The sequence below is a fragment of the Haliotis cracherodii genome, unplaced genomic scaffold (assembly GCF_022045235.1).
Source record: "Haliotis cracherodii isolate W230 unplaced genomic scaffold, xgHalCrac1.p SCAF_14, whole genome shotgun sequence".
NCBI classification, from domain to species: domain Eukaryota; kingdom Metazoa; phylum Mollusca; class Gastropoda; order Lepetellida; family Haliotidae; genus Haliotis; species Haliotis cracherodii.
Genome location: NW_027266269.1, coordinates 35,488,856 through 35,560,944, shown reverse-complemented (window position 1 = coordinate 35,560,944; position 72,089 = coordinate 35,488,856). Strand labels below are relative to the sequence as shown.

The 72,089-nt window shown below is 40.3% G+C and overlaps 3 protein-coding genes across 3 annotated transcripts in view; 1 reads left to right on the top strand and 2 right to left on the bottom strand.

Annotated features, from left to right (window-relative positions):
* Window positions 1-21,660: 21,660 nt before the first annotated feature.
* Window positions 21,661-33,186, bottom strand: LOC139460395 (GTPase IMAP family member 9-like). Its single transcript, XM_071241891.1, has 3 exons — window positions 32,997-33,186; window positions 29,453-29,488; window positions 21,661-22,631 (listed from the first exon to the last, which is right to left on the bottom strand). Exons 2-3 carry the CDS (start codon window positions 29,466-29,468, stop codon window positions 21,661-21,663), a joined length of 987 nt encoding a protein of 328 aa, XP_071097992.1. The 5' UTR covers window positions 29,469-29,488; window positions 32,997-33,186.
* Window positions 33,187-37,110: 3,924 nt separating this feature from the next.
* LOC139461217 (thioredoxin-like protein 1) lies at window positions 37,111-52,509 on the top strand. The gene is made up of 9 exons (XM_071242823.1): window positions 37,111-37,271; window positions 39,156-39,252; window positions 40,269-40,439; window positions 41,692-41,814; window positions 45,803-45,869; window positions 47,177-47,270; window positions 49,800-49,878; window positions 51,169-51,273; window positions 51,911-52,509. Exons 1-9 carry the CDS (start codon window positions 37,171-37,173, stop codon window positions 51,938-51,940), a joined length of 867 nt encoding a protein of 288 aa, XP_071098924.1. The 5' UTR covers window positions 37,111-37,170; the 3' UTR covers window positions 51,941-52,509.
* A 3,116-nt stretch (window positions 52,510-55,625) lies between these two features.
* Window positions 55,626-72,089, bottom strand: part of LOC139460778 (uncharacterized) — a 16,606-nt gene continuing 142 nt past the window's right edge. The window contains exons 1-2 of the mRNA XM_071242250.1: window positions 72,022-72,089; window positions 55,626-56,704 (exon numbers count right to left, since the gene is read on the bottom strand). The exon at window positions 72,022-72,089 is cut by the window's right edge and continues 142 nt beyond it. Coding sequence (XP_071098351.1) covers window positions 56,291-56,704 — 414 coding nt within the window. The 5' untranslated portion in view covers window positions 72,022-72,089 and the 3' untranslated portion in view covers window positions 55,626-56,290. The remainder of the gene's footprint in view (window positions 56,705-72,021) is intronic.

The following is a 72,089-nucleotide window of genomic DNA, read 5'->3' as shown; positions in this document are numbered from 1 at the left end:
CGACTAGAAACTGTATTGACAACAATGCGCAACCCCAAAGGCAACGACTGGCTACTCTTTGTAAACCATGTTGGGATTCACAAGTCTCGAAAGATGTCAAACAAGGACCGGAAGTTGAGTGAAAACTGTCGCAGATCAAGGTCCGATATGCAGCCATACATATGGGAGCACACTATACGCAAAGGATTCATCTCGACATGCATGATACACAGTACGAGACTGAAGGTCGTATTTACTGATCTATGTGTAGTTTCCTTCACAGACAGCGAATAGGTGTATATTGTTTTATTTTGTGGCATGATTTGTGCAAGTGTTCTCAGTGACCATACAACAGTGGGTACCTTTTGGTTAACACATCGTCTCGTCACAGCGAGGACCCACCCAGGTGTCCCCTGCCATACTGATGGAATGTTGCTGTAGCGGCGTGTCACCTCATCACCCAACTCTCTCACAGAAAAACTTGAGTGAAAAGTTTGTATCATATGTATATTGTAATGACATTGTTTCAGTCCAGATTGCAACTGCTTTTATTTTGCTGTTTAGTCGTTATGAGGAACTGGCTTGAGTTGCATCTCTGTGTCCATGTGCTCGCGGTGAATGTTTTCAAGAAAAAAATGAGTATCTCAATTAGATTACATGACACAAATTGATATGCTAGACATAGTAGCATATCTATATCATGGTGTGTGAACAGTTCATAAAACCTTTGGAATAAATATTTGTATGAAAACCATGTGTGGTGTAATGATTTCATTTTCAGCAACCTTTGTATTTCTTAGGTGCACGAGAGAGATAGACTGCCATTTATTTTCTGAACTCTTTCGATTTTTCAAAGAAATATCACTTGGTAAATTGAAAAAAATTCAGCATTGAAAAATACAGCATTACAGGTCTGGGTATGGTGGAGGAACATAATATGATTCAGGGACTGTGTGACTAATAGACAACAAACAGATAACCTGTACAGCTACATGTAGTCTGTCTCACACCCCTTTTTGCATATTATTTTTCTAAAAATCCCAACAAAATTGTTATGCAATAGTCTCAAATGAAGCAGTTTAGATATATTTACAGAATTATTGCCCCAGAGTTTGACAGAGTGACAGAGAGGGAAGGCAAGGATTGGGATGTCAGGTTTAAAGGATTGTTACCTAGTCTGTCCAGGCAGATGTTCTATCAACTGGACCACAGGGGCGGTCAGGGCAAACAAAGAGACAAGTATGTTATTAAATCCATGAGGTGTGCAAGTGGTGGTGGCAGTGGTCAAATTGAGGCAAAACCTTAAGTTATCCTCCGGCCCTTGGTATAAAATCTAACGCATTAAACCAATGTATCCCGAGTGATCCTGCTACAACCTATATAAAAAACATGCAATGATTTTCAACACCTAATAATAAAATAAGACGAGTTCTACGGATGAACAACTTCTTTATTACAATTAGTGCGACGTTTCGGTGTAGATCCTAACACCTTTATCAAGCAAGTGATGAATAGTGCTAAACAACATAGGTATATATACTTATTAACATCAAAGTTTATACAGTAAATTGATTGGTGGACACAGAGAGCTGATTGAGATAATTGGAAGCCAGTGGATGACTAATGAACACAGGGTCTGTTAAACAACAAACAAGCAAACATATTTCTGTTCTCATAGCCTCACCATTGGAACAACAACACATTGGAAAGCCGTGCAGTGCAGCATTCTGTATTTCGACACGAAATACATCCGGCATGATAATAACCGAACTTGTAAGCCATAAAATAATCCCCCAAAAGATCGGTAAATAGCGTTGACAAGCCATTAAAATATTCTCCGAATAGCTCGATTACAAGAGGCACATGAATGCAAAAGAGGGGGGGGGGGGGGGGGGGGATAGCCCAGTCGCCCAAGAGCTGCGATGCGCTATGCAGAGTTGCATCCCTTAGGCACGGGTTCAAATCCCTGTTCGCCCCGTTTATGTTTCTTTGTTTGTCCGCACCATACCCGTGCTCGTGGGTTTCACCAAAGTGGTAAACGTCTGAGACCTGCATCACTTCGGGCTTTCCTCCAGCATTAAGCTGACACGCCGTGATATAACTGGAATACTGTTGAAATCGGCGTAATCCCAACTCACTCACTCACTAACTCACTCACACTCCTTATGCCAGGAAAAGGTAATATCCATCCTTCCCTCAGATGACATACATAACATTTTCTTTGTTTACTGAACCAACCCTTGTGTTTGTTTATCATGTTTGTAAGAGCTTACAGCAATGATTTAAACTAAAAATAAATTAAGCATGTGACTTGTTAAAATTAAGGGTCAAGGTTAAGTGTTTGGAGTATATGTTTTCAAGCTGCACTACATGTGATGTGTAATTTTCCAACCGGAAGTAATATCAATCAACCATAAGAGCATGAAGCTTGCCTGTAAATAAGGGCATTTTATGTTTATATTTAATAGTTAGTTAGTTAGTTAGTTAGTTAGTTAGTTAGTTAGTTAGTTAGTTAGTTAGTTAGTTAGTTAGTTAGTTAGTTCAATTCTGTTTTTTTATTTTATTTCATTTCATTTTTTGATAGATATGTTCTTAACAGCACTCATGGGCAAAAGAATCCAAAGCAAGTTATGACAACCACTAAAATAAAAGACAAATGAGAAATGATAGTCTTGAGTGAACATAAGAAATATTCTATGGTTATTTGATAAAAGAAAGTGTATATGGGGTACAATCATGAGAATGGGGTTAGTTGTCCAGAAGTCGATCTTCAACAATGAATTTAAAAACCGTTTAAGGTCAGTCACTGTTGCATGATTTTCACTTTTGTCAATCTTGTGTGCAGCCACCAGGGGCATCAATAACGGCGTTCCCTCGTCGGCGAGCTGAGTACATCAGATGTGGATTGACTAGTGGCGGAATACAACGGCCTTCCTATGCATGCAATAAACTATGTCTAATCCTGACTGAAATCTGTGTTCTCTCATTCAAATGTCTCAAATGATCCGACACATGTTCAATTGGAGAAGGGGCTGGCCATGGTAAATTGTTCACATTGTTGGCACTGAGACAATTCATGTTGATGTGTGCTGTTTTTGGTTGTGCATTGTCTTGTTGGAATATGATCCGAGGGATTTGTTGTAGTATGTGACAACACATCGTTCTGGTTGCCTTTAGTTGATTAATTTACAGCAATATTGTAACAACAGTTTCATTTTAAAAACGACAAATAATAATTCAAAGTTTGAGATGGTTTCTTGAAACATCGGAAGCACCGTTACCATAGTTACTTTGGCAACATTGTTCAAGTTGATAGTTACATGGGCAGCGTTGCTCCAATCACGGCAATGGATATAGTGGCAGCGTTGTTCCCATCAAGACAATAGATACACCGGGAGCGCTGCCCAAGACGATAGACACATTGGCGCCATTGTTCAAGATGATAGATACACGTGAAGCGTTGTTCAGTCCAGATGATAGTTTCATTGGCAAAGTTGTTCCCATCAAGATGATTAGATACATTGGGAGCATTGATCCGTTGATGATGTTGAATACATAAAGGTTATCGTTATACAGCTGGAATGTTGGTGCTTTAGAAATATGGTTCAACAATGTTATTTTAAACGGAAAAATGCGGCTACTATAGCCACTATTGCTGAAGGGCCTGCGACATAACTCACAGCTAACCCGGCAGCAGCAGCAGCAGCAACTACCCCTGCCAGTACTTTCCAGTTGATGTCAGAACTGTCAAAGCTATCCCTGGCTAATCGTCTCGCTTCCTTTTCATGGTTCTGCCGATACTCATCATGGAGGGCCTGGTTCCTCTTGGCCGACAGAAACTTCTTTCGAGACTCGGAGTAGTCAGAGAGTGTCTGACTGTATTCCAAGATACCGTCAACAATAGCCTTCTCATCAGATGTTTTGTTTGCGGACAACAGTTTACCCAGTGTTCTTCCCTCAATTTCCCTTATTTGTCGCTCAGCTTCCTGATACATATTATTTGTGAAGTGACCTCGATTCCGTTTCATAAGCCTGTCTACCAGGCCTAGTAACTCCAGGGCAAACTCTTCATTGTCCTCGGTGGAGTTGTTGTTTACAGCAATGTAATTCCAACCGGTCTCCTGAATGAAAGACTTCAGTTCCTTGTGGAAAATTTCAGACTCTTCCCATTCCTCTCAAGCTCATCACAATGGTCTGCAAACCATTTTGATGCAATTTCACTGCAGCAATATGTACAATGTAGATATCACTAGATCTCACCCAAGTGATATCTCCTGTGGGAACTAGTTTTGGATGATAAATCCTGTTCACCTTTAGCCAGTTGTAAACTCAGTACTTCCTCGATCAGTTGCATATCCAGTGCTTCTTCTATTTGAAAGGCGCCACAAATTGTTGTGCCAAGATGTGATGATACACTTGCCAGAATCCTTTCATTCGTCCCTACTCCGAGCAGCAAGTCAGTACGAGAATTAGACCAGATGGTGAGACACACCCTTGATATAGGCATTGACTTGTTGATCCCTCACACGCACATGGTGCATGTGCATTCTAGGTTTCAGAGTCAGTTACTAAATTCCGTGTAGAGTTCAGGCTCGCTCATTGTTCACACCAGGCCCTATTCTTTGCTTCCTAAACTACGTTTGGAAAAGAAGTAATATCTGTGTCCAAGTCCAAATAACTTGTTAGAACTGTTCAGATGGCATATGATGAACTGGAGTCACATTTTTCGGAGAGAATGTCGATATAAGAACTGTCGTGTGACTGTCCCTTGACAGAAATCGCCTTTTAAATGATATCTGCTCTCATTATTGTTCTGATCATGATTCTGTTTTTAATTTTCTTTCTCCAGATCAAACTTCAGAGATGGAAATGGCTGTTTGGACTCCGAGCCAAAAAACATTAGAGATCTTTTCACAGACATTACCTCTTCTTCGGTAAACCTGCCCATACCAACCACAAACAGAATCGCGTGCACACCTGGAGAGGTTAGGACGATACTTTTCTTTAGCTCTTCATCGATACTTCTCTGACTAAATCCAGTATCAAAGAAACCGGGGCAATCAACCAGTAAAATGTCCCTGCCAAATCTCTCAAACATGAAATGTTCACATGATTTTGTGATCGAGGAGGCTGAAAAGTCGACTTTGAATACTGGTTGCCCGATGATGTTATTCCCGGTGGAACTTTTACCAGCTCCAGTCCTTCCGATGAGAATCAGTCGAGTTTCTCTAGACACAAAGTGTCCACTTGTGGAACCTGAAACATCAGGGTACATGTCATAGCGAGAAACAGTATGAACACACAATGCCATTTAGAAAGTGGTCAAATGTAACAAATGTTATATTTGGGATAACACTTTCTTAGTAAAGTACAGATTTTACCTATTTGGGGGGAATGAGTCCCATCCGGGATTCGAACCCACACTGCTAGAGTGAGGCACCTAATCGCCAGCACACAAAGTCACGTGATCAAACCCACTCAGCCACCAAGGCCATTGTGACGTCATCGGTTACCATGATGTCACAATCAAATGACATCACTAATGGCTCTGCTACTGAAGCTGATAAAAGTGGAAATACTCCTCGGCAAGCCTCAAAGTTGTTTCCCAATTTTATCAACTCGTTTTGATATATTTGTTATCAAAAGTCACTCAGGTGAGATTCTTCATACGTAACCAGTTGAAGCAGAACTGAGTTTGCATCTTATTAAAGAAGACTGAATATGCAACTTGTTGAAGCAGTTCTGGGTATGGAAGTGCTTTAAGCGATGTTAGAGTTTGAAATGAATTGAAGCAAGATTTGGTAAGCAAGTAATTGAGACAGTTCTGGGTAAGCAGCTGACTGGAGTTGTACTGGGGTTTTCAACTTTCTGAAAAAGTGCCTATGCTGGGTATGTAGTTGGATAAAGCATTCACTGGTATACAGCAAAATGAAGCACAATGCGTGTTGTTGAAGATGATTTAATGTGAATACACAATGGTCAAATGTAAAAATGGAAGTCCGACAACTGGTGGAAGCCTCAGTGGCTGAGTGGGTTAGATCGCTGACTTTGTGTGCTGGCGATTAGGTGCCTCACCCTGGCAGGTGTGGGTTCGAATCCCGGACGGGACTCAACCCAAAAAAGTACTAGAATCTGTACTTTACTAAGAAAGTGTTATCCCAAATATAACAATTAGTTACATGATTTAATGTGTTGAGGCAGCGCAGGGTATGCAGCTCGTTCATACTATGCTTGTATGCAGCTGTCTAAAGCATAACTGGATATGCCCCTTATTGAAGCAGTAGTGTGTATGTAACTCAGTGAAGCAGTACTGGTTGTGCAAGTGATGGGTTAACGTAAACTGGGTGCAGCGACTAAGGGGATGCAGTATTGGGTAAGTAGAAATGAGTTTGTATTACATACAAAAACAGAAGAAGGTCACCCTGCCTTAGAGATCTCGTATACCAAATTTTGTCAAATTGCATTCATACGTATGTGTATCTGTTGTCTTGTATCCATGCCTTTCTGAAGCCTTACACCTAATGAATGACCTTGACCTTCAATGTAATTAAATCACATGTGAGAACATTACTTGTTACAAATATGAGGGTTTTTAGTTAATTATTGTTAGTGTATCATAAGTGATTGAAAGTGCTTAGATGTCGCATGAATCAATCCGGCATTCTATGAAATTTGAAGCAATTTTCATAATTTTACCTAAAGGTACCTTGACCTTATATTGTGGTCACCCCCAAATTTGAAAACGATCGAGACCCTAAATGAGAGATCATGTATACTAAGTTTTTTTCATGAAATTCCATTAATATATACTCAAAATATCAATTACACATGGCTAGTTTTTTACGGCTAGTTCAGACAGTGTGACTGTGACCTTTGATGTCAACTTATTATATGTCAGAAACAATCCCTGTATGGGTAAAAAGAGGAACATGTCTATCAGGATTGAATGTTGGTTGGGGGTGGGAGTCGAAGTGTCATTTTCGAAAATCGAACACATCCCTACCCCGATCCGCGGCCGCGTCATATTCCAACATTATCACCTTTAAATAATCAACTCGATTCAAGAAAACCTTGCGCTGACAACAAGAACTACAACCCACGTCTTTAGGACAAGATGCCAGGCAACTAGCCAAATCATTGAGTCTGCACGCCAGGTGAAATGTAGTAACTTGGCATATCGGACATTAGGTACTGGGGACCTATTCTAGCCCACAGCTCACGGGGATGACATATCATGACAATATAATTACCTTTCTAGCTTGCTAAGTTGAGGAGCGATCTTGAATTGTCCAACTCTCTAATGACAGAGGCGTTCACGTGTTTACCTTTCCTAGAAATGCATACGATAAGAAGGATATCTAATCTCAGGTGACATACTTCTTCACAAACCAGGGTGCACCAGCTAGTGCAGTGGGTTCTCGGTCAACAAAGCTTTGGGTTTATCAGTAAACGATAATTATCGGCTTCACAGACAAATGTTATTGGACGACGCATATTTGGAACGTTTTTGGCCCCATACAGAAAAAAAACCCATTCAGTTGAAATTGATTTCATAACCCAAATATTATGAAGTATTCAGACCCATATATGTTTTGGTGTACTTATTGCTGTCATTTAGTTTTTACGATACAATTTAGTGAGTGAGTGAGTGATCTTGGTTTAATTAATGTCGTTATTTATTAATATCAGTGCGTGTTATATATCTGACTTAATAAAAGTGAGTGGTCAGGAGTCAACGTTGCTTTGAACTCAACTCAAAGTGGCTCACGTCTTAGAGGCTTCACAATTTGGTGAAACACAAAAGCACAGGTCTGGTACTTACAAGGACCATGATGGGGAGGAATCAACGCTGGACAGTAACATAAGATTCTGGCATTGCTTAGGGGTGTATTTCGAATTCCATGCAGAGAATAGTTGATGTGCCTAAAGCACCTCTGATTACAATATTCATTACATTACACGCGTCATACATTATCAAGCGGTATACGGCTCTCCATTCTGGAAGGAAGGACTCACGTCTCATGGAATCCTTGGTGACACGGGTGATGGCACCAGAATTCGCTGTACCAGTTGTTTCCAGTAACTGTAACGGGATCAGTATAAATCTCTAGGGTTTTATCAGTGAGAGAGGGTGTCTAAAGAGAGTGTCACAGTCAGTAATCAAGATGTATTACATTTTCAGTCGAAATATTTATTTGAGGGTTAATTGTTTGAGAAACACGTCAACAGCATTTTTGATACCATGAACCTCTATATACGGCAGATACCCAACATACAAATTTCAACCGTAGTCGTAATCATGTTTTTGAGATTCCAATCGATCTGTTATAACACACAAAACTACTACAACATTCTCATGGTTGCTTATATTATGAAACACTCAGCTCTTAATTGTTTTTGATCTCATCACATATCTTGGGTTATTACCCACAGTGTTAGACATAACCGAGTGAGTGAGTGAGTTAAAGCTTTATGCCACATCGCCAATATTTCATAACAATTGTATGTGCACTTGTGCAAATATCACTTCTCGTATGTTTCAGTGTAATGTTTCAGTCACCTGAACGGCATGGCTGACGTCATTCGCATCTTATTGTGACGTAGGGTCGGAATGAAATCACACTAGAAATGACGTCACAGCTGAAGATTGTTGAGGTCATTGGACATATTGTGGTTTTCTAGGACATCGGTGATGATCAGTGCATTGTTCCAAAGGGGAGCTCAAAAGGATAAAGAAATAATGGGTAATAAAGAAATTATTACACTCACATGTGTGCCACACTGATTTTACGAAACTCGTGTAAGATTGCATGTATTACCCTCGCTCTCGCTCGTGAAAGACAAGCATTCTGACACTCGTTTCGTAAAATAAGTATGACACACATGCTCGTATAATAATATCTATTAACAGACAAGTCACTGTGAACATATATTACATGTTTGTGTAAATAGTGTCATTGTTTTCATGTATTTTCTAGCATGTGCAATAATCATATATGCTCTGCACATATGATACGTATTTCAATACCATTGATTTATCCTATGTTTCATATGGGATTTACCCTGAATTTTCGTTCATAGAAAAAGGAAGATTTTCATATATGGTAGCACACTGAGATCCTCTTTGCTGTGCACTGACCACTTTCACTGACAAATCAACCTTACTGTGTATGTAGAGCTATCGCAGTTGTTTGCCCTATGACAGTTTTGTTGTTGTTGTTGTTGTTGTTGTTGTTGTTGTTGTTTAACCCTCACTCGGCAATATTCCAGCTATATGACGGCGGTCTGTAAATAATCGAGTCTGGGCCAGACAATCCAGTGATTGATATCATGACCATCAATCCACGCAATTGGGATATACGATCACAAGCAACAGCTAAGTCAGGGAGCCTGACCACATGATCGCATTATTCGCCTCTTAAGATAAGCATAGTCGCCTCTAACGGCAAGCATGGGTTTTTGCAGACCTATTCTGTACCCGGATCTTCACGGAAAGTACTATACCAATAGGAATTTAAACATGAGCATGGTATAGTCGATGGTATGCATAACAATCGATAGTTTCAATAGTTACAATTAGTTGTAAATAATACATATATTCAATCTAATTAAAATCAGATATATGTTCTGAGGACATCCCATTACGTGTCACGTCAGAACGACCTGTCGTGAACTGAAAGGACTAATATAACAAGAAGTCGACATTGGCTAATCTAATCGGAAAAGAGCTTTCTCGAGCTTCACGGCAATAGTTTCAAACTGGCGACTTCCATTTTAGACTATGTTTGAAAAATATGCTGACTCGGTTCTGTGCAGCGCCTCTTCAGTTCAAATGTTTATCCCATGGAAGAAAGAGATAGACGATGATTTTGACGGAATCAGTCGTACCTGTCGTTCGGAATAGCCCATGTTGACGTTTTAGAGGCTGCATGATTAGAAATAACATTCCGACTGTTACTTTCATGATCCGGTAAGCGACACTTTGATTGGTCGGATGAAAGGTCGTTCTGGCTTGACCGGTAATGGGATGTCCTCAGATCTTTGCTTAGCGGTAGCAAGAACTTAGATCTGATTTTAATGAGATTGTACATGTATTAAGCGAATTTCAAACCTGCTTTCAGGTTAGAGTCACTTGTCTTTGGTTTGAGAAGTGACAGGGAACAAAATGAGATTGTCGGCAATACTGTATTCATTTCTGTTACATTGATTATTATAATTATCAAGCCTTAAAGCTGGTTTACAACTATCACAATACTATTGCCATAGTGTGGGCTACTATTGCAATACAATCGCAATTGCGAAAATAACCCCAATTGTTAGCACAGCTTTTGAGTGAGTTTCCTCGGAACGACACTTTAGTGTAAAGACTCATTGCAAATGGGGGAATTCGAAATTGTTTGATTTTGATAGATGAAATATGGTCGTCCAGAATATCACATGGTCGGTCCATATTCGTCCTGTTGCTGTGATACCATCCCCATCACCTCGGCAACCTGGCGGTGTAACACGTGCGCACACAAACGTGTTGATGACACATTCTGTTATGTTGACAATGACCCATGGGTTGATAGATTAAAAATAATTTGCAGGCTCAGTATTCAGGCACACTACAGTGCCAGCAACGTCTCTCCAGCAGCAGCAGCAGTCTGACGATGAGAAAGTCTCGTACAATACATGAAAAAGAAAAGAACCACCTCGCCTCGAACGTCAATCCAAGACCTTCGATTGCAAGACAGGTATCAACTGGAAACTATTGCCAGCAATACGCAACACCTAGGTAACGACGGTTTACTCTGTAAACCATCCGTCGGAATTCTGAAGTCTTCAAGATGACCGAAACCCGTCGCAGGTCGAGGTCCGATATCCATGCGTGTGCTTGCTTTGTTAGCACACAAGACGCACAGGAATCATTCCGAGATTCGTGAAACGCATTGAATTATAAGATCGAAAGTCGAATTTACTGATAAATCAGACGTTACCTTCACAGAGAGAAAAGAAGTGTATATTGCTTAAAATTACAGCATGATTGGTGGAAGTGTTCACCATGACGAAGGGGCACTGGGGTAGCCTAGGGTTTGAAACGTTGTCTCGTCACACTGACTACCCGGTTGTACCCAGCCATTTGGCTGAAATATTGCTGAAATCGGCGTATCACACTATTCTCTCCCAGCAACACTTGAGTGGCAGAGAAGACTATGTATTGTACATATATTGTAGAACCATTCTTTGATCTATGTCATTTTAGGTTCATCTTCCCGAGACAAGGGAGTTGACTGACTTTAAAAGTCTTTAAACTTTTCCAGCCTTGAAGAACTACGCGGGAATTTCTGGGCTCGATCGTTGCTCATCCAGTGTCTTTTACGAGTTATGCCCCTTCTATGTCCCTCCTATTGACCTATCAGATTCCACCTCTCATATCACTTGCATTTGCCTCAAACAAAATAGCGGTGCCCAGTCAAGAAGATCTGATAAAAAAAATCAAAACTAATATTGTGAGAAAACGGGTCTTATTTCGCGAAGCTTATCAAGTCACGTGAGCACGTTGATTCAAGGTGCCAACGCCAAATGGCTTCCTGTCAACCCTGGCCCATATTTCACAAGATCGATGGATGCCTCAAAGATATGAAAGAGCTGACCATCGAGTACAGAAGACGACAATAAAGTGTCCAAAAAATACAATTCATAATTTTCATTTTTTTTAAAACGAGCACCTGTTTATGTTGGAAATATAATTTAGATTCTTAACATGAAGAAAATAAATGCTGATCTCAAACCCAAATCGCTACACACGTTCCCCACGTTCACAGATACTGCACGGGTCAGAAATACCTCATTGTGGTTTTATTCACTGCACCGCTTTCCAATGTGTTTTATGTCGTTTATATTGTGGTATGACACTGAGAACAGAAATATCTTCAGAATGATCACCCTGACTTTCAATGAAGGTCGCTCAAAACCTCCTCGCCTCCTTGGCAGAGCAGAACATGATGCTGCTGTACAGGCCTTATCGGGAATGCCAGTCACTGTTGCAGTGGCTGCCCTTGCAGATGGAGTCGGCTGGAGTGGTACTCTACTACCAACGAGTCCATGCTACCTCCTCAGCGTATACTCGCCTCGCCTGTATCGATATTTCAATACACACCATCTGCAAGAAACAGGCACATTATGTTTTTCCTAGTGTCAGGCACATGTATCTTTTCCCCAGTAAAATAGGGACTTGATTATTTATTTTAGTAACATTTACCTACCCCGACAATCAAATGATTCAACGAGGCCATGTCACCTCCTCAGCGTGGACTCGCCTCTCCTGAGTTTTATGCTGAGCTCCTGCCTCCTTCGCTTGATATTGACGTCAAGTTCAAACCACCTCTTAACGTCTTTGTCCAGGTCCCTCAAGTGCAGGAGATGGGGACGTAAAGGTACCCTTTTGCTGGACGCAAACTCGTCCTACAGGAGGTTCTACGGAATCCTCCCGTCCTCCATACATGTTCCTGAGGTGGTGCCATTTTGTGATGATAAGATCCAGCCGGTGCCAGTGTTTGGACCAAGGGTGTCGCCAAGACACCTTGTGCTGAATTTTGGTCTGGTAGAAGGACTAAGTGCTGCACTGGTTGTCGGATGTCATTCTGAGCAGTGAGCCCTTGATAGAATAGCCGACGCTAGAGGCGGGCAGTAGCTGTCTGGTGAGATACGATTTTCCCCTCCACTTTTTGAAGCAGCCCCTGTCAACATGTTACATGCTAATCAAGCTAGGTTTGAACGAGAGTTATCCCTTCTCCGAGAAGAGCAGGCAGCCAAGATCGGGGTTTGAGGCGTCAAATAGCTGTCCTTCGCCCCGTCAGTTAGTGAGAACGTTTCCGCCCCTGGATGACAGAAGCTGCACTTGACTGTCAGAGGCTATTGAAGCTGCTGGGCGGTAGCCTAGTGGTTAAAGCGTTCGCTCGTCACGCCGAAGACCCGGGTTCGATTCCCGACATGGGTTAAATGTTTGAGGCCCATTCCTGGTGTCCCCCGCCGAAATATTGCTGGAATATTGCTATAAACTGCGTAAAACCATTCACACTCACTCACTATTAAAGCTGCACACCGTAGGGACATTCACTAGAAATAGTCAGCTTACAGTTAATGCCACCAACCCTCCAACAGTCTTGATCAGATCACATACCGTATCGGTATTTAAATACTCACCACACATACCATCTGCAAGACACAGGCACATGTATTTTTCTCCCAGTAAAATCGGGACTTGACTTAAGTTTTTGGTTACCCAACCATGTTGGTATCATTTATAACACAATGGCTATTGATGTAGCAAAAGTAGCACTTCTAATTCCATACAGTAATTTCCGACCTGTTATCAAAAAGTTATGCAAAAGAAGTGGGACACCCAAGTTGGTATGTAAGTTGAATGCCATACAAGCAACAATCAGTAACACCTGCTTGGGCTGTTGGGTAACACCCACTTGTGATGAACGAATTACAGTCAAGCATGTGCTGCTTGATTATGCTGATTTTCCCATCACAAGGCATACATCTTTACAAGCATCATGTCTTAAGAATCATTTTGATAGCGTAAATACTCATTTAATAAAACAAATTTAAAGAAATTGCATTGCTAGAAATATTTTGAAAACTATCTTTTTGTAATTAACACATTATCGTCTTATATATTATGATATTATATCCTTCATAGACCGTGATAGTGTCTTGTGACGTTGCGACCCCATTTGTATACTAACTTTAACAAACATATTATTGGTAAAATAAAGGTGATTACTTAATTACTGATTGGGGAACTATTAACGCTAATATACAACACAAACTACAGATTGTTAAGTTCAGGGCTTCATAGGATGATGACGAGTATTGGTTTGATATAGTTTTAGTTTTTTATAGTTTGAGGGATTCTCACTCCTTCATGTACCTCTTAGAACTAATTTCCGCAATGGAGAAATCATGAGAATCAACATTATCCGAGTTATATTCCCGACTTAAACCACGTTGTGGTTTACAAAATAATTTTGCTGAAAGATTTAATAATGACCTATAGTTGTTTGTTTGTAGTTTGGCGATAATTTTGTCCTCTTCTCTCATTGTTACGGTTTTAAGAGAGAGCGACGTGTGTCATTCCTCAGTAACTTTGAAACATTGAACGAAAACTTATGTTACTTAATGTTTATATAGTACCTCAATGAAGCCATGTAAAGGTAGAAAGTCAAACAAATAGGTCATTAACAAATAAGCCAGAGGTTAGCTATAGCTGACCCGGAACGATTGTCGATTACTCAAGCAAATATTGTTTTAAAAGTCGATAATTCGATAGTAGGTCATACTTTCTTCTACGTAAATTGTGGAGTATCTAACAATGACTCTTTACCTCTTTGTTATAACACATGCCGTGTTGCTATGATACATCACCTAGGCAAAACGGCGGTTTGAAAAATGTTTTCACAAATGTGTTGATGATGCATTCACGCCTTTAAGTTTAACAGTTTGGTTCTACAATGACGCATGGGAAAAAAGGGTTAAAACACCCGTACACAGTGGGTCGGCTCAGTGGTCACACACTCTGAAGTACCAGCACCGCCTCTCAAGCAGCAGCCTCAGTCTAAACATGGACGTATACCAGGGTTTTACAGTGATGGACCTGTACTGTGGTACAGCTGAGTGTGAACAATATGCTTCAGAAGAAAAAACAGTTAAAAGAAGATCTAAGCCTAAGGCGAAAACCACCAAACACAGACGACGAAAATCTAGTACAATGCTTGATAAAGAAAAGAATCACATCGCCTCTAAGGTCAATTCAAGACCTTCCATTGCAAGACAGGTACAGTCTTGAAACTGTATTGACAACAATGTGCAACCCCCTTGGCACCGATGGGTTACTCTTTGTAAACCATCCGTCAGAAGAATAGCTCCTGGCTGTATACAATATGTCCATCACCATGAAGGTCGTGGACTCATGGTGTAGGGCGGAACCTGTGACGACCAGAAGACACTGCTCGTTGTTACCCCTGGCAATCTCAATGCATAACGAACGGTACGTTGACCAAGACCTGAGACGAGTAGCTAATGAAACCCACTAAATGCCCAGTTTATCGATGGTGAATGGAGTGTACTTTTTCCTCACTCTATTTGTGCAAGTAGGGGGATCCTGCTGCAACAGGACAACGCCCGATCACGCACCGCCCCGATCACGCAGAACTCTCTGAACAACGTCAACGTGCCCGTACTGCCTTGCAATTGGCGCTCACGTTCGAGCACTTGTGGGATCATCTGGGTAGAGAGCTGAGGAGACGACCCAACCATCCAAACAACTTACAGGACCTGCAGGATGCTTGGCAACACATTCCGGCAATCGTCATCGGACGTTTGACGTCATCCAAGAGACGGCGCATTCAGGCGTGCATCCTTGCCAGGTGAGGTCATATGCGGCATTGATGACGTCGCCCAAATGCCACATATGCCACTGTGTCCGCTGTGGCCCAGTCGTCTGAGGCGCCGCGATTCGCTGTGCAGAGTTGCGTCCCTTGGGCACGCCACAAACCTATGATTGTGGGTTCGAATCCCGGTTCGCCCCAATTATGTTTCTAGGTTTGTCAGCACCATACCCGTGCTCGTGGCTTTCACCGAAGTGGTAAACGTCTTAGACCTCCATCACTTCGGGCTTTCCTCCCACATTAAGCTGACGCGCCGTGATATAACTGGAATATTGTTAAAAGCGGCGTTAAACCCAACTCACTCACTCACTTAATGTCCGCTGATGTTTCTATCCACTTATTGGACACAGCCTATGTGACTTATTTTGTGAGAACTGACTTCACAGATCGCCATTGGTCCATGTCAACTTTCTTCTGATCCTCAGTTTATTGTATGTGTATTGCAAAGACATTGTTAAGTCAGTCTTATGCCAGATTGTGACTGGTCGCATTGTGCCATTTTAGTTGACACCCGGGGCGGTCGGGTAGCTAAGTGGTTAAAGCTTTCGCTCGTCGCGCCGAAGACCCGGGTTCGATTCCCGACATGGGTACAATGTGTGAAGCCCATTTCTGGTGTCCCCCGCCGTGTATTGCTGGAATATTGCTAAAAGCGGAGTAAAACCTCACTCACTCACTCAGTTGACACCTATTTTGCCCTTTAGTTGACACCCACCTTTATACTGCCACCTGATTGGTGGAGGTGTTCTCAGTGAAGATACGGCGGCGGGATAGCTTGTGGTTAAAACATTGTTTTACATGTTGCACAGACATTGTTCAGTCAGTTTCATTTCTGGTTGTAATTTGTTGCATTTTTCAAGTTGTTATTTTCGATTTTACACATATTTGAGTAAATATTTGCATATATTGATGCTTACAGATTCAAGACCTTTTGCTCATGTTTACAGCAGCTAAATGGCTGGCGCCAATGGCAAAAAATAGTATGTATTTTTGAATAAAATAATTGTTTTCATATTCCTATTTACTTCTGAATGTAATTATTTATTCTAATTTGTGACCCTGTGTGTTGTTTCAGAGATGATTGGGTTGTGACGGGGTTCTCATAAACGTGGTTCTCAGTGGCCACGTCTTTGACGTTTAATCATATTGATGGGGGGGCGGTCGGGTAGCCTAGTGGTTTAAGCGTTCGCACGTCACGCCGAAAACCCTTGCTCGATTCCCGACATGGGTACAGTGTGTGAAGCCCATTTCTGGTGTCTCCCGTCGTGATATTTCTCACTCACTCACTCATATTGATGGGTATTCTATGATAGAATTTCAGATTCCTTCGCGGGGATTCAAGGGCAGAAAAAGTCCTCAGCACGATATGCTTGTCCAACAGTGTTTGAAATAGACGTCGGGCCGTAGGTCCGTGACCGACAGATTTGTTCTCGGGCCGATAGTTTTAAATTTCAGCAGGAAATACGGAAATGAATCATAACACTCAGATTGCTTGGTTTTGTTAATTGTTTAACGCCGCTATCCGCAATATTCCAGCTTTATGACGGCGGTCTGTAAATAATCGAGTTTGGACCAGACAATCCAGTGATTAATATAATGAGCATCGATCCACGCATTTTTGGATCGATGACATGCACCAACCAGGTCAGCGAGCCTGACCACCCGATTCCGTTAGTCGCCTTTTACGACAAGCATAATCGCCTTTAACGGCAACAATGGGTCACTGAAGACCTATTCTACCCCTGAATCTTCACGGGTCCTATTGCTTGGTGAAACAGGGTCCAGCTTCAGAGTACTCTTTCAATGTCGCAGGCAGGTGTAACGGCAACACCGTAAGCACGTCAAAATAATATTCAATTTCATGAAGCTACCATTTATTAATTCTATCACTTTTCACAAGGTCAGAAAATACGGATTTCATTTCAATTTATCATATTTTATCAATAGATAATTTAGTTTAATTATTAACTATTTCCAGCAATGCTACAGAAAAACAAATTATCTGTAACACGACAACGGGTCCATATTGAACATACCAAAGAGCAATATAAAGACGTTCCAAGCAAATCGTAAATACATTCAATAAAGTGATTAAAAAAATCTACAAACATATTTCTAATAATTGTCAAACATATAAAAGTTTTACTATTTCCATCGTTTCGTGCGATTTTGTAATGTTAATCAAATGACATCTCGACAGTTGTCGCCATTGTTAGGTTGGACGTGAATGTTTAATGCCAAAATATATGCGTGCGAAATCTTTGTCACAGGTCGTAACCTAGCACGATGTGTCCATATTTTAAGCATAGCTCGCGATTTCCTGGTTCAAAATTACACAATTTAAGCAAAGACTTTTCGGTTCGAAAACGGAGGTATTTCCCGGTATTTTTTCATTGTTTCATGTCACTGAGCGGAAAGCCACTATTATTGGAAATATATGAAGATAGATCGTACTTTAAATTCTTTTGATCATCATTTTCCGATTACTTTAACAATGAAAATAAAAAAGAATTAAGTTAGTGGATAGCTCTATTATGAAATCTTAAAATCGCCATAATTTTCTCTTCCTTGGTGCTTAATATGGACGCAATGAATGTGTTAGCTTAATTTGTTATATAAAACGAACTTTATTAAGTTATAAACGCATTATTTAAATGATGTGATCAACACAACTTACATATTTACAAAGTAACAGTAAGACGTTTCAAATTGTGTATGACAGGGAGTAGCAATGAAGTTTCACAAGCTGATTATGTCCTTGATAAATATAGACATCATCTCTCGCTACAGTGTCTCTGGGAAGTCTGCGTGATGGCAGTAAAAGCTTCTCGTTGACTGGTTGTGTTTTGCAATTTATATTACAAGAGTACGTCTCCCTTCTTCATTCTTCTTCGGGGGGGGGGGGGGGGGGGGGAGTTTGATGTTTGGGCCTTTAACCTTGCAGCTTAAGAAATTTGCTAAAAGAATATTGTTCTTTATTTTTTTCTAAATTATAAAATCAATGCTCACATCCACTATAATTACTGATGGTATTTTAAGCTGTGGATATAATTATCCAGGTGACCTATGTACAAAAATACATTGACAGCGTTGTTTAAGATGGTCAATACCTTGACCGCATTGCGATATGGCTAAAATATTGCTGATGTGACGTTAAACTTAACCTCACTCACTTTTCCGCATTGTTCAAGAAGGCAGATGCACTGGTGGTGTTGTTCAAGGTGATAGATACATTGGGTGCGTTGTTCCCATCAAAGTGATAGAAACACTGGCATCGTTGTTCAAGTTCATTAATCATTATGTTTATTAAGAAACGTGAGGCCATCAGCCCATTACACATATGGGTTGAAGACATGTCATATTGGAGAAAGAGAGGCGTTATACATATTTTTTAATGCAATTTACATTGCCTCAAGAACATTGCATGATATATGCACATTGCAAGATTTTAAATTGTACATGATCAAAGGAGGACATCATCAACTGATTAAAATCACAACGACAAATATGTTTTGCCCTAATGGCATAATAAGCATTAAAAATAGTAAAAAGTGAAACTCATCTTCCACAGTGTAACAGATACATAATTCACACACTCGCCGTTCTCTTGGTTGCAGAATACATTTTCCTGTTTGTATTTTGTTTTATTGTTAAATACACCTAAAAGGAGCAAGGGCTACTCTATGTTTTGAAACTTTAAGGTTCAATTCCGAGCAAAGGTTATAAAGTGTATAACTATTAGTTTTGGTGCTCCGAAGGAGCACATCGTGCCAGTCTTGCTTGTATATTGCCTTTGCACGAAATACGAATTCTGAGCTGGTTTATTACGTTTATCGTTGCTCCTACATGTAGCCAAATCCCACAGAAAAAAGAATATGTTTTACTGTTGAAGACCAATTAATTTTACCCTTGAAATATCATGTCACAACAATTGTCACACTTTTGTTTCACGATTTACAATTAAATGACAGGCAATACAAAACTGTTCTAGTATATATATACTTATTTCTGTAAACTATTTACAGAGTCAGATATAAGTATAAAGACGTCAGAGAGTAAGAGAAACTCTTGGACGAAGTCAGGACACCAGGCATGAAGTATACCATGCGAACAAGAGGATTCAACAGTATGATCTAATTCATTTAAAAACATGAAAAACCAGAATGGGTTCAAAACGCAACCTTGTCTAAGACCCAAAATGGACATTCAAAAACATCTGAGACAAGTTCACTATACCTTACACATGATTTCAGGGAGTCATAAATAGAAACACCTCTATACTTTAGAAGATTGGTGTAAAATTGTAATTTGGATGTATTCGCCAAGTCGAAGGCTTTTGAAAAAATCAACAACAACAAAGCCTAAAATGTTACCCTCTTCTTAGACAAGTACTGTTAGACAATTGCTTGCAAAATATATATAGCATCAACGTTGCTGTAACCTTAGCAAAATCCAGCCTGTGATTCTTCAATTTTATCGTATGCATTGTGATCATAACACGAGAATGGATGTGTATGAAGTACACTTAACAGTCCTATTCATCTATCATTACTTTGATCTTGTCTGTCCAAACACTTTTCCTCATTTGTAGAGGCTGAGATCTATTTTCTTCTGAAAAGAGAGCTGATATTATTTTACGGCACATTTCAAATTCAACTATTGAAGAGAATGTTAACATTACAGAAGCATATCTGTACAGATGTAGGTGATTTAAAACAAAACAATGAAAATAGCAGTATAATAAAGCATTCATAAAATGATAAATAAAAGACACATGTGTAGCCCTTTTGGCCAATTCCACTCTATCCCGATACAAAACACAAGTCGGCCTAAATTACACCCGGCAATAAAGAAATGAATTGGCATTACATACTAATATATGTAGATGATATCAGATTTTCTAAAACGTTTTTGGAACATTTGAGTCACCTCAAGAAGTATTCCAAAAGATCAAAGAAGCAGGACTCACTCTGAAACCAAGCAAATATAAATTGGTTACAAAAAAAACGTTAGCTACTTCGGGCATATCTTCAGCTAAGATTCATCCATGTCGATCCTTCAAAAATAGATTCAGTCACACGGATCCCACCCTCTAAAAATGTCCAAGACGTGTGTCCTTTCTTAGATTTGACTTCGTGTTTGTTGCAAACCTTCCTGGCATCGCCTCCCCTCTATACAACCTTCTGAAAAAATGCGTGTTTCGAATGGTCCAGCAATTGCCAACAAGCATTCGAGCAGCAAATACAAGCCTTTACAACAGCCCCCATCCGTGCATATCCCGACCAAAACAAACCCTTCTTCCTCTCAACTGATGCATCTCAAACTGCAATAAGGTACATATTAGGCCAACTTGATTCTCATGGCGTAACTTGGAATGATGTTGTTAGTTCATATCTTTTGATAATACAAATATCTTCCTGTTCTGTTGTTAGATACAGTTAAGAACTGTTATGGCCTCTTAAAATGGAAGATTTGGAAAAAAAACATATAAATAAATAAGGGTTACAGGCATACAGTCTCCCATGGTGATGTCTCTTTGTCATAGTTAGTTTGTTTGTTGTTTAACGCCGCACTCAGCAATATTCCAGCTAAATGACGGTGGTCTGTAAATAATCGAGTCTGGAGCAGACAATCCCATGATTGACATCGTGCGAACTGATCCAAGCAATTGAGTTGGTTGGTTGGATGTTTACCGCCGCACTCAGCAATATTCCAGCTATATGACATATTCGAGTCTGGACCAGACAATCCAGTGATTGATATCATGAGCATCGACCGATCCAATTGGGTTGGTTGATTTGTTGTTTAACGCCGCGCTCAGCTATATGACGGCAGTCTGTAAATAATCGAGTCTGGGCCAGACAATCCAGTGATTGACATCATACGCATCGATCCATGCAATTAGGATCGATGACATGCATCAACCAAGTCAGCGAGCCTGACCACCCGATTCCGTTAGTCGCCTCTAACGACAAGCATAGTCGCATTTAACGGCAAGCATGGGTTGCTGAAGACCTAGTCCTCCCCGGAATCTTCACGGGTCCCCTTGTGACTGAAATACTTCTAACCACAGGTAGGGCGATCGGTAGTTACTCAATATTTCAATAACATGTCTGTGAAAAAAATATATCCTTTTTAGACAGGCCAAAGGCACTATTCTAGCATTTAATGTTGCTGTTATAGTCATACAACTGGAATGATGTGTCTTTATACAACACACATATATCATATATAATTAGCAGTGTCACCAGAACCTGAGAGCTCCAAATCTCCTAACCAGGAACGCCCAAGTACCGAAAACTGCCCAGAAAGCAACATCAACTGCCTTGGTCAACAATATCCAGATTCGGTTAGAACCATCATAATTATTCCTGGCGAATTTTCTCGCGTCCTTTTCATGAAGCTTGCGACGCTTATCACGCAGCTCCTGTCGCTTCCTTGACAGTAATTCCTCTTGTGACTCGGAGCTATCTGCAAGCGTCTGCTTGTATTCCATCACACCATGAGCGAAATACTCTTCATCAGATTGTTGATTATGGAGCAACCGTTTATCGAAATCTTCTTTCTCAATTTTCTTCATTTGTAGCTCAGCTTTCTGATACATATCATTTGTGAAGTGACCTCCATTCTGTGTCTTAATCGTATCTACCAGAGTCAGTAATTCTTGGACAAACTCTTCATTGTCCTCAGTCGATTTGTTGTTGACAGCAAGGTAGTTTTCACCGGTCTTATTAATGAAATCCTTCAATTGATGGTTTGAGTCAATGAAGAATTTCAGACTCTCTGGAGGCGATCCAAGTTCTTCTTTCCTTGTGAATATGACGATGACGTGACGTTGTGACTCAGAGCCAAAAATACTCAGAAATGTGTCAACAGACTTTACCTCTTCTTCGGTAAACCTCCCTATACCAATCACAAACAGAATTGCGTGCACACCAGGAGAGGATAAAGCGATACATTTCCTCAGCTCTTCCTTGATATATTTCTGACTATCTCCAGTAGGAAAGAAACCGGGGCAATCAACCAGTAAAATGTCCTTGCCGAATCTCTCAAACATGATGTGTTCACATGATTTTGTTACAGAAGAGGCTGAACACTCGACTTTGAAAGTTGTCTTCCCCATGATTGTATTCCCAGTAAAACTTTTACCAGCTCCAGTCTTTCCGATGAGAATCAGTCTAGTTTCTTCAGACAAAAAGGTTCCTCTTTCGGAATCTGAAACACCAGATTACATGTCACAACGAGATTAGGATTAACTTTCTGTCATCTGTTCAGAGCACGGATTTGGTTTGGTTGGTTGGTTGGTTGGTTTGTTGTTTAACGCCGCACTCCAGCTATATATGACGGCAGTCTGTAAGTAATCGAGTCTGGACCAGACAATCCAGTGATTAATATCATGAGCATCGATCCAGGCAATTTGGGGGGGGGGGGGGGGGGGGGGGGGGAGTGAGTGAGTGAGTTAAGTTTTAAGTCACATCGGCACTATTTCAGCCACATCGTGACTTGAGCAAGTTATGTATTTATATAATATATTAAAACCTGTCGTCGACGGACAGTATAACAACTAGCAAAATATCACAGATTCTAATTGTAAAACTAGTTTCAGAACAATAAAATAAGCAGATTATAACAAACGACACAATGTATAAACGGGCTATAGATCGTCAGCAACTGAAGGCAGACCACCATACTGGGGACCATGGGGACTTACAGTACCTTTGCTACCTGCATGGACCCCGGCAGGATTTACATCATACCCTCAGCAACTGGCGATTGTTTGCAAAGTTAGCCACAAGTAAAAAGACAAATATTCTACGTTTAAAACATTAGCGTCCAGAAATATTCTTTGAATGACATGGACTTACAATATCCTCTCAGGGGGACAATAATTTTACACTACGTCAACCCCCTTTGAGGATACGGCCAGTAACAAACTCAATATAATTTCGTACTACTAATTCTTAAAAGGTCATTCATTTTATACAATATATATCATCAAAATTTGTGAAACAATTCTATCTCTTTTAAAAACCCAATAACTAAATGAGAATTAATATTATAAAAAAGATCCTTGAGAGATGATGATTTGAAATATTTATCCCTTGTGATGGTAAAATCAACACAGTCAAGCAAGACATGCTTGACCGTGATTCTGTCATCACAAGGCATACAAAATGGAGGATCTTCACCTTTCAACAAATATTCGTGAGTGTATCTGCTATGGCCAATACGACATCGTCGTAAAATGACCTCCTCAAATCTGGACTGACAACCCAAGTAGGTGTAACCGATAGTTGGTTTTATTGCATGTAATTTATTTGTACCTACTTGGGTGTCCCACTTCCTCTGCATTAGGTCTTTGATATAGCATCTAATTAAAGGTTTGTAGTCGCTGTATGGTAGAAGAAGTGGTGTCACAGATTTGTTTAGAGCTGCTTTTGCTGCAGCATCAGCCATAGAGTTACCCGTGATTCCAACATGACTGGGTAACCAGCAATAAACGATGTCGTATTGGCCAGTGGCAAGAGTATTGTGTAATTCTAAAATATCAAGAATGAGTGGATGACTTGAGTGGACATTTTTTAAAGCCTGTAGACATGACAAAGAATCAGATAGGATGATGTAGTTTTTGCCGATATTTTGTGTCTGAATATATTCCAAAGCTGTTTGAATAGCCTTGGCCTCAGCAGTAAAGATAGAACAATTGTTTGGTAACCTCGAAGAAATAGTTTTTGACCCAACGATGGTAGCACTGGCAACTTTGCCACCATCCTTGGATCCATCAGTGAAAATGGAGCGGTGAGAATCGTACGTTGATCTCAACTGGATATATTCTTGCTGAAAGACCAACTGATTTGTGTCTGATTTTTTAAAATTAGTAAGTGTGATGTCTACAACGGGGTGGACTAGTTGCCAAGGAGGTGTAGAGAGTAAACGGTATCGTGCAACAAAATCAAGGTCAATATTTGCTGCTGTTATATGAGGTTTTATTCTAATCCCTAATGGAGGAACAAGCTTCGGTTTTGTATGGAATAAGTCCTCGTAGGGAGGATTAAATATGCAATCATAGGCTGGATGGATTTGATTTTAATTTTGAGATATATTGTAAAGCATGTTTTAAACGGCGTTGTATTAATGAAGGTTCATCAGCCTCCACATAGAGACTGTCAACAGGAGAGGTCCTGAAAGCTCCAAGACAGAGCCTCAAGCCCTGGTGATGAATCGAGTCCAGTTTTTGTAAGTTACTTTGACAGGCTCCACCATAAATGATGGAACCGTAGTCTAATTTTGAGCGGATCAAAGATCTGTATAAATGGAGAAGGGTTGTCTGATCCCCGCCCCACTTAGAGTTAGAGACGACTTTCAGTAAGTCTAATGCTTTCAGGCACTTTGCCTTGAGATATTTTATATGTGGCAAGAATGTCAAGTGGCGGTCAAAAATAAGCCCCAAGAACTTGGTCTCCTCAACTACCTTAATGGGTGTGTCAGATAGAAATAGTTCTGGGTCCTTGTGCTGTCTTTATTTCCTGCAGAAGTGGATACAATTAGTTTTTGTTTTAGAAAATTTAAAGCCGTTAGCAAGCGACCATTTCTGGATTTTATTGAGACACAACTGCAATTGTCTCTCAATAGTGTTCATGTTTTTCCCGTGACAAGAAATGTTAAAATCGTCCACAAATAACGACCCATCAACTGAATCATGCAAAACATTTGACAGACTGTTTATCTTGATACTAAATAATGTTACAGACAAAATACTGCCTTGTGGGACACCCTGATACCCTGAGTATAATGGTCAGACAGGGTTGAACCCACTCGGACTTGAAATTGTCTGTCTGTTAAAAACTGTGATATAAAATGAGGCAAACGGCCTCTCAAACCAAAATCATGTAAATCCTTTAGAATGCCGTGCTTCCAAGTAGTATCATAGGCCTTTTCAAGATCAAAAAAGACTGACACTACATGCTGTTTGTTTACAATAGCATTTTTCACAAAGGATTCTAAGCGTACTAAATGGTCGATAGTACTTCGATTTTTTCGGAAACCACATTGTATATTTGTAATGAGATTATTGGTTTCCAGATGCCAAATTAATCTATTATTCACCATTCGTTCCATGGTTTTACACACGCAACTTGTTAAGCATATAGGTCTATAGTTAGAGGGATCAGTATGATCCCGGCCAGGCTTAGGTATTGGAACTACAATGGCATGATGCCATGAAGGAGGAAAATTCCCAGATGTCCATATTTGATCAAATATATCTAAAAGTGTCTCGAGACATGATTCAGGTAAATGTTTTAAAAGCTGATAATGTATATTGTCAGCTCCCGTTGCTGTGTCATGAGCTTGCCCAAGGGCGGTGTGTAGCTCATGTAATGAGAAGACTTCATTATTGTCTTCACCATTATCAGAAGTGAAATTTACTTAGATCTTTTCCTGTTGTTTCTTAATTTTTTGAAACTCCGGGACATAATTTGATGTTGAAGAATGTTTTGCCAACGTTTCTCCAAGCCCATTTGCAATGTCAGTTTTATCCGTTAATAACGTGTCATCATCCTTAAGATGATGAACAGAAGATTTTGAGCCTTTGCCTTTTATTTTCTGAACCATGTTCCACACCTTGGACATGGGCGTACGGGAATTTATTTTGGAGACATAGTTCCTCCAAGATTGACGCTTATTTTTTTTAAAAGCACGTCATGCCTTGGCATTTGTAATTTTAACTCTATCCAAATTATGGACTGTAGGATGTCGGCGAAAATATTTTTCTGCTTTCTTCCTACACTTTCTGGCCTGTTTGCAGTCATTAGTAAACCATGGTTTACGAATATGGGGATTCGCAGAGGACTTAGGAATGGTTTGGTCAGCAATGTCATTCAGTAAATCCGAAAACAACTGTATCGGATCTGGAATATTCTGGAAAATAACATGTTTTATTTTGTCAGTACACAGTACCTCAAATAAGGACCAATTAGCCTTGGCAAAGTTCCACCTACATGATGGTGGCTCATCAGTAGGATTAACAGTTTTAAGTATAGTGGGAAAATGATCACTCCCGCAGAGGCCATCATGGACTGACCATGCAAATTCGTTTGAGTCTGAGTCTGTGAGTCACATTTTAGTTTCATGATTTTAGATTCCATTTGCCACACGGGGCAAGATTTAGATGAAGCAACATGTGAGCCAGAACAGTTAGCACATTTCACATCATGATTACAGTCAGTGCTCTCATGTTTGTCACCACAACGATGACATACCACAGAGTTACGACAAGATTTGGAACCATGACCGAAATGTTGGCACTTGTAGCATCGGAGCGGATTGGGGACATACACATCCACTCCGATGTGGAAGTAACCTGCTTTAATTGACTGGGGAAGGGTTGTACGGGCAAACGTCATGAGATAAGTATTTGTGTTTGTGACGACACCATCTTTCTTTATCGTGAAACGTTTAACCGCAGTAACAGCCTGGTCTTCCAACTCCATAGCGATTTCTTCTTCAGACATGTCGGACAGACAACGAGCCCTGTCACGAACAATGCCTCGACAAGAATTTAATGTTCTGTGCACAGACACAGCAACCTCAATATTGGCAAATGTAGAGATAGATAAAAGATTGAGAGATTGCTGTCTCCGTGCACACTCCACAAGAAGCGAACCACTACGGAGACGGGTGACGTTCTTGACTTCACCGCAAATCCCGGATACAGCCTTAGAAACAGCAAAAGGATTCAATTTGATGGGTAGGTTACCAGTAGCCTCAATCACCAGGAATTTAGCCCAGGAATCAATATTTTGAGAACGATTTCCAGCCGAAATTTCAATTTCCTCAAGACGTCTCTTTTTTTCATTACGAGATGAACCAGATTGTGGGAGAGCCATGTTGAAAAGGAAAAGATTCAGCACCCCTGTTCCCCACCCGCCATCGATTGTCAACAAGGACAGTGTTATATTGCACCGGATATCCAGGATGCAAACACCAGGGATACAGGGATGGTATACTCCAGCAAATATGACGTGAATAACTATATTTATCTACCAGATGTAGTGCCAGGAAGGTTCAGTCCATGACAAGAAACTGGAGACATACAGAATACAGAGGTCAACATCACCAGATTGTCCCATGAGCAACCGTCTTCTGGCGTAAGACTCTAGGCAATTTATTCAATCCAAAATGGAGAATTCACACAAGTTATTCACGGCCAAGACCAAAATATACATCAAAATACAACAAAGTTGTGCATACACAATATTACGCACAGGGCTTGGCATGACCAGCCGATTGATAAGACCGGGCCCATCTTACCACCCGTCTAGGCGAAGTAAGGGTCAAAGTAGTGTGTTGGGCAAAGGAACACAGTTCCAGGAACCAGTGCCCTCAACTACCAGAATCCCGTCCTCCGCCGACACAGGGACGCAACCCACGGCAAACAGGTTGCCCATTTTAGTCGCCTCATACGACCAGCAATGGGGGGCTGTGGAAATATTCTGCCCCGGTTCCACACGGGGGAAGAGCTATTAGCGCTACCCAGCACTAGCCACGAGGAGATTGCTTTTGACGAGTGCCCCACGCAATTTGACAATTTGACATGCATCAACCAAGTCAGCGAGCCTGACCACCCGATCCCGTTATATAGTCACCTCTTACAACAAGCATAGTCGCCTTTTACGACAAGCATGGGTAGCTGAAGACCTATTCTACCACGGAATCTTCACGGGGCTGGAAATTCTGGCAGAATTATTTAAACCCATACAGTGCGTAGGAGCGGCCTGCTAAGCTTTATTGCCCACCACAATATTCTGCTCTGAAATTGATAATGTACAGTGTACATGCTTTAAGCTGCATCTCCAGTAGGGGCAGTGGGATGGCCTTCCTCTTGCTGAAGGTCTGGGATCAATGCCCCACATGAGTACATTGTGTAAAGTCCATTGCTGGTGTCCACCGCCATGCTTTTGCTATGAGGCTTTTGCTAGGATATAGCTGAAAGTCGTACTCTAACATCCCAAGTTTATAACTTTCCATTTATTAAATCTGTTCAGAGGAGTCTTGCTCAAGAAATCGGGATGAGTCGCATGAGCCCACAACAAATTTATCAAATTCGAAATAACGAGTATAATCCATCTATGGTATAAAAGTGTGTATATCACTTGATTGTCTGGTTTGTTCACAGGCTGAAGGAGTACTCCTGTACTGCGTCAGGCAATTTATTAATTATATGAATGGCGGGTGCTACCGGTAGGGCAGGACATGCTTATCCATTTCGCGAACACCTGGTGTCATCACTGATTTTCAGTGGTCCATTCATATAAATTTCAATAGCTATGTTGCCCTTGACACCAAGTGGTATCTGTTTTGGCAGAAATCTAGGCTGGTTATTATCTTGAACTTGAATATATAATTAGTTCGTTCATATAGTTTGCATGCATTTGGGATCGATGACACGTATCAACCAAGTCAGCGAGCCTGACCACCCGATCTCGTGGTTCATATAGCAAGAACCTTAGATATACAGTAAAAATAGAGTAATGGCCTGGTATTCTTATTATGGAGCCCTTTATTTTGTGACTGTAATTTGTAGCAATGCTGTGAATAACAAATTTCACTCACTCAGTAGTCATGGTACAAATCCTGTTCTGCTCTCATTGAATCAGAGGCATTAAAACGTTAGTTCATGAAGGACTCCACCGCGAGACTTTTTCTGAATATATTAAATTTATTAGTCATGAGTGTCTTGTTTTCCGTTCAAAGTAACACAAAATATCGTTGTCAACAGCATTTTTTCTACAAATGCATCCCCAACAGCCCTATGTGACGCAGGTCATTGACATTTTCATTTTTTTGAAAGCAACAAGCGCTCGAATGGTTCTAACAAACCAATGATCCGAATCGAGGTGGATCTGGCATGTGAACCTTCGCCCATCAGGCAACGTACAGCCAGTCTAAGGGAAGTAACTCAGTGAAATGCAATTTTTGACCACACTCAGGTAAGGACTCAGCGGTTGAGATCAAAAAGGCACGAAAAGGATTACCTGCTGCAACAGCCATTTTCGTCTCTGCAGTTGAACCTGGAGAAATAGAATTGAAAATAAAAGCATGATATGAACAATACTGAGAGCCCGGTCATTTAAAAACGATTCCTGTCTGATGAGGTCGTGAAGCGACACTGTCCTCGAAGTGCCTACCATCAGCCATGTCTAAAGCAAGAAAGATACAGAGACACTACTAGAGGCAAATGACATGAGACGCTGCTCTTTCAAGTCCAATGTCTGACATAAAACAAAAGAACTGTGTGTTTCAGTTTGGCGTCAATATAAGCTTTCAGGACAAGTGTAGCAAAGCAGAAGTATACTAATTAATTCTAGAGTGGTTTGTCCACAGGTTCAAATCCCTCTAGAGTACTTTCAGCCTCGGCTACGTCTGCAGGGAGAAGACAGTGTCGTCGGTAAGGCGTAGGGGCCTCAAAGAAGCAAAATCACGTGCGGAGTATGACGACAGAAAGCTTTTCTCATTATTTTCTAGGGGGCACGGGTGGCCCAGTCGTCTAAGGCGCCGCGATTGGCTGTGCAGAGTTGCGTCCCCTGGAAACGCCAGAAACCTATGATTGTGGGTTCGAATCCCGGTTCACCCCGATTATGTTTCTAGGTTTGTCAGCACCATACCCGTGCTCGTGGGTTTCACCGAAGTGGTAAACGTCTGAGACCTGCATCATTTCGGGCTTTCTTCCCACATTAAGCTGACGCGCCGTCACGTATAACTGGAATAATGTTAAAAGCGGCGTTAAACCCAACTCACTCACATTATTTTTTGACTTGGTCAATAATGTAAAAACCTCCAAAGCCCCAACACGTTTCAAATAAGACTAAGGCTTGTGCGAAATTACAGTAAACGTCCTTTTCAATTGAGATATATCCCTCAAAGGCGTTTGACTTCCAGTCCCCGTGTAATTTTATCAGCACGTGTGACATGTCGATTTTTAATGCAAAAGTACAGGCGCCCCTCCTGAAAGTATGTATGTAATTATGAGATGATAACCCACACGCGTCTAACACACGGTGCAACGACTTGACAAACGTACCTGCCGTTGAGATGGTAATTCTGTTACTGGACACAAGGGAGAGCCTGCCATATTACACAGGGGGACTTGCTGAGTCCTTTGACCAAACTGAATAGTTTTACTAATTTCTAAAAGCACTTTATTACTATACCATGTGACTATACCATTTGAGTGTTCACACTGGAAGACAACAGAGTCGGTTTTCTTCCACATGTGAAAAAGCCAATCACACAGGTTGCCCAGAAAGCTATGTTGAACGTGTGGTCAGGTCTAACTTTTTACCTACAGTCCCCCTACGTGTCATGTACACATTTCTATACAAAATTACATGATAGTTTCTTAAAGAACTTCATCCGTCATGGGTCTCAAAATAAACAAAATTCAGATTTTGTTGGGTACAGGGTATTCATGGTCAAGTACCGTATTGATGTTTCATACACTTTTCTGGATTACGAGTTATTTTGCAATTCATCGTTCTCATTTGGAGTCAAACGGACTTTTTTGGGGGTAACTTCAGAAGAATAGCAGGCGTGGTCGTAACTTCTGTGCTAGTGGTTTACCTTTACTATATGAATAACTTTAATGGGAATTACAATACCTTAAAGCGCAAAGGTACTTCCATTAAACTGTTCACTTTTACTGTTACCCTTTACTTTTCATCATACGGGTGACCCGTGAAGATCCGGGCTAGAATAGGTCTTCAGCAACCCATGCTTGCCGTAAAAGGCGACTATGCTTGTTGTAAGAGGTGACTATATAACGGGATCGGGTGGTCAGGCTCGTTTACTTGGTTGATGCAAGTCATCGATCCCAGTTGCGTGGATTGATGTTCATGATATCAATCACTGGATTGTCTGGTCCAGACTCGATGATTTACAAACCGCCGCCATTAAACAACAAACCAACCAACCATCATGTAATGCCCCAACAAAAGGTGTGTGCGTGCGTGTGGTTATAACCGATAAGACCACGCCGTTATCGCACATTAAAATGGGTAGCCATCGATGTTATAACTGTGCCGCCCATACAACAATAGACGTAATCAGTTCACACCTTCATATTCATTGAAGCGTCTCTATACTGACTATGATCGAATCCATCAAACGAACAAGTGCAATATACAACGTATCTGTGATAGATGTTATGGTGTTATATTTCGGCCCAAGTCACCTGACATGTCAAGTATTGATGTCAGTATTTGAAAATAAGCGATAAGAATAACAATATGAACCTGTGGGCCAAACGCTGCAGATTATGGTTACCATGGTAACACAAAAATCAACGAGCAATGGGAGTAATATTCTAATGTTATACTACAAACGGGGCACAAACGTGTCTGGATAGTGGAGCAATGTTATGTCACCGGGCATAAAACCGGCCCAGTCACGGTCTGGTGACCGCACGGCTTCTCATTCGTGACCAACTCGTGTTATTCCGGGACAAGCCGAATAGAGACTCGTGCCCCACTCATGGCCATTTTTGCGACCGGGTTCCGTCTTAGCGCAAAACGGGCATACCTAAAATAATTGTCAACTGGTCGCGTCATTTTCTCTACCCTATGACGACATCTGCTGTTAAATATCACCCAAATGTATATTGCAAACTATAGCTAAAATGGATAGAATTATCATTAAACCGCCCGAACGTTATCAGAAATGAGCGGGCCACTGTAACTTGATACATTCGTGACCAACTCGTGTTATTCCGGGACAAGCCGAATAGCGACTCGTGCCCCTCACGTGGCCATATTTGCGACCGGGTTCCGTCTTAGCGCAAACGGGCATACCTAAAACAATTGTCAACTCGTTGCGTAATGTTTCACATATATGTCCCAATATTATATATATTTCAGATGCAATTAAAAGCACATCGGTACGTGCGGATTTATACAATATGATTGACCACATTTAACTGTGTCTTGGGTATATTTTTAGATGCAAGACATATGTAAAAACAAAAATTGTTTTTGACGGATTCTTTGACGAAGAACTTGAAATCATACACGCATTCTGATTGGTTTGTCGTATTTTCGCACAAAACATTCATCGATAGGGGGACGAGTCTTCTTGCAGGTTACGGAAAGGGGCGAGTGGTGACGAATGTAACTTGATAATGCCCTCATATATTGCTTGACGACGGGCCATTATCAAGCCCGTTGTTAGGTGACGTCATAGGGTAGAGAAAATGACGTCACGTAATATAGCGACGTCATCTGGTTTGTTCTGTGACGTTTCCATATTTGTAAAATGTGGTCAGTGACATTCGTGTTGATTGCAGTAAATGTTTCAAAACCGATGTTCTTGTTTCTTTTTATTTGATAACAATTCCATCCATTTTAGCTATAATAACGGTAACGCTCTTTTTCAGGGCATTATCATTTGCAGAAGCCCTCTGTCTTTTCAACTGCCCTCCTTCGTCGGGCAGTAATGGAAAACCTCAGGCTTCTGCAAATGATAATGCCCTGAAAATAGCGTTACCCTTCTAATATACATTTAGGTGAAATTAAACAGCATACATACCTTAGACTGTCTTTTATCGTCACAAGTTCTCCTGTCTGTACCTGTACACCTCGATGTAGTCCTACAGTAGTGTCCTCGCACACCTTATTTTCGAACAAGAAATAAGTCCTTGACAAAAGGCCTGACCGTCACTTCCTCGTCTGTATATTTGGCTGCTCTCGAGTGACGTCACCTCTATATGACACCCGGATGAAAGATATTATCGAGCAGGACTCCAGAGATAATGCTACAAAAGTAGGTTGAGCTGTAGGTGGACGGAAATGGGACTATTGCATTACAAATCTGTGAGGAGAGGCACTGGACCTTGTCAATGAGTCATGTTTTCCTCGGCGTAATACACCGGCGCCATGTCAATCTCATTAAAATCAGATTTAAGTTCCCGCTGTCGCAAAGCTTTGTTTAGCGATACCGAGGGCGAGAACTAAGATCTGATTTTAATGAGATTGACACCAGCGGATCGTTTTCTGTCAACACCGTCCTCCTTTCCAAATCACGCGCACCTGTCCAGACGACAAATTCACAGCGGCGGGAAATCACCGACCGTCTATTAGCCTATTTGAATAAAATTGCAGATTGTAACGAAATAAAATTAATTGTACTCATTGCTGACATTTCAGATGACATATCAAATAAGAGTTGAAGACTTGCAATAGATTATAATACGTTCATCGAGAGTACAGTGTACATAAATAATTTGTAAATCTAATATCATTTTTTTATCTAATATCCATAGCAGAATGTTTGAAAAGGAGCTATAATATATTCCATTTTCTGAATAGATTAGTAATGTGTATTTGATGATATATATGCATACACAATTGGTTATCAATTATCTTCTACAATCACAACATGTACTATGTACATTAGACTCATGGAAAATACTATTTCAGAAAACCAATCACACCGCCATTATCACAGTTTCAATGAGAGGAAAAACAAATCGAAATTGAACTTAAAAGCACAGCGTATCCATAAGCGGTTAATCCAAATACAAAAAGGTATTAATGTCATCATTGTAGAAAGTATGTTGATGTTTTCAGTAGTTGCATTATGTTTGTATCGCGTGTACCATCGACAGAAACGGGGCCCGAGCTACCACATGTGGAACCGACCTTGACACAATTTGTTTACAATATGGCGTCGACTCACGTTAGATGTCGTGGCCACACTTCTGAAATCTCCATTTGCGACAAAATGTGAAACAGTTAGGGCAAGTCACTCACACGGTCAGCTAGTTTGAGCAATCACACATGACTCTTAGTCATTTCATATGAAAAAAGTAGCAGTTATTTGTCTGAACGGGCGAGTATGTAGGACAACCTGTAGACAAGAAATCGCGGCACAGATATGAGGCGAACGTGCCCTGTCGATCACTTCGGGCTTGGCCATTCAATGTTTAGGTTTTGATCATGAACCTCCTGCCCATAAATACCAACTTAATATTAACGATTATAGCTATCTTTCCATATCTTTGATTTGAATATTTTCTGTAATTCAGCATCATAAACAAAAAGACAATCTGCACTGTCGGTTGGTATGTAGCGCCGTGCTAAATCGCCATGACACACAGTCGATAAACATATGCAATTCTTGGAACAAAAAACTACCGTGGCCGACTAAACGTTAGTACTCTTACGCCAATAACTATACAGTTGGGACAAGTAAATCATTTCTGATCAGCCCGATCAGATTTCTTTTTCAAATTGGCTGTCTGATATAATAATAGTTACGTGTATGTGGCATGGGTGCATAATAAACATTGCCTTCATTCGCTTGGTGTTCAAACATGGCAGAAAAAGACCGAGAAGCGCGGTAACCACATTACTAATCTCGCCATATTTCGCAATCCTTAGCACTGCATAAAATATGAGTTAAACGATATTAAAGTTGAGATGATTAGGGTGATGATGGTTATAAATTCATTCAATGTACGTCATAAATGTAATGGAAATATACACTGTCGTTTTCTCATGTGTACCGACCATTCCGCCATTACCGATAGTCGATAAAAGTATACAAAACGTGTAAATAAACTTGTTCATAAGGAGTGAACAGAATTGTATTTACGTGAATAAGTATACAGTTGGGAAAAATATGTCTTTCTGATCACTCAGGTCATATTTTTTCTTATGAACAAGGATTTTGTCTGAAAATATTTACGTGTATGTGACATGGGTGCATAATCAAAATTCGCCGTCATTCGCTTGGTGTTCAAACATGGCAGAAAAAGGCCGAGAAGAGCGGTAGCCACTTTACTAATCTCGCCATATTTCGCAATCCGTAGCACTGTATAAAGTATGAGTTACACGATGTTAAAGCTAAGATGATTTGGGTGATGATGGTTATAGTTTTGACTTTGCGCACTCAGTGTTGAATATCAAAATTCACAGTTTAAAAGGGGCATTTTCTCGGGACCATATATAGTCCCCTGGCACTATGCGGGTGTGAAAAGTGAGGGACCATATATGGTTCCGTGGCACCAAGAGGGTTAAGATTCTCCCATCGTATTCAAACCTATGGACAAACTATGGAACAGGTTTATTTTCAGTGCAAAAGTACACTTCAGTATCAGAAGCAAATCTCCCAGATACAATGTACATGTATTTTAACAAATGGTTTCAATTTGTAAAGGCATCTTAATGTCCTAACCGAGGAGGAGGTTTTTAGACCTGTGAAGATGCGGGCACACTAGGTCTTCAGCAACCCATGCTTGCCGTAAAGGGCGACTATGTTTGTCGTAAGAGGCGAGTAATGGGATCAGTTGGTCGGGCTCGATGACATGGATGATGCATGTCATCGCATCTCAATTGCGTAGATATGTGTTCATGATGTCAATCACCAGATTGTCTGGTACAAACTCGATTATTTACAGACCGCCGTCATGTAGCTGGAATATTGCTGAGTGTGGCGTTAAACAACAAACAGAAAAACTTTGCTATTCCAATGTATTTATTGTAAGCAAGCTGCACAGGGCAGGGCGTTACTCTAGGACATTTTCAGCATACTTGCCTCAGACTATCTCACCTTTTGAACACAATTGGTTTTTGTGCGCCTGTAAGTGTAAACATGGGGACAGACGTGCCAAATGAAATTCTGTAAACACACTTCGAAATGCCCCATAGGGATATACAGAATTATAAGAATTGACTTACAATTTGTGTGAGTTCACTTGAGTATAAGTGATGGCCAAACGGTATGAATGATAGAAATAAGTCCGCGCATTGATATTTGGTGAGGTGAGGTGAAACGGCGCGTTTGATTATTGAACATATACAGCAAGGTGCATATACACATTTATGGGTGTGGGACTGTTTGTATTGGTCCAGACTAATGCCGGTTTTATAGTGCTGGTCCACTGAAATACCATGTCGCAAAAATTCGCAGGTACATGCCAAATTTGATTGACACCGAGTCGACCAGTCTTTGTTTTATCCCACAATGCCGAGCTCCAGTCAGGGTAACAAGTAGTACCAATTTCTGACGTCGTTTTGGTAAGACGCGGACGGGGATCGAACGCCCGAACTTCCGCTCTCCGGGCAGACGCTCTATCCACTAGACCACGGAGGAGATCGCATCGAAATGACTGTATTTTCTTCTAGTTTAAAAAAAAAATGAACGTTAGCTGTTCAATATTCATTGGCAACACGAACAGTAATGTCGAGTCATAGAAGACAATGGCTTCCTAACAAGAACTGTGTTTAAAATTGAAGTAACATAATCAAAATATTTGGAGTTATCATCCGTATTAGTATAACTTTTTAACTCTTGACGCAATCCGAATATTCTTTGTGGCTCCCTGACTTGGTTGATGCATGTCATCGGATCCCAATTGCGTGGATCGATGCTCATGGTGTCAATCACTGTATTGTCTGGTAAAGACTCGATTATTTACAGACCGCCGTCATATAGCTGGAATATTGCTGAGTGTGGCGTTAAACAACAAACAAACAAACAAAATTAGGACTACACCCAGTCTGTACATATTATCAGCCATTTTGACAAAATATTTACCGGCTTGCTTGACGGTTTTGGCGCTGGTCCGTTTTGGCGTTATTCGTACGAAGAGTTAACTCCCCTACAGGAAATACATACAAATTATCTCCCTTTCCCCATCCACATTTGTTTTGAGCTTAGTCATTTTCTCCGACGTTATAGGTAATTTGTTACAGTGATCATGACTACAAACTACAAGATTGTCGCGGAGGATCCCCAGTTTCAACAAGAACTTACAAGTGCTGGATCGAAATTAGTTGTAGCTGATTTCTTCGCTACGTGGTAAGCTGACTAGTGACTGTGAAACAAGACGAACTTATTCTGATTGAATCATGAATGAAAACATTCGTACGTTTCTCGCTAAAGGCTACGTTTCAGACATCCACTATGTGCGTGTTTACGCGGAAAACTTATCATCAGTTACTTCGGTTTACGGTCATCCGTTCCTGAATTCAACTGTTTGGTCAGTAGTCTCATTAGGCCATGTTTATGCCCGTTGTGGTGGTTACATGTGACAATCATCAGTGATTAATTATTGACCCATCATTTAAAGGTGATTATAAAGATGTGTCAAATAGATACTAAGGTAAATTCATAGATTGCTGTAGACTGACACTGTAATTCTAGACACAAATCGAGTCGATACTACGATAGTTTTGATTTGCATTTCTTCTTTTTGTTCACTAGAATTGGTGGTAGCAAGGATAGTCGTGAACGATTACAAATTCTCTGATTAACCCGTGAAGATTCCGGGGTAGAATAGGTCTTCAGCAACCCATGCTTGTTGTAAAAGGTGACTGTGCTTGACGAAAAAGTCGACCTACGGGATCGCGTGGTCAGGCTCGCTGACTTGGTTGATGCATGTCATCGATCCCAAATGTGTGGATCGATGGTCATGATGTCAATCACTGGAGTGTCTGGTCCAGACTTGATTATTTACAGATGGACGTCATATAGCTGGATTATTGCTGAGTGCAGCGTTAAACAATAAACCAACCAACCAAATCTGACTTATCTCAATGTATACTGAAACGCTGTGTTCAAGATTAAACGGGTCTAAATGCTCAGAAACAACGCTTGTATATTTATTCGTGCTAGGGAATTCCCAGGTGTTTCCCCAAGAATGTGGAAGTAGTCCGTCAGTGTTTTCATCATTTCAAGAAGACAGTCAAAATGTGTCGTTCTTACACTTATGAACGTCACTTCGCAACCTCGCATCCAATATAGAAAAGCTGTACGTCATTTGTACATTGTGTAAACTACACTGTTTTAACTGCATAATTAATATTTGTATGTATAAATCTATGGCTAATCTTGTCAACAATCACAATGCTAAAGTGATGGTGTAAATCCTGCTTGTATTATGTAACCATGCAGGTAGCAGAGGTACCGAAAGTCCCCATGAGCCAACTTAAATGTGGATCCACAGACCATTTTTATATTGTGTTGTCTGTCATAGTGTTTTTTATGTTCTAATTTCTAAAACTAGTTTTAAAGTGAAAACTGTGATATATTCATGATGTTACTAGTTGTTGTACTGTCCATTGATAACAGTATTTATATAATATAAATGCATAACTTGTTCAAGTCACGATGTGAAATATTGCTGACGTGACTAACCCAATGCGATGTTGAACCCAACCATTAGGGGTGTCACGATAAATCGAAATATTGATATTATATTGCTATTGGTAAGCACTTCAAGTCAATAAATCAATTGTTAAATCAGTTTCCGATCAATAGTATGGATTTCAGTTAGGAATATCAATAGTTTCGATTGTATTTACCATATCAATAAAATACGTGCAATGCTGTTCAAATTTGTTTTTCTTTTGATCATGAATGGTAGTAATTTACACATGGTAATGTGGAAGATTCTATTTCTTAAAAAATATTGGTAAAGAAAAAACAAATCAGTCATATCTCAAACTTTACTTTTTATTTGTTGTTATGGTTATCACATTCAAATGAAACGTCAGTTCCAAGGTTTAATTCAACTCTAAAATCCATCTAAAATGATACACTGAACACTTTCGATATTTATCAAAACAGTTGCCTGCAATGTCAATAGTTATCGCAATAGTTTCTTTCAACATCAATAGTTATCGCAATAGTGATTTCCAGACCAATAGTCACCCCTACCAAGCATCTCTCCCCCTGTTGCAGGTGTGGTCCATGTCAGAGGATAGCGCCAGTGTTCCAGGAGCTGAGTTCCAACTATCCCAATGCAGTCTTCCTTAAAATTGATGTTGATCAGTGTCAGGTAAGTAGAAGCAAAATGTCAAAACATCAGTAGGGGACTTACCATTTGAATTTCGATTGGGGTTGGAGGTGGGGGGAGTGGAGCCTGATGTTGAAAAAATATTTATTACAGAATGTACTGTAAAAAGTGTTTTGATTATGAATTATTTGCTTGACATGCTCCAGTAAAAACAATTGGCCCTTCCAATGATCGAAAAAATATTCTTTTTCAATTCCCCAGAATGTTTAATGGTTGGTCCCTAAAGCAAATATATTATAATTAAATTAAAAATATTGGTATATTGCGTTTTTCAAAATCATCGTGCATAATATCTTGTTGGCAATGTTTACCATGAAGATCAGGGATAGAATAGGTCTTCAGCAACCCATGATTGCCATAAAAGGCGACTATGCTTGTCGTAAGAGGCGACTTATGGGATCGGGTCGTCAGGCGCAGTGACTTGGTTGATGCATGTCATCGTATCCCAATTGCGTTGATTGATGCTCATGGTGTGAAAGCGTAAGTGAAAATTCGAATAAAAAATATGATATCCAGAAATTCGCAACTGATTCCTTTGATTGAAGTGCACAGGATTGCCAGTGTACCACAATATGAAATACTAATGAATAATTATCATAATGCATTTTGAAAAAATAACGGTATATCGCTTTTCTAAATCATTATGCATTATATCTTTTGGCAAAATTTACAAATCGTAAGTGAAAATTCGAATCAAAATTATGATATACAGAAATTCGCAACTGATTCCTTTGATTGAAAAAGCGAAACTATTTGCGACCAGCTTCCTATATATTATGTAATATGATGATTGCAAAGTTGTCAAAAGGGTGCGGGGAAAGGTTTTGTTTATTAATAGCAAATCACTGATGAAAGAAGTTCTGAACATATGCAATATATTGTAGTATGTATCGCACTACATGAATCATTATTGCAATAAATTGCAATAAAAATTTGGGCCAATACCCAATCAATCATGCAACTAACGAATGAGTCCGTTTATCACTTGTGTTGTCCAGGAAACGGCTCAGACACAAGGCGTGTCCGCCATGCCAACATTCATGTTCTACCGGAACAAGGTGAGGATCGACACCCAGAAGGGAGCTGACCCCAAGGCCCTGGAGGAGAAGATCAAGAAGTGGTATGGGGAGGAAGATGAAGGGGAGGAGGAGGTCATCGTCAAAGGACATGTCAGTCGACACATTTTATGTTCTCTCAATAAGGGACAGTGGGGTGGCCAAGTGGTTAATGCGTTCTCTTGTCAACCTGAAGGCCAGGGTTTAATTCCCCACGTGGGTACAATATGTGAAGATGGAGGGAGTCCCTTATGGTATTGCTAGGATATTGCTAAAAGTGGTGTAATACCATATTCACTCAAGGGTGATACCCGTCAAGATCCGGGTTCGGGTTTTTTCTTCAGCAACCCATGCTTATCCTAAGAGGCGACTATGCTTGTCGTAAGAGGCGACTAATGGGATCGGGTGGTTTGGCTCGCTGACTTGATTGATGCATGTCATTGTATCCCATTTGTGTAGATCGATGGTTATGATGTCAGTCACTGGATTGTCTGGTCCAGATTTGATTATTTACTGACCACTGTCATATACATGATATAGGTGGAATATTGCTGAGTGCAGCGTTACACAAACAAACAACCAATACAAAGATAAAGAGGAGGAGGCACAGGCTCACAGTTTCAATCGCTAACTCCCATAGATTTACATGCATCATCCAAGTCAGCGAGCCTGACCACTCTTATGACAAGCATGGCTTGCTGAAGACCTATTCTACCCCGGATTTTCACGGGTCTAATAATACGTTAACAAATAACAAAGTGTAAGTCAATTATTGGTGCAAAACATTTCATCTCCGTAGTTCATAATTTGTTCTCGATACAAGGATGAAACCACTCGTGAACACCCGTGGTAGAATATGCTTCAGCAACCTATGCTTGTCGTAAGAGGCGACTTACGGGATCGGGTGGTTGACTTGGCTGATTCATGTCAGCATATCCCAATTGCAAGAAACGATTGAGAAGAACCTGCAGTATATATGATATTAGTGCTTTGAGCACAGTCTGTGGAGGCTCTCGCAATATAAGTACACATTATTATAATGATGATTGTTATTATGATGATGATGATTATTATTATTATAATATTAGTGCTTTGAGCACATTGTGTGGAGGCTAGCGCAATATAAGTACACATTATTATGATGATGATTGTTATTATGATTATTATTATAATATTAGTGCTTTGAGTACATTGTGTGGAGGCTAGCGCAATATAAGTACACATTATTATGATGATGATTGTTATTATGATGATGATGATGATTATTATTATAATATTAGTGCTTTGAGTACATTGTGTGGAGGCTAGCGCAATACAAGGACACATTATTATGATGATGATGATGATGATGATGATGATGTTCCAGATGGATCTGTCCACCCTCATCACCAAGGCTGGATGCGAGTGTCTGAATGAATCTGATGACCACCCCCTTGCCCACGCCCTCTCCCAGAAAGGAGGTTACTTGGAGTCAGATGTGGATGAACAGGTACTTGAGAAACAAGCTTTTGTTCTGTTTGTTTGTTTCTTTGTTGTTTGACACCGCACTCAGTAATTTGGTCAAAGCCTTGACCATAGTTAATTAAAAGTTCACTCCTTCATACCAATATTTTCGACCATGACAGAAAAAAGGACTACTTGTCAGGGATTTGAATATGCCTGGTGTGTTCCATACCGATATTTTAAATTTTCCGTTACTTTAAATTTGTATTTTCCTGTTTCCAATAAAGGTCAAGATTCTAAATTTTAAACTTATCCTATGACACACTATGTATGTCTTCTTTCTTCTTTGATGCTGGAACAGAGTTTCCAGCTTCTAAAAACGATTCACCCGAATACATCACACATCACCATGGTCACCACCCAAACAAATGGGTCATGCACGTGATCCCATGCATAGTGACCTACACGACCTGATCATGTGCCTCCTGTATCTATCCATCTTCCCAAGGCAAGAGTGTCCACTAGCCTTTTTATCCAAGTCTTGTTTCTTCCACCCTTGCCACATCAAGCCCACTTTCCTGTGCTAAATATGATTGGACTATCGCACATTTTGATAGTCCAATCAGAGAACTTTTAACAAAATCGAACATCCAACATCGTTATCTGATCACCTATGGTAGTGGCCATCTTTGTGAAGCTACACGAGATAAGAACACAGATCTGATCGGATATTGCGTTTTCATTACAAGGGGCACAACTCGTGATCTACACGAGGTGGCGCCAGGGTCGGGCCAAGAAAAGTGGCCTTGATGTGGCAAGGGTAGAAACTAGGCTTTGATATAGGCTGGTGGACACGCTTACCTTGGGAAGATGTAGAAACTAGGCTTTGATATAGGCTAGTGGACACGCTTACCTCGGGAAGATGTAGAAACTAGGCTTTGATATAGGCTAGTGGACACGCTTACCTCGGGAAGATGTAGAAACTAGGGTTTGATATAGGCTAGTGGACACGCTAACCTCGGGAAGATGTAGAAACTAGGGTTTGATATAGGCTAGTGGACAGGCTTACCTCGGGCAGATGTAGAAACTAGGCTTTGATATAGGCTAGTGGACACGCTTACCTCGGGAAGATGTAGAAACTAGGGTTTGATATAGGCTAGTGGACAGGCTTACCTCGGGAAGATGTAGAAACTAGGCTTTGATATAGGCTAGTGGACACGCTTACCTCGGGAAGATGTAGAAACTAGGCTTTGATATAGGCTAGTGGACACTCTTACCTCGGGAAGATGTAGAAACCAGGCTTTGATATAGGCTAGTGGACACGCTTACCTCGGGAAGATGTAGAAACCAGGCTTTGATATAGGCTAGTGGACACGCTTACCTCGGGCAGATGTAGAAACTAGGCTTTGATATAGGCTAGTGGACACGCTTACCTCGGGCAGATGTAGAAACTAGGCTTTGATATAGGCTAGTGGACACGCTTACCTCGGGCAGATGTAGAAACTAGGCTTTGATATAGTCTAGTGGACACGCTTACCTCGGGAAGATGTAGAAACTAGGGTTTGATATAGGCTAGTGGACACGCTTACCTCGGGAAGATGTAGAAACTAGGCTTTGATATAGGCTAGTGGACTCGCTTGCCTCGGGCAGATGTAGAAACTAGGCTTTGATATAGGCTAGTGGACATGCTTGCCTCTGGAAGATGTAGAAACTAGGCTTTGATATAGGCTAGTGGACACGCTTACCTCGGGCAGATGGTATCTGTCACTTCATGCTCTTTCTCACCGCCACACTGCGGTGTCGTGTTTTGTCAATAGAGAATATATTTTGGTCTATTTTTCTCAATGGACTCCCTGTCATAGCGCAGCCATTTTAAAACCAGGCTTAGGGCCTGGGTCATTGTCTATTACAATGACGCTGGTCACCTCAGATACCAGTATGGTCCCTGCCACAGCTCCCTACGGCGCTAACGATTGCTGTCACTCCTTAGACTGTTCCCTTGCTCGTGGCATCTCGTTCGGATGATCGTTCTAACACCTCAAGTACAGCTTACAGTCCTCAAGGAGATCAATCAGCTACTCACCAATCTCGTTGGGATCGCGGTTTCCAATCACGGGTCCAAGTCACGGCTCCAAGGATCGTCATTCAGCTTCAAATGGGCAGAATTGATTTAAGACATTCAGGATTGGGTGGCGGCACATAGTTTTCACACTCGAAGATTGACAATACCTCACCGATTTTACCCAGTCGTCTCGTCCTGCCACTACGCTATATGGAGATAACTGCTCCTCTGCTTGCTCCCTGTGATATAGCTACACTGGCTCCTACCATTGGGATTGCTCAATCTCTTGGGACTACCAACATTGTCGTCAGGACTCTCAAGGTTGGGACGTTCATCGATACAGCCCTTATTCAGGCCCCCCGGGAAGGTATTCCCACTCACATGGACTCCTGATGGGGATATCCGTACCTGTCGTCTTATCTGTACTTTTACTGGACTCTCTCTGGCTCAAGATGCCCAAATTACTCGACTTTACCGAAAGGACAGTCACTGATCTTCCCCAGCTTATTGTCGTTGGTCTTTGACGCTACCTCAGTGGGATCTGCTGAACCACTCCGCCACCTATGCAGTTACTCCCTGCTTCTTGGGATGACAGGGACCAGCCTCTTGACCCGGAACTGAACTTTGACTCTCTTGAGCAGGCAGACACCTAGTCATACAGCAACACACGGATCCACGATTCCTCCTGTTGCGACCTGTTCAACTCTCATTCTGGTTCCTTTACAGCCTGCTTCAGTCCACCTCTACCTTGACTGGGGCGGTCGGGTAGCCTAGTGGTTAAAGCGTTCGCTCGTCACGCCGAAGACCCGGGTTCGATTCCCGACATGGGTACAATGTGTGAAGCCCATTTCTGGTGTCCCCCGCCGTGATATTGCTGGAATATTGCTAAAAGTGGCGTAAAACCATACTCACTCACTCATACTACCTTGACTCATCAACCATTGCTGGGGTAGGGGGCTGGGGTCCTACGACAAGCATTGCCTTTGGCTGTGAAACTGGCGGAATCTCACTGGTTGGTGCTGCTCTGTTCCTCTCACCTCATGATACAGCTTGACATCAATGTGGTAGTTTGGCACAGGATTACATGCATTAATCATTTGTTTGGGAGGTGACCATGGTGATGCTGGGATGTGTTCAGGTGAATTGTTTTTTAGAAGCTGGAAACTCTGTTTCCACATAGGATCGAAGAAGAAAGAAGAAATGCATAGTGTGACATATGATAAGTACCTGAATGTACAATTTATTTGAAAATATCCAATTTTGTTGTTTTATATATATTTTTTAAATTTTTTGTTTGTTTTGGTTAACCCCACACTCAGCAATATTCCAGCTATATGATGGCGGTAGGTAAATATAATCGAATCTGGACCAGACAATCCAGTGATTGACATCATTAGCATCGATTTAGGCATTTGGTATACGATGACATGCATCAACCAAGTCAGTGTGCCTGATCACCCGATCCCATTAGTCGCCTCTTACGACAAGCATAGTCGCCTCTTAGGATAAGCATGGGTTGCTGAAGAAAAAACCCGAACCCGGATCTTTTAGTCGCCTCTTACGACAAGCATAGTCACCTTTTAGGGCAAGCATAGTCGCCTCTTACAACAAGCATAGTCGCCTTTTAGGGCAAGCATAGGTTGCTGAAGACCTGTCTGGTAATCACAATGGGGACTTAATGGATTAGGAACTGCTTGAATCGTTGCTCATGATATCAATCACTGCATTGTCTGGTCCAGACTCGAATATTGACTGGAATATTGCTGAGCATGGCACTGTCACAAGAAACTAACAATTGACCTGTATATCCATACACAAGTGGGTGATGGCACTGTCACAAGAAACTAACAATTGACCTGTATATCCATACACAAGTGGGTGATGGCACTGTCACAAGAAACTAACAATTGACCTGTATATCCATACACAAGTGGGTGATGGCAGTGGAACACTTTCGTCATCTCTGTTGCAGCTCATCATCAGCTTGGCATTCTCCCAGCCAGTGAAGCTTCATTCTCTCAAGGTGAATGGACCAGCAGGTAGGAAGTCCTTGGCTTGTTTTAATGTACGGGGCAGTCGGGTAGCCCAGGGGTTAAAGCGTTCGTTCGTCTCACCAAGTTTTATTCCCGACATGGGTGCAGTGTGTGACGCCCATTTCTGGTGTCCCCGGCCTTGATATTGCTGGAATATTGCTAAAAGCGGTGTAAAACCATATTCACTCACTCACTCACAGTGGTATCAACTTCATTAACATACCTCTCTGCGTGAAGATCTCATATCCCCTCCATAGGAACCGGACAGGGACGAGACCTTGTCGGAAATAAAGAATAACGGAAGAAACCAATTATCAAATTATCATTCACTGACAAGTGTGATCTTTAACAGTATATCATCAGCTTTACAGTGCTCCAGATAAGCTGCTTATAAACATACAGTACACAAAATAAATTGCAATAACTCAATAAATTTTGAGTTCCTCGTGTACAAATATGCATGATTTTTCCTTTCCCTCCCCAATAGGATAACATCACTGTGTGTAATTACCCTATGAAATCTTTTCAGCTTACATACCCGAATAGTTTTGCACATCCAGAGCTCAAGATAAGCTGCGTCTTTGCATAAATTAGGGCCTTTTTTACAATGCTTGGTTTCGCAAACTGAAATGGCTTCCCGGAGAGGTTCACTACTATTCACATAGTTCTAAATGACTTTCAGGAATGAAACAGGTTTTAAGTTAAAATACCCAAATGTCAAGAAACAGGTGTGTAGAAAAAATTTGAATACCCTCTAAAAATTGTGGATACCCAGTCAAAATGAAACCCCTGGGTAAAATACCCGAGTAACCAAAAGCTTATCCTTAGCTCTGACACATCTATATATACTGTGGTGTGCAGGCACCGCCTATACTTATAGTCTGACCACCTGATCCCGTTAGTTGCCTCTTACGACAAGCATCGTCGCCTCTTAGGACAAGCGTGAGTTGCTGTAGACACAGTTTGGAAATGAACACACAGCATGTGATTGAGATTGACCAAATTCATGGTAGAATCTGAAGCGATCGTTGTCAAAGGCACCGCAATTTGATTTCAGAGTTGCATCCCTTGGACACGCAAGGAACCTATGATCGTGGGTTCGAATCCCAGTTCGCCCCAATTATGTTTCCAGTTTCTTCGGCCGGATTCCAGTGATAAATGTCTAAGACCTTCATCACTTCGGGCTTTTCTCCCACTTTAAGCTGACACGCTGTAATACAATCGGAATACTCTTCAAAGTGCCGTCAATCCCACCTCACTCACTGAAGGGATCCATGGTTCCTGGGTAACATGTTTGTGTGATTCTATTTCAGAAAATGCGCCCAAAACAATAAAACTGTTCATCAACCAACCAACCACACTTGACTTTGATGCTGCCGACTCCATGGAACCTGTACAGAAATTCATGTAAGTGACGAAGGTGGAAAACCCGGGACAGAGCATGGACTCATTCGTGACCAACTCTTGTTATTCCGGGACAAGCCGAATAGCGACTCATGCCCCTCTCATTGCCATTTTTGCGACCGGGTTCTGTCTAAGCGCAAACGGGCATACCTTAAACAATTGTCAACTCGTTGCGTAATGGTTCACATATATTTCCCCATATATTATATATATTTCACATGCAAGTTAGAGCACATCGAGACATGCGGAATTACACAGTATGATTGAATACATTTAACTGTGTCTTGGATATATTTTTAGATGCAAGACATATATAAAATCAAAAATTATTTCTGAGGGATTCTTTGACGAAGAACTTGAAAACATATGCGCATTCTGATTGGTTTGTCGTATTTTTGCACATAACATTCATCGATAGGGGGACGAGTCTTCTAGCAGGTTACGGAAAGGGGCAATAGGGGACGAATGAGCGTGGACTTTTAACATGATTTAACATGAGACAACTAAGGGAGGTCACTCTAATTTATGAGGTGCCGAGTAGCCCTACAGGTTAAACACAACCAAATGTTTTCACATAGACGTCTGTAGTAACGTTATATTTTTTTTTTAAATAACTAAGCTTTCAACAGCTATTACCTGTACGTGTGTGCACAGTTTGGCTTAGAGCAGCAATATAAAAAATAAATGACCAGCTTAGCCAGCTCCTTTTCGGAGTACAGGAAGCTAAACACACCACCCTTAGTTCCGCACTAAATGTCACCTACTTGAAAATAGCTGCCGTCACATTCAGCATAAGTCATAGTGTTGAAGAAGACAGGACTAAATGTAGAAAATCATGGTCAGTTTTAATAACTGGATGGATGTACATTTAAAAGACATAAAAATCCTACACAATATCCTCCAATCACAGCCCGGAGATATCTCTCCATCTGCACTGAAGGCCACACTGTCCCAACGGGTTCTGATTTGGTGTAGTAGAACCTGTAGGTCACCAAAACACTCAACATTTTATGCACGCTTCATTCATAATTTCCTTGTCAAATTATTTTTCACAAAGCTGCAGTTTTTTAAAGGAGGGACTGCAGGTTCTAATGTTTGTTGGTCCTGAAGGCTGTTTATTAGTTTTCAAACACTGACTTCAGTCTGCTGCAACTAACATTCATCTGAAATATACTTACACTACATAATTAATAGGGGTGACTATTGGTCTGGAAATCACTATCGCGATAACTATTGATATTGAAAGAAACTATTGCGATAACTATTGATATTGAAAGAAACTATTGCGATAACTATTGATATTGCAAGCAACTATTGCGATAAATATCGATAGTTTTCAGTGTATCATTTAAGATGGATTTTAGAGTTGAATTAAACCTTGGAACTGAAGTTTCCTTTGAATGTGATAACCATAACAACAAATAAAAAGTAAAGTTTGAGATATGGACTGATTTGTTTTTTCTTTACCTTTATTTTTTAAGAAAAAGAAACTTCCACATTACCATGTGTAAATTACTACCACTCATGATCAAAAGAAAACCAAAATTGAACAGCATTGCATGTATTTTATTGATATGGTAAATAGTACTAAATACAATCCAAACTATTGATATTCCTTACTGAAATCGACACTATTGATCGAAAACTGATTTAACAATCGATATATTGACTTTAAGTGCTTACCTATAGCAATGTATTGATATTTCGATTTATTGTGACACCCCCAAATAATTAGTTTGTTCTAATGGATGTAAAATTTTCATTGCTCACTCAACCCCTCAACCACTCACTCACTGAACCACTCACTCATTCAACCATCCGCTCACTCACTCAACCACTTACTCAACCAACTACCCACTCTCACTCACTCACTCACTCACTCACTCAACCACTCAACCACTCACTCATTTAACCACTTACTCATTCAACCATCCACTCACTCACTCAACCACTTACTCAACCAACTACCCACTCTCACTCACTCACTCACTCACTCACTCAACCACTCACTCATTTAACCACTTACTCATTCAACCATCCACTCACTCACTCAACCACTTACTCAACCAACTACCCACTCTCACTCACTCACTCACTCACTCAACCACTCACTCATTTAACCACTCACTCATTCAACCATCCACTCACTCACTCAACCACTCACTCACTCAACCACTTACTCAACCAACTACCCACTCTCACTCACTCACTCACTCACTCACTCACTCACTCAACCACTCACTCATTTAACCACTCACTCATTCAACCATCCACTCACTCACTCAACCACTTACTCAACCAACTACCCACTCTCTCACTCACTCACTCACTCACTCACTCACTCACTCACTCACTCACTCACTCAACCACTCAACCACTCAACCACTCACTCATTTAACCACTCACTCATTCAACCATCCACTCACACACTCAACCACTTACTCAACCAACTCCCCACTCTCACTCACTCACTCACTCACTCACTCAATCAACCACTCAATCAACCACTCAATCACTCACTCTGTGTTGCAGACTTACACCTGAAGATGTCAAGGAAGGCGCTCTTGTCCAGCTTCGCTATGTTAAATTCCAGAATGTACAGAACATCACAGTAGGTATTCGTGTTCTTTGTTATGTGCCCGGTGAAGATCGGAATAGGTCTTCAGCAACCCATGCTTGTCGTAAGAGGCAACTAACGGGATCGGTTGGTCAGCTTGCTGACTTGGTTGATGCCTGTCATCATATACCAATTGATCGATTGTCTGGTCCAGAATTGATTATTTACATACCACATTCATATACCTGGAATATTGCTGAGTGTGGCGTTCAACAACAAACAAACAACTATTTACGTGCCTTCCTGATGTGGCTGGAATACTGCTGACTGTGCCAATAATTGATTCAGGCACACTGCTGAGTATTAATATTATGCCAATAATCATATTAATATTCTTGTCCCTAATTAGATATTCAAATAATTTTCTCGCTAAATCTCATCTCCACCCCCTGAGGATTCCGGGATGGAATTAGTCCCCAGGAACCTGTGCTGGTCTTACGAGGGCTGGTCAAAATGTTCTAAAACAGACTAACTTTCAACTATGGGCCAAAGTCATAGTCAATGCAATACATTGTTTGTGTCGTTCATTGCAAGTGTATTTGGTCTGTTGAGGCTGTTTGTGTATCAGTGACAGCCAGGTGAACGTGTTGGGGTCCAAATGGAAACAGAAAAGGAACAGAACGAGTACCAAGCAGTCTTTGACTTTGGAGAAAAGTACTCCCCAAGAAATTCATGACCGCATGTCACAAGTGTATGGGGATAAGTGCCCTAGCTATACCACAGTTAAACGTTGGGCCGCTATGTGTAAGGCTGGGCGTCCCTCAACTTCCATCAATGAAGATTCAATCAAGGAGATAGAAAAACTTATACCGTCAGATAGACATATTACCAGTGCTGAAATTGAGGAGGACACCGGTCTAAGCCATGAGTCCATTAAATCTATTATTGATGAACGTTAAAAGATGAAGTAGATATCTGCAAGCCTTGGAGGTTTTCCATTTTTGTCAACTCGTGTTGATACATTTGATATCAAAAGACACTTGGGTGAGATTCTCTATATCATCCAACATCATTCTTCCAACTTTTTCAGTTTGTAGACAGTAATAAGCAGTGTCTATGTGTAAAAAGTATTGCAAACAGCTTCAGTAACAGAGCCATTAGTGATGTCATTTGATTGTGACATCATGGTAACAGTGACGTCACAATGGTCTGCAAAGCATTGTGATACAATTTCATGCTTGATCTCACCCAAGCAATATCTCCTGTGGGAGACAATTTTGGATGATAAATGATGTTTGTGATATAGGACCACACTCCGCTAATAATCTATTTATCCATATGCAGGTTTTTATCAAAGATAACCTCGGTGACGCGGAGACAACGCAGATTGACTACCTGGGTATCATCGGCAGTCCCGTGCAGGCAACCAACATGTCTGACTTTAAGCGGGTAAGCATTGCTGTCACAGCAGCTCTTGTCTACTCAGACCCAATCTCATTAAAACCAGATCTTAGTTCTCGTTACCGCTAAACAAAGATCTGAGGACATCCCATTACGGGTCACGTCAGACTGCAAACTTTGACCGACCAATAGAATGAACAATCAGAAGGCAGCTTTCTCGTGCTTTACGGCACAAATTTCAAATTGGCAACTACTCTTCGCAAAAATATTTTGACAAATTCTCAATTACAAATTTGAAACCTAAACCAAAAAAAAATTCTGGAATGGCTAATAGATGGTCTAGATTGTAAGGATTCAGTCGTTAAACCCGTAACTATTGTTCGGAATACCCCATGTTAAAGTTTTCGAGATTGCATGATTAGAAATCACATTCCGACTGTCACTTTCATAATCTGGTAAGGGACGCACTGATTGGTCGGATGAAAGGTCGTTCTGACGTGACCCCTAGTGGGATGTCTTCAGATCTTTGTTGAGCGGTAGCAAGAACTAAGATCTGATTTTAATGAGATTGACTCAGACCCCATGGGGATTCCGGGTTAGAATTTGTCCCCAACAGCCCAATGATGATATATACAATCAACAAACAATAAATAATAAAATCCGATATTTGACAATTCTTTTCCAGGTTGCGGGGAAGAAAGGCGAGAGTCACTGAACAAGGTCTGCGTCAAGAATGATGAATTATCTCCCTTGGATTGAAATACTAATGGACATGACAACAGGCCATGTGAAGCCACATTTAACTTGACCAGACAAGTACAGGAACAGGTTCATGTGGCTTTAGGGGTTTATCTAGACTTGCTCACAGTCACCAAGGCTGCAACAAATGACAGTACAAATTCCCAATTTGAATATAAAGTTTCCCAATTCCTTGTGATTTATGAAAATAAGAACAGTAAAAAAATCATTTTTGAAGAGTTACAAGCTTTTCCCGATTTACTTGCCAAGCTACTTCCTAGATAAATCCCTGAGGCTTGGTTTGCCATTTCGGAGGAATCATTGAATGAAAGACCTTAAGGTCAGGCTGGATGAAGTTGATTATTTGGGCTCAGGGGTTATGAATGAAACACAGCGAGATTCATTTCCAGTTTTGAATCATTGTAATTGTTTTTGCAACATTTAGGAAATTATCAAAAATAGTTTGTAGAATTTTGTCACTTCGTTCATGGGGCTGACAGTGAAAATGTATTTGATATTTTTCAAGTACAAACATACTACTCAGGGGTGGATCAAGGATTTTGAAAAAGGGTGGGTTCCACTTGGGCCATTGGTAATATCATCAGGGGCGGGGGGGAAACACCTGTCATCGAAATCAACATGTTATGGCAGGTGATGCGCAAACAAATGTCATCAGATGTTAAAAAGGGAACACACACACACACACACAGAGACACACACACACAGGCACACGCATGCACACACATACGGGTGTATAGGGGTAAAAAGAACTGCATACTTCATAACAATTATTCATAAGCTCATGACCGTTGCTACTTGTTCGTTTTAAGATACTCCACATCATCGTCCTGCAACAGTTAAGATTCTTGTTACTGTTACATGACCCTGTTGACATTATGCATGTTTGTATTATCTTCAATGCACTGTAGGTAATCAGGGTGGTCAGGTAGCCTAGCGGTTAAAGCGTTCTCTCGTCACGCTGAAGACCCAGGTTTGATTCCCGCAAGGGTTCAATGTGTGAAGCCCATTTCTGGTGTCCCCCGCCGTGATATTGCTGGAATATTGCTAAAAGCGGCATAAAACCATACTCACTCACTCACTGTAGGTAATCCTGTTGAGATGTTGATCTTTCCAATGGTATATGACAATAGCTTCTCAGAATTGAGTTTGGAAAGTGGATGTTATGTGAAATATGCTTCCCAATCTGTGGTATGCATTGATACAACCTTGATACTTGGGAACCCCTTTTGATAATGAATATAATAAACAAATTAGGCTGCCCTGTGCATGTTGGCTTTGATTGCCATACATTTTTATAGTTCATGTCTGTTATGAATAAAGATCATCCGATTTGCTCTTTGTATGGAGGTGATGGGTCAATATATGTGAGTTTGGTGTACAACCAGAGTTGCCTCCCTTAGCTGCAGAGTCATTGGTTTGAATTGCAGATTTAGCTTACAACTGTTGGTCTGCCAGCGCTGTACCTGTTCGCAGGTTCCTTGATAGACCCCATTTCTGCTGTCCAACTAGTCCACAGCTCATTTCAGACAAGTGGCTTAAGTAAAATAACAAGATTTTAGGAGAAAAATAACTTGATTTCAGGAGAAAACTACTTGTCAGTTTCTACTGGACTGGAGGCCATTCACAAGAGACTCATTCTTTATCACTTTTTTGTCTACAAGAGGGGCGGTCGGGTAGCCTGGTGGTTAAAGCGTTTGCTCGTTATGCCGAAAATCCGGGTTCAATTCCCGACATGGGTACAATGTGTGAAGCCCATTTCTGGTGTCCCCTGCGGTGATATTGCTGGAATATTGTTAAAAGCGTTGTAAAACCGTACTCACTCACTCACTTTTGTCTACAAGACTCCAAGTAATTGAAAGTGTCCATTCTGTGTTAGACTCTCTGGACTGGATACACAGTCACAGTGTTATTGTACAGGCCATCTCTCTGTGTATTTTAAATGAAGTGTATGTCATCTGTAAATGATACCCTGAATAAAGAAGGATGGAAGTTTGTATCAGTTGTTTCTTAAGTTGAAAACGGGGCGGTCGGGTAGCCCAGTGGTTAAAGCGTTCGCTCATCACGCCGAAGACCCGGGTTCGATTCCCGACATGGGTACAATGTGTGAAGCCCATTTCTGGTGTCCCCCGCCGTGCTATTGCTTGAATTTTTCTAAAAGCGGCGTAAAACCATACTCACTTATGTTGAAAACAGCAGGTTCGTTTGCCAAGCCACTGATCTTTGGTTTGATCCTGGTTGAAGCTGCAATGTGTACAGCCTATTTCTTGTGACCCCCTGCCAGGATATTTCTGTAATGTTGCATCAACGCATACTGGAGTCTCCCCAACTTCTAGCCAATATCAGGGAGCCTAGTGGTTAAAGCGTTCGCTTGTCACACCGAAGACCCAGGTTCGATTCCCGCCAGGGGTGCAATGAGTGATGGTGTCCCCCGCTGTGATATTGCTGGAATATTGCTAAATGCGGTGTAAAACCATACTCACTCACTCACTCACTCACTCACTCACTTAATGCCAAGACATTGCCTCCATGAGGTAGTGGGTGAAGCATATGGAGTGTGGAAAGTCAGTGGTTTGATCCCTGGTCATGTCGTGTTGTTTCTTTGTTTGTTGTTTAACGCTGCACTCAGCACTATTCCCTCTACATGACGGCGGTCTGTAAATAATCAAGTCTGCCCCAGACAGTCCAGTGATTGACATCATGAGCATCGATCAACACAAATGGGATAAGATGACATACATCAACCAAGTCAGCGAGCCTGACCACTCGATCCCATTAGTCGCTTCTTTCAACAAGCATAGTCGCCTGTTAGGGCAGACAAGGGCTGTTATTGTTATTTCTCTGCCTAGCACAGAGCATTAAGGTATACAAGGACTGGTCGGCATGGAGTCTGTATAATGTGGACAATCCTGCATTGTATATTGATGGCTCTACAAAACCAGCCTAAGTCGGACTAGTACAAGCACCACACACACGTGCATGCACATCACTGTATAAGTGCAATAATCTTGTATGTGAAATTAGGCCTGGTTAACCTCACCTTAATGCCTATAGGGGCAAGGGGGGTGCCATGCGGTATAAGGGTGCACTCGGCACGCCAAAGATCCGGGTTCGATTCCCCACGTTGGCACAATGTGTGAAGCCCATTTCTGGTTTCCCCTGCTGTGATATTACAGGAATAATGCTAAAAGTGGTGTAAAACCACACTCTCAGCCTACCCAAATCCCACTCCCTCACCTTGTTGTAAGTAGCGACTAACGGGATCGGGTGGTCAGGCTCGCTGACTTGGTTGATGCATTTTATCGTATCCCAAATGTGTGGATCGATGCTCATGATGTCAATCACTGGATTGTCTGGTCCAGACTCGATTATTTACAGACCGCCGTCATATAGCTGGAATATTGCTGAGTGTGGCGTTAAATAACAAACAAACAAAACCAAAATCTTGAACAAACCGACACTTCTTTATGCCAAATGAAAAATAAATTTTATGATTCCAGAAATTTAAACCGTTCCATAATTCCACAAACATTATGTTGGTGCACACATGATATTTAATTGCAAATATACATCCTTTTAATTCTTACATTAAAACGCAGTCTTAACTCTGCATTGTTTGTTCTCTATTTTGAAAATGTATAGCACACACTGAAAGGTTCCACCTCTTGATTCTGGGTAATAACGGACACACGAACATTAGACAAGTAGTTAACTGTTAATGTGATTTTGTTTACAATTACCATGTCTTAAGATGCAGGAATCAATAAATAAATATATCATGAATCAGTACTTTTAGGAAGTGAAGTTGCAGAATATTTGTCTACAAGCAAAATGTGCACCTGACAAGCATATTATCTTCTATATGGCCAACACTACCCCCTGGTTCCATCCCCGTGGCTCTCGCGATCTCAAATTACCCGCCCTTGATTTTCTTGAGCCAATTTGAATTTCTATTCAGTATAACGGACCAATCAGATTGCAAGTTGCAATCCAACCTCAATGATGAGTTGGCGATGTCAACAACAGGCGACGTACCAAACTGATTACGACAGAGTTTAAAATAAATTTGTGGCTGAAAATTCTTGAAAAATATAATTATGCAAAAATTGCCTGCCACATTGTTGCAAGGCGATTTTCTTTAAAAAAAATATCAAGTTTTTTAGCTGTAGCCGAACATATATCTAATTTCGAGACAAAATACCCCGAATATCAAATAGCAACCGTCTTAGTGATATATAATCGGTTTGTGATTGCTACTTAAATACTATGTTAATAGTGCATGTTTCTAAAGACGTAATGACACAACCATTTATGTGTTGTCAGTAATATAATTGGCAACTCGGATAACCTCTCCTGCACCGGCTCCTCTGACCCCTCCGTCAGCACTGACGCCGATGACGACAACGGTGGGGCACACCATCACACAGCCTGCTAGAGGTTCCGTGTCCTGCTTGCTCTTAGACTTTAAAAGGCACATCCGGTCGCTGCGCTCTAGCTTGAGAACAGCGAAGCTCTCTTTGTTAAGCTTGATGCCGGAGGTCGTGACGGACGTGTCCCCGGTTAGTATTGCGTCCTTGATCCCCTTGACTTCCTGGGCACTGGGTGTGAAACTGGCGCTAGCTGCAAGTGAATTGCCGTTGTGGTCGAATATACCCCCTTCCTTCATAAACGATTTCTGCATGAGACTAGCATGGTGGTTTCTCCAACCCGCGTATGGATCCATCTGAAACAACACAAATTAAACTTATTGAGTTTATGGGGCGGTCGGGTAGGCTAGTGGTTGAAGCGTTCGCTCGTTACGCCGAAGACCCGGGTTCGATTCCCGACATGGGTACAGTATGTGAATATCTGGTGTTCCCCGCCGTGATATTGCTGGAATATTGCTAAAAGCGTCGTAAAACCTCACTCACTCACTCACTATTGATTTCATCTTTCCAGGCAAGGGCGTTAACTGACAATGAATGTCCAGTTTCTACTTTTATAGTCAGTTAACGCCCTTGCCTCATGAAGATGATTTTGTTTTGAATAAAGCAGCAATACCATACTTCCTTTATTGGATGCCCGGGCGTCTATTTATCTTGCACAAGTCGTTGTATTGACCCGGTGTCTTTTAGAGGCCGACATCTGTTCTGTCCATAATGACATTCGTATGATATCAATGATATAGAGGCCACTGGGACCTACTTTTAATGAGTAGCACATACATTTCTTCTGTTGGCAAGTTGAAGTCCACAGCCAAGGAACCTCATGTTTGGTCTCTGTTTTGGTTAGCCCTTTGGAAAATTCTTGAAAATTCAGGGTCAGATTCACTCTCAAGGTCATACATTAAGTACATCACGTCAACGCCAGAAATGAACCAGCCTCGATCATCCGACCCCAAAAACAGGATTCCACAGGATGGAGAAGGCAAATTATATGAATGGATCACTGAGAATCAGTAATGACGCGAGGTGTTCGCGAAACGGGTAAGCACCTACGCATAAGTGAGTGAGTGAGTATGGTTTAACGCCGCTTTTAGCAATGTTCCAGCAATATCACGGCGGGGGACAACAGAAATGGGCTTCACACATTGTACCCATGTCGGGAATCGAACCCGGGTCTTCGGCGTGATGAGCGAACACTTTAACCACTAGGCTACCCGACCGCCCCCCTACGCATAAGGAAGTATGTGTTTGTAGCCTGACGCCGCAAAGCCTCTGTCATTTCATGGCGGCATGTAAACAAACCAGTCAATGCAGTGGTGGATCAGGAATCTAGCGATAAGATGGCACATTCACTGCTTTTGAACGATATGGTAATATCGTATATTTTTTAAAAGGCATTCGTTCGAGGTAACCCAAGAAATGAAATAAAGTAGATGTCACCCTTGGAATGGAGAATTGAAGAAGAAAGCTTTTCATCGACCATTATTGAAGGTCAAGGTCACTAAAATGGTAGTGTGTAAGGTGGTTCTGCTTTGTGTCCTCAACAATCTGTGTTCGTATGAGATGTCAGTAAGAGTGGGCACCCGTGTTTTCGACCATAACTATTTAAGCATGCGATTGGATGAAACTGAATTGTTCCCAACCGGAAGTGATGTTATTAAACCGGAAAAACTTATCGTTTTCTTATTAAGGTAGCTATAACGACATGCATTTCTGTTTTAAAGTTGCTCTGTATTTGACATATGTTTTCCCAAACTTGAGGGGATGTTATATTAAACCGGAAGTAGTTATTACTTTGTTATCAATATGGGCACACTTTTGATACAGCCAGGAAAGGGAAAAGATTGGGATGGAGCTGTTTGAGTTGTTGCAAGTAATTGCTTCGCCCCTCAATCCATATACTACCATTGCTTCACTCCTCAATCCATATACTACCATTGCTTCGCCCCTCAATCCATATACTACCATTGCTTCACTCCTCAATCCATATACTATCATTGCTTCACCCCTCAATCCGTATACTACCATTGCTTCGCCCCTCAATCCATATACTACCATTGCTTCACTCCTCAATCCATATACTACCATTGCTTCACCCCTCAATCCGTATACTACCATTGCTTCGCCCCTCAATCCATATACTACCATTGCTTCGCCCCTCAATCCATATACTACCATTGCTTCACCCCTCAATCCATATACTACCATTGCTTCGCCCCTCAATCCATATACTACCATTGCTTCAACCCTCAAACCATATGCTACCATTGCTTCGCCCCTCAATCCATATACTACCATTGCTTCACCCCTCAATCCATATACTACCATTGCTTCGCCCCTCAATCCATATACTACCATTGCTTCACCCCTCAATCCGTATACTACCATTGCTTCACCCCTCAATCCATATACTACCATTGCTTCGCCCCTCAATCCATATACTACCATTGCTTCACCCCTCAATCCATATACTACCATTGCTTCAGTCCTCAATCCAGATACTACCATTTCTATCTCTTGATCCAAGATCCATTTATATCAAATATCCATATATTACCATCTCTTCATCAAATACCCATATATTACTATCTCTTGATCCAAGATCCATTTATATCAAATATCCATATATTATTATCTCTTGATCCAATATCCATATATTACCATCTCTTCATCAAATACCCATATATTACTATCTCTTGATCCAAGATCCATTTATACCAAATATCCATATATTATTATCTCTTGATCCAATATCCATATATTACCATCTCTTCATCCAATATCCATATATTACCATCTCTTCATCCAATATCCATATATTACCACCTCTTCATCCAATATCCATATATTACCAGCTCTTCATCCAATATCCATATATTACCATATCTTCATCCAATATCCATATATTACCACCTCTTCATCAAATACCCATATATTACTATCTCTTGATCCAAGATCCATATATTACTATCTCTTCATCAAATATCTATATATTACCATATCTTCATCCAATATCCATATATTACCATCTCTTCATCAAATACCCATATATTACTATCTCTTGATCCAAGATCCATTTATATCAAATATCCATATATTATTATCTCTTGATCCAATATCCATATATTACCATCTCTTCATCCAATATCCATATATTACCATCTCTTCATCAAATACCCATATATTACTATCTCTTCATCCAAGATCCATTTATATCAAATATCCATATATTATTATCTCTTGATCCAATATCCATATATTACTATCTCTTCATCCAAGATCCATTTATAACCAATATCAATATATTACCATCTCTTCATCAAATATCCATATATTACTATCTCTTCATCAAATATCTATATATTACCATATCTTCATCCAATATCCATATATTACCATCTCTTCATCAAATACCCATATATTACTATCTCTTGATCCAAGATCCATTTATATCAAATATCCATATATTATTATCTCTTGATCCAATATCCATATATTACCATCTCTTCATCCAATATCCATATATTACCATCTCTTCATCAAATACCCATATATTACTATCTCTTGATCCAAGATCCATTTATATCAAATATCCATATATTATTATCTCTTGATCCAATATCCATATATTACCATCTCTTCATCCAATATCCATATATTACCATCTCTTCATCAAATACCCATATATTACTATCTCTTCATCCAAGATCCATTTATATCAAATATCCATATATTATTATCTCTTGATCCAATATCCATATATTACTATCTCTTCATCCAAGATCCATTTATAACCAATATCAATATATTACCATCTCTTCATCAAATATCCATATATTACTATCTCTTCATCAAATATCTATATATTACCATATCTTCATCCAATATCCATATATTACCATCTCTTCATCAAATACCCATATATTACTATCTCTTGATCCAAGATCCATTTATATCAAATATCCATATATTATTATCTCTTGATCCAATATCCATATATTATCATCTCTTGATCCAATATCCATATATTACCATCTCTTCATCCAAGATCCATTTATAACCAATATCAATATATTACTATCTCTTGATCCAATATCCACATATTACTATCTCTTCATCCAATATCCATATATTACCATCTCTTCATCAAATACCCATATATTACTATCTCTTGATCCAAGATCCATTTATATCAAATATCCATATATTATTATCTCTTGATCCAATATCCATATATTACCATATCTTCATCCAATATCCATATATTACCATCTCTTCATCAAATACCCATATATTACTATCTCTTGATCCAAGATCCATTTATATCAAATATCCATATATTATTATCTCTTGATCCAATATCCATATATTATTATCTCTTGATCCAATATCCATATATTACTATCTCTTCATCCAAGATCCATTTATAACCAATATCCATATATTACCATCTCTTCATCCAATATCCATATATTACCATCTCTTCATCCAATATCCATATATTACTATCTCTTCATCCAATACCATTTATATCAAATATCCATATATTATTATCTCTTGATCCAATATCCATATATTACCATCTCTTCATCCAATATCCATATATTACCATCTCTTCATCCAATATCCATATATTACTATCTCTTCATCCAAGATCCATTTATATCAAATATCCATATATTATTATCTCTTGATCCAATATCCATATATTACCATATCTTCATCCAATATCCATATATTACCATCTCTTCATCAAATACCCATATATTACTATCTCTTGATCCAAGATCCATTTATATCAAATATCCATATATTATTATCTCTTGATCCAATATCCATATATTATTATCTCTTGATCCAATATCCATATATTACTATCTCTTCATCCAAGATCCATTTATAACCAATATCCATATATTACCATCTCTTCATCCAATATCCATATATTACCATCTCTTCATCCAATATCCATATATTACTATCTCTTCATCCAAGATCCATTTATAACCAATATCAATATATTACTATCTCTTGATCCAATATCCACATATTACTATCTCTTCATCCAATATCCATATATTACCATCTCTTCATCAAATATCCATATATTACCACCTCTTCATCCAATATCCATATATTACTATCTCTTGATCCAATATCCATATATTACCACCTCTTCATCCAATATCCACATATTACTATCTCTTCATCCAATATCCATGTATTACCATCTCTTCATCAAATATCCATATATTACCACCTCTTCATCCAATATCCATATATTACCATCTCTTCATCAAATACCCATATATTACTATCTCTTGATCCAAGATCCATTTATATCAAATATCCATATATTATTATCTCTTGATCCAATATCCATATATTACTATCTCTTCATCCAAGATCCATTTATAACCAATATCAATATATTACCATCTCTTCATCAAATATCCATATATTACTATCTCTTCATCAAATATCTATATATTACCATATCTTCATCCAATATCCATATATTACCATCTCTTCATCAAATACCCATATATTACTATCTCTTGATCCAAGATCCATTTATATCAAATATCCATATATTATTATCTCTTGATCCAATATCCATATATTATTATCTCTTGATCCAATATCCATATATTACCATCTCTTCATCCAAGATCCATTTATAACCAATATCAATATATTACTATCTCTTGATCCAATATCCACATATTACTATCTCTTCATCCAATATCCATATATTACCATCTCTTCATCAAATACCCATATATTACTATCTCTTGATCCAAGATCCATTTATATCAAATATCCATATATTATTATCTCTTGATCCAATATCCATATATTACCATATCTTCATCCAATATCCATATATTACCATCTCTTCATCAAATACCCATATATTACTATCTCTTGATCCAAGATCCATTTATATCAAATATCCATATATTATTATCTCTTGATCCAATATCCATATATTATTATCTCTTGATCCAATATCCATATATTACTATCTCTTCATCCAAGATCCATTTATAACCAATATCCATATATTACCATCTCTTCATCCAATATCCATATATTACCATCTCTTCATCCAATATCCATATATTACCACCTCTTCATCCAATATCCACATATTACTATCTCTTCATCCAATATCCATATATTACCATCTCTTCATCAAATATCCATATATTACCACCTCTTCATCCAATATCCATATATTACCATCTCTTCATCAAATACCCATATATTACTATCTCTTGATCCAAGATCCATTTATATCAAATATCCATATATTATTATCTCTTGATCCAATATCCATATATTACTATCTCTTCATCCAAGATCCATTTATAACCAATATCAATATATTACCATCTCTTCATCAAATATCCATATATTACTATCTCTTCATCAAATATCTATATATTACCATATCTTCATCCAATATCCATATATTACCATCTCTTCATCAAATACCCATATATTACTATCTCTTGATCCAAGATCCATTTATATCAAATATCCATATATTATTATCTCTTGATCCAATATCCATATATTATTATCTCTTGATCCAATATCCATATATTACCATCTCTTCATCCAAGATCCATTTATAACCAATATCAATATATTACTATCTCTTGATCCAATATCCACATATTACTATCTCTTCATCCAATATCCATATATTACCATCTCTTCATCAAATACCCATATATTACTATCTCTTGATCCAAGATCCATTTATATCAAATATCCATATATTATTATCTCTTGATCCAATATCCATATATTACCATATCTTCATCCAATATCCATATATTACCATCTCTTCATCAAATACCCATATATTACTATCTCTTGATCCAAGATCCATTTATATCAAATATCCATATATTATTATCTCTTGATCCAATATCCATATATTATTATCTCTTGATCCAATATCCATATATTACTATCTCTTCATCCAAGATCCATTTATAACCAATATCCATATATTACCATCTCTTCATCCAATATCCATATATTACCATCTCTTCATCCAATATCCATATATTACCACCTCTTCATCCAATATCCACATATTACTATCTCTTCATCCAATATCCATATATTACCATCTCTTCATCAAATATCCATATATTACCACCTCTTCATCCAATATCCATATATTACCATCTCTTCATCAAATACCCATATATTACTATCTCTTCATCCAAGATCCATTTATATCAAATATCCATATATTATTATCTCTTGATCCAATATCCATATATTACTATCTCTTCATCCAATATCCATATATTACCATCTCTTCATCCAATATCCACATATTACCATCTCTTGATCCAAAATCCATATATTACCATCTCTTCATCCAATATCCATATATTACCATCTCTTCATCCAATATCCACATATTACCATCTCTTGATCCAATATCCATATATTACCATCTCTTCATCCAATATCCATATATTACTATCTCTTCATCCAATATCCACATATTACCATCTCTTCATCCAATATTCATATATTACCATCTCTTCATCCAATATCCATATATTACCATCTCTTCATCCAATATCCATATATTACCATCTCTTCATCAAATATCCATATATTACCACCTCTTCATCCAATATCCATATATTACTATCTCTTCATCCAATATCCATATATTACCACCTCTTCATCCAATATCCATGTATTACCACCTCTTCATCCCATATCCATATATTACTATCTCTTCTTCCAATATCCATATATTACTATCTCTTCATCCAAGATCCATTTATAACCAATATCAATATATTACCACCTCTTGATCCAATATCCATATATTACTATCTCTTCATCCAAGATCCATTTATAACCAATATCAATATATTACCACCTCTTCATCCAATATCCATATATTACCATCTGTTCATCCAATATCCATATATTACTATCTCTTCATCCAAGATCCATTTATAACCAATATCAATATATTACTATCTCTTGATCCAATATCCATATATTACCACCTCTTCATCCAATATCCATATATTACCATCTCTTCATCCAATATCCATATATTACTATCTCTTCATCCAAGATCCATTTATAACCAATATCAATATATTACTATCTCTTGATCCAATATCCATATATTACCACCTCTTCATCCAATATCCACATATTACTATCTCTTGATCCAATATCCATATATTACTATCTCTTCATCCAATATCCATATATTACTATCTCTTGATCCAATATCCATATATTACTATCTCTTGATCCAATATCCATATATTACTATCTCTTGATCCAATATCCATATATTACTATCTCTTGATCCAATATCCATATATTACTATCTCTTCATCCAATATCCATATACTACTATCTTTTTCATCCAAGTTCCATTTATAACCAATATCCATATATTACTATGTCTTGATCCAATATCCATATACAACCATCTCTTCATCAAATATCCATATATTGCCATCTCTTCGTCCAATATCCATATATTACTATCTCTTCATCAAATACCCATATATTACTATCTCTTCATCCAAGATCCATTTATATCAAATATCCATATATTACCATCTCTTCATCAAATACCCATATATTACCATCTCTTGATCCAAGATCCATTTATATCAAATATCCATATATTACTATCTCTTGATCCAATATCCATATATTACCATCTCTTCATCCAATATCCATATATTACCATCTCTTCATCAAATATCCATATATTACCACCTCTTCATCCAATATCTATATATTACTATCTCTTCATCCAAGATCCATTTATAACCGATATCAATATATTACTATCTCTTGATCCAATATCCATATATTACCACCTCTTCATCCAATATCCATATATTACCACCTCTTCATCCAATATCCATATATTACTATCTCTTCATCCAATATCCATATATTACTATCTCTTCATCCAAGATCCATTTATAACCAATATCAATATATTACCACCTCTTGATCCAATATCCATATATTACTATCTCTTCATCCAAGATCCATTTATAACCAATATCAATATATTACCACCTCTTCATCCAATATCCATATATTACCATCTGTTCATCCAATATCCATATATTACTATCTCTTCATCCAAGATCCATTTATAACCAATATCAATATATTACTATCTCTTGATCCAATATCCATATATTACCACCTCTTCATCCAATATCCATATATTACCATCTCTTCATCCAATATCCATATATTACTATCTCTTCATCCAAGATCCATTTATAACCAATATCAATATATTACTATCTCTTGATCCAATATCCATATATTACCACCTCTTCATCCAATATCCACATATTACTATCTCTTCATCCAATATCCATATATTACTATCTCTTGATCCAATATCCATATATTACTATCTCTTGATCCAATATCCATATATTACTATCTCTTGATCCAATATCCATATATTACTATCTCTTGATCCAATATCCATATATTACTATCTCTTCATCCAATATCCATATATTACTATCTTTTTCATCCAAGTTCCATTTATAACCAATATCCATATATTACTATCTCTTGATCCAATATCCATATACTACTATCTTTTTCATCCAAGTTCCATTTATAACCAATATCCATATATTACTATGTCTTGATCCAATATCCATATACAACCATCTCTTCATCAAATATCCATATATTGCCATCTCTTCGTCCAATATCCATATATTACTATCTCTTCATCAAATACCCATATATTACTATCTCTTCATCCAAGATCCATTTATATCAAATATCCATATATTACCATCTCTTCATCAAATACCCATATATTACCATCTCTTGATCCAAGATCCATTTATATCAAATATCCATATATTACTATCTCTTGATCCAATATCCATATATTACCATCTCTTCATCCAATATCCATATATTACCATCTCTTCATCAAATATCCATATATTACCACCTCTTCATCCAATATCTATATATTACTATCTCTTCATCCAAGATCCATTTATAACCGATATCAATATATTACTATCTCTTGATCCAATATCCATATATTACCACCTCTTCATCCAATATCCATATATTACCATCTCTTCATCCAATAGCCATATATTACCATCTCTTCATCAAATATCCATATATTACCACCTCTTGATCCAATATCCATATATTACTATTTCTTCATCCAATATCCATATCAGGACCACACCTGTCTGACAGTGTCAACATCAGGTCTACCTCTGTCTGACTGTGTCTACATCAGGTCTACCTCTGTCTGACAGTGTCTACATCAGGACAACCTCTGTCTGACAGTGTCTACATCAGGACCACACCTGTCTGACAGTGTCTACATCAGGTCTACCTCTGTCTGACTGTGTCTACATCAGGTCTACCTCTGTCTGACAGTGTCTACATCGGGACAACCTCTGTCTGACAGTGTCTACATCAGGTCTACCTCTGTCTGACTGTGTCTACATCAGGACTACCTTTGTCTGACAGTGTCTACATCAGGACTACCTGTGTCTGACAGTGTCTACATCAGGTATATCTCTGTCTGACGGTGTCTACATCAGCTCTACCTCTGTCTGACAGTGTCTACATCAGATCTACCTCTGTCTGATAGTGTCTACATCAGGACCACACCTGTCTGACTGTGTCTACATCAGGTCTACCTCTGTCTGCCAGTGTCTACATCAGGACCACACCTGTCTGACAGTGTCTACATCAGGTCTACCTCTGTCTGACTGTGTCTACATCAGGTCTACCTCTGTCTGCCAGTGTCTACATCAGGACAACCTCTGTCTGACAGTGTCTACATCAGGACCACACCTGTCTGACAGTGTCTACATCAGGACCACACCTGTCTGACTGTGTCTACATCAGGTCTACCTCTGTCTGCCAGTGTCTACATCAGGACAACCTCTGTCTGACAGTGTCTACATCAGGTCTACCTCTGTCTGACAGTGTCTACATCAGGACTACCTTTGTCTGACAGTGTCTACATCAGGACTACCTGTGTCTGACAGTGTCTACATCAGGTATATCTTTGTCTGCCAGTGTCTACATCAGGACAACCTCTGTCTGACAGTGTCTACATCAGGTCTACCTCTGTCTGACAGTGTCTACATGAGGACTACCTTTGTCTGACAGTGTCTACATCAGGACTACCTCTGTCTGACAGTGTCTACATCAGGACCACACCTGACAGTGTCTACATCAGGTCTACCTCTGCCTGACAGTGTCTACATCAGGTCTACCTCTGTCTGATAGTGTCTACATCAGGTCTACCTCTGTCTGACGGTGTCTACATCAGGACTACCTCTGTCTGACATTGTCTACATCAGATCTACCTCTGTCTGACAGTATCTACATCAGGTCTACCTCTGTCTGCCAGTGTCTACATCAGGACAACCTCTGTCTGACAGTGTCTACATCAGGTCTACCTCTGTCTGACAGTGTCTACATCAGGACTACCTTTGTCTGACAGTGTCTACATCAGGACTACCTGTGTCTGACAGTGTCTACATCAGGTATATCTTTGTCTGCCAGTGTCTACATCAGGACAACCTCTGTCTGACAGTGTCTACATCAGGTCTACCTCTGTCTGACAGTGTCTACATGAGGACTACCTTTGTCTGACAGTGTCTACATCAGGACTACCTCTGTCTGACAGTGTCTACATCAGGACCACACCTGACAGTGTCTACATCAGGTCTACCTCTGCCTGACAGTGTCTACATCAGGTCTACCTCTGTCTGATAGTGTCTACATCAGGTCTACCTCTGTCTGACGGTGTCTACATCAGGACTACCTCTGTCTGACATTGTCTACATCAGATCTACCTCTGTCTGACAGTATCTACATCAGGACCACACCTGTCTGACAGTGTCTGCATCAGGACTACCTCTGTCTGACAGTGTCTACATCAGGACTACCTCTGTCTGCCAGTGTCTACATCAGGTCTACCTTTGTCTGACTGTGTCCACATCAGGACTACCTCTGTCTGCCAGTGTTTACATCGGGTCTACCTCTGTCTGACGGTGTTTACATCAGGTCTACCTCTGTCTAACATTGTCTGCATCAGATCTACCTCTGTCTGACAGTGTCTACATCAGGACCACACCTGTCTGACAGTGTCTACATCAGGTCTACCTCTGTTTGATAGTGTCTACATCAGGTCTACCTCTGTCTGACAGTGTCTACATAAGACTACCTCTGTCTGACACTGTCTACATCAGATCTACCTCTGTCTGCCAGTGTCTACATCAGGACAACCTCTGTCTGACAGTGTCTACATCAGGACCACACCTGTCTGACAGTGTCTACATCAGGTCTACCTCTGTCTGACTGTGTCTACATCAGGTCTACCTCTGTCTGCCAGTGTCTACATCAGGACAACCTCTGTCTGACAGTGTCTACATCAGGTCTACCTCTGTCTGACAGTGTCTACATCAGGACTACCTTTGTCTGACAGTGTCTACATCAGGACTACCTGTGTCTGACAGTGTCTACATGAGGTATATCTCTGTCTGACGGTGTCTACATCAGCTCTACCTCTGTCTGACATTGTCTACATCAGATCTACCTCTGTCTGATAGTGTCTACATCATGACCACACCTGTCTGACAGTGTCTACATCAGGTTTACCTCTGTCTGACAGTGTCTACATCAGGACTTCCTCTGTCTGACAGTGTCTACATCAGGACTACCTCTGTCTGACAGTGTCTACATGAGGACTACCTCTGTCTGACACTGTCTACATCAGGTCTACCTCTGTCTGACACTGTCCACATCAGGTCTACCTCTGCCTGACACTGTCTACATAAGGTCTACCTCTGTCTGACAGTGTCTACGTCAGGACTACCTCTGTCTGACAGTGTCTACATCAGGACTACCTCTGTCTGACTGTGTCTACATCAGGACTACCTCTGACTGACGGTGTCCACATCAGGTCTACCTCTGTCGGACAGTGACTACATCAGGACTACCTCTGTCTGACAGTGTCTACATCAGCTCTACCTCTGTCTGACAGTGTCTACATCAGGTCTGCCTCTGTCTGACAGTGTCTACATCAGGTCTACCTCTGTCTGACAGTGTCTGCATCAGGACTACCTCTGTCTGACAGTGTCTACATCAGCTCTACCTCTGTCTGAGCGTGTCTACATCAGGTCTGCCTCTGTCTGACAGTGTCTACATCAGGTCTACCTCTGTCTGACAGTGTCTGCATCAGGTCTACATCTGTCTGACTGTGTCTGCATCAGGTCTACCTCTTTCTGTCAGTGTCTACATCAGGTGTACCTCTGTCTGACAGTGTCTACATCAGGTCTACCTCTGTCTGACAGTGTCTACCTCTGTTTGACAGTGTCTACATCAGGTCTACTTCTGCTTGACGGTGTCTACATCAGATCTTCCTATGTCTGACTGTGTCTACATCAGGACTACCTCTGTATGACGGTGTTTACATCAGGTCTACCTCTGTCTGACGGTGTCTACATCAGGACTGCTTCTTTTTGACAGTGTCTACGTCAGGACTACCTCTGTCTGACAATGTCTACACCAGTTCTACCTCTGTCTGACAGTGTCTACATCAGGTCTACCTCTGTCTGACAGTGTCTACATCAGGACCTCTGTCTGACAGTGTCTACATCAGGACTACCTGTCTGACAGTGTCTACATCAGGACTATCTCTGTCTGACACTGTCTACATCAGGACTACCTCTGTCTGACAGTGTCTACACCAGCTCTACCTCTGTCTGACTGTGTCTACATCAGGTCTACCTCTGTCTGACAGTGTCTACATCAGGTCTACCTCCCTCTGACAGTGTCTACATCAGAACTACCTCTGTCTGACAGTGTCTACATCAGGGCTACCTCTGTCTGACAGTGTCTACATCAGATCTACCTCTGTCTGACAGTGTCTACATCAGGTCTACCTCTGTCTGACAGTGTCTACATCAGGACCTCTGTCTGACAGTGTCTACATCAGGACTACCTGTCTGACAGTGTCTACATCAGGACTATCTCTGTCTGACACTGTCTACATCAGGACTACCTCTGTCTGACAGTGTCTACACCAGCTCTACCTCTGTCTGACTGTGTCTACATCAGGTCTACCTCTGTCTTACAGTGTCTACATCAGGTCTACCTCTGTCTGACAGTGTCTACATAAGACTACCTCTGTCTGACAGTATCTACATCAGGACTACTTCTATCTGACAGTGTCTACACTAGTTCTACCTCAATCTGGCAGTGTCTACATCAGGACTACCTCTGTCTGACAGTGTCTACATCAGGTCTACCTCTGTCTGACAGTGTCTACATCAGGTCTACCTCCCTCTGACAGTGTTTACATCAGGTCTACCTCTGTCTGACAGTGTCTACATCAGGTCTACCTGTGTCTGGCAGTGTCTACATCAGGACTACCTCTATCTGACAGTGTCTACACCAGCTCTACCTCTGTCTGATAGTGTCCACATCAGGTCTACCTCTGTCTGACAGTGTCTACATCAGGACTACCTCTGTCTGACAGTGTCTACATCAGCTCTACCTCTGTCTGACAGTGTCTACATCAGGTCTGCCTCTGTCTGACAGTGTCTACATCAGGTCTACCTCTGTCTGACAGTGTCTGCATCAGGTCTACATCTGTCTGACTGTGCCTGCAGCAGGTCTACCTCTTTCTGTCAGTGTCTACATCAGGTGTACCTCTGTTTGACAGTGTCTACATCAGGTCTACCTCTGTCTGACAGTGTCTACCTCTGTTTTACAGTGTCTACATCAGGTCTACCTCTGTCTGACAGTGTCTACTTCTGCTTGACGGTGTCTACATCAGATCTTCCTATGTCTGACAGTGTCTACATCAGGACTACTTCTTTTTGACAGTGTCTACGTCAGGTCTACCTCTGTCTGACAATGTCTACACCAGTTCTACCTCTGTCTGACAGTGTCTACATAAGGTCTACCTCTGTCTGACAGTGTCTACATCAGGACAACCTCTGTCTGACAGTGTCTACATCAGGACTATTTCTGTCTGACAGTGTCTACATCAGGTCTACCTCTGTCTTACAGTGTCTACATCAGGTCTACCTCTGTCTGACAGTGTCTACATAAGACTACCTCTGTCTGACAGTATCTACATCAGGACTACTTCTGTCCGACAGTGTCTACACTAGTTCTACCTCAATCTGGCAGTGTCTACATCAGGACTACCTCTCTCTGACAGTGTCTACATCAGCTCTACCTGTCTGACAGTGTCTAAATCAGGTCTACCTCCCTCTGACAGTGTCTACATCAGGTCTACCTCTGTCTGACAGTGTCTACATCAGGTCTACCTGTGTCTGGCAGTGTCTACATCAGGACTACCTCTGTCTGACAGTGTCTACACCAGCTCTACCTCTGTCTGATAGTGTCTACATCAGTACGACCCCGACTTGTCTATATCGGCACAAAATGGCGGGTGTCAAGGCAATCGAAGAGTACGTATCTATTACACAGAACGTGTTACGTCAGAAGCCGTCGGACCAGCGTCGGAACAAACTGTAATCCAGCTTACCTTTCAGGAGGTAATATCCAATAAACCCGAGGGTATATCCCCTTGAAGAGTTAGCTGAAAATCTGTTC

What these genes read in the sequence shown, in the direction of transcription:
- LOC139461217 (XM_071242823.1), top strand. Translation starts at nt 37,171, where the DNA reads ATGACTACAAACTACAAGATTGTCGCGGAGGATCCCCAGTTTCAACAA. An exon ending in AGGTCATCGTCAAAGGACAT is followed by an intron (nt 40,440 to 41,691) that starts GTCAGTCGACAC and finishes ATGATGTTCCAG; the next exon opens with ATGGATCTGTCCACCCTCAT. An exon ending in ACATGTCTGACTTTAAGCGG is followed by an intron (nt 51,274 to 51,910) that starts GTAAGCATTGCT and finishes ATTCTTTTCCAG; the next exon opens with GTTGCGGGGAAGAAAGGCGA.